The following is a 57771-nucleotide window of genomic DNA, read 5'->3' as shown; positions in this document are numbered from 1 at the left end:
ACGCTATACAATTGTTCCAACCTGTTTTTTTTAAATGCAATTTAAATCTTTCAAATGGGCGAATTAAACTATTTCCTGATTATTTTCATGTCTCATTTAACAAACTTGACTCTTTTTAACACTCATTGACACCAGTAAAAAATACTTGATATTTGAAAACCATAAAACAACAACAGTCTATCAAACTGGAAAGTACACTTCAAGTTACATTCATAAAAAAAGCCCAAGGTAATAAGTTATTATCACTGTTAACGACACTTCTTTCAGTATTAATGAAAATAAACCAGGTTTGTGTGTCTTCATCCCTTCATCTGTGTTCAAAGTCATTATCATGAGGACTCCTGTACATGCGCCACTTAGCCTCAAACATGTATGATCACAGTCGGCCCTCATCACGTCCACACGCCAAAATACACTGTCAGACGCCGCGCCACCTGGAGGACATGCATCCAATCGCTGACCAGCAAGAATGCAAGGACCTGTTCAACGCTGCTTGCAGCTTATTGTATTGTATATTGCACATTTCAGGGTACATTGTTTTATATGTAACCCAATTCTCATGTGAAGGCTATGAGAGAGGGCCCGAGTTCATATTAACAAAAAGTAATGGGACACAACAACAACTTATATATCAAAATTTCTGGACATTTATTATAAAACAAAAAATAAATTAGAGCAAGACAATTTCAACCAAGGGTTCTCTTAAAATGAAAAACTATTTTTTGCTAAACCGTTGAAAAAATGAGGTTTAAATCTTATTGTCAACAGAACTGGTTTCGCAGAACCTTTTTAACTCTTCGAACTCAAAATAATAATCCTACACTTGAACAAAAACAATCTTCTACTTTGCCAATAAATCAAAAATCCTTGTAACTCTCAAGGCGCTTCTTTTATGCAACAAATCATCAATCAACAAAAACAACCACCAAAACAAGATAATTGAATGGTTAATCACACCACCCACCCCTCCACCCGGTACCACTGGCAAAAGGTTGGCGGCCGGCCTGTTTCGACGTCTGGGTCCGGTGAGGCCCAAACTTTCTGGCCGCTTCGCTCAAGGAGCTGCAAAATGATCGGTGCAGTACTCACAGGGGTTTGATGAGGGTGGGTGTGTGTGTGTGTGGGGGGGGGGGGGGTTCTGTCATGGAGGGAGAGCAGGGGGGGTAGCAGGAACTGGGCAGGAGTCTTTCTCCAGTAGAAAAAACAGCAGGACCGTTCCAAAACAGGTGGCAGGTTGTTGGCCTTCTTCTGCCTCTGCATGATTTGCACAGGATTTCACATGGATTTTCACATTAGCTCAACAGCTGATCACCTTTAAGCTTCATTATTACGGGCAGTGCATTCCCAAAACACACAAAGTACAATTTACCTTTGGTTGCCACAAGAAATGCTTGCCTTAAGCCCACGATTGGTCGACTTGCAAACACTTGGTTCACTGGTGGAGCTTCTGCTGCTGATGCCTCTCTTACACAGACTGAGTGCAGGCACTTCACTTCACCTGCACCGCACCCTTAGCCTCACCCCTTTCTGTTGGCTCCCTCCAATCAGCAGTTACAACACAATGTGGGTGTCAACCAAAACAAACTTCATCTCTGAACACCAGCAAAAGAAATCAAAAAGTTTTAGAACTGAAAACATCATAAAACATTGACAACAACTCCTCAAACAAGGTGCTTTTCAAATTTCAACCCAAAACAAAATATTTTTATTCACATATTCCAACTAATGTGTGGTATCTAATAATATCTAATAGGGTATTTTTACACAGGGCTACATATATATTCCACATTCAGGGGTATATTGTGTTATATATTGCCCATTTTCATTTTTTTTTACATCTGTTCTAAATTCTTTTTTATCACTGTTTTTCTTGCCTATGTTTTCGGTTTTCTTACCATTTAGGGTGATATACAGTATGTTATCTATATTCTCTAGTTCTTATTTTGGGTGTCAAATTTCTACACTGTAGGAGGGCAGGCAAGATGAAATTTCAATTCCACCGTGAGTCTTTTATGTACAGCACAGCTGACAATAAAGCTTTGTATTTATAAGAAGTGGGGACTCCACACGTATGTTTTCCAACTTTGTTTTTTAGCTCCTGTTGCTGCCATCAGGATTTAAATGAACTAATATAAACAAGTGTTAAGATGTCATACGTACTTGTTAATGAAATACTGGTTTGAGTGTAAACAAACGCAACATAACCAGGATACTTCACATCCTGTCAGATGTCAGAATGACTGTGGTTAGTGTTTGTCTGACTGTGGTGACAATGATATGACAATTATGTATTCTGAGCGATAACATTTTCCTTCTTGCTTCAAGGACATGACCTACACAAGTTATCAGAGTTTCTGAGAGAAAAAGCTTAAGGGACTTCAGAAGAGAATTTTAATGCGTTCCCGGTTGAGAAAAAAAAAAAGTTTTACAACAACAGACAAAAGCCAAAAAGTATTTCCAGGCAGACAGATGGAGTCTCAGTGGAAGATAAGGCAGATCTCCTGAGGTGGTCCTCTGGGGAAAGGCTCACACCGGAGTGGGAGGGTCGTATCTGTCGGCCAGGAGAATGTAAATGAACAGTGGATGTTCTTGTTATTGATACTACGACTTTGCTTATGCTTCGTATGAAAACGTATTGTTTTTGCATTTTCATTTTCGAAAGGTTTTGCATTGACACGACAACAATTTGAAAACAATGTCTGTTTCTACGGTAATGGAAGAAATGTTGAAACCGATGTAGTAAGCGCGCACACACACACACACACACACACACACACACACACACACACACACACACACACACACACACACACACACACACACACACACACACACACACACACACACACACACACACACACACACACACACACACACGTTTGCAAAGCATATAATACTATATACATTAACAATGGCAGCTACCTGGACAATATGGAGACGGAGCCCGAGGGGTTCCAGAGAGTTGTGTTTTCCCCCGTTTAGATGACGACGGAGTCGGAGGAGCATTATCAAAAAGTTCCACCTCGGGAGCCGTTTTCAAAAAGTTGCATTTTCAGTGGCTCTGAGCACCATTGTCATGTAAACGGAAAACCCATAATGCAATGCAAAGTTTTAAGTTTTCACTTAAAAATGTTGAGTAAAGGGGAGCTTATTTTATCTAGGTTGGCCTACGTTGACTTTAAATGTCTGCATTAACCTCAAAAGACTTTGGGGAAGCAGAAGTGAGAGTCCTTCATATTTTTACACAGATGATATAGATGCATAATTATGAGCATCAAGTCATCACAACGACTCCCAGTGTCACAGGACATAGTTCTATTCCTGCCATGTCCTGTAAAATAAATGTCCATAGATTTGAGACGTCTGGACTGGATTATTGTAACTCCTCCTCATCATGAGGTCCAGGAGATTATTGAAAATGTCCCCAAGACAGATTTCTCCCATATTGGCTTCCCTTGATTGTTTTATTGATTACCTGTAAACGCTGGAATAGGATCTTTGTTGATCAACTGTTGACAGCCCATGTTAGGAGCAGTGGGCTCACAGGGGAGTAGTTGGGGTGAAGTCATAGAGGAAACCTGGGGCAGTATGTATGATTACATCCACTAAGGATGTCATAAAATCATTGGCGTATATTTATCTGTCTGTCTGTATGACTGTTATCAAGATTAAATCAAAGCTACAGCACTAATTTTGTCAGAATTTTGAACACAGATAGATATTAGGCCATGGAAGATTCCATTAAATTTCGGAGGTGATCCAGATCCAGATCCGGATTTTGATCCGGATTTCATTTTATAGGCTATTAAGGATTACATCAAAACTACACGACAGATTTTCACCAGCAAAAACTGCTTTAAAAGTAAGAGGTGATCCTAATGCAGATTCTGCTGGATTCTGCATCAGGATGGTGAGTTTACAAAATCAAGATGACAAAAATGACATTTCTGTTCCAGGTGTGAATTTGAGATAACATTGCAAATTATATATGCCGACTGTTTCTTGATTTATCTATTTGTGTCAAAGTAAAAAATATATATATTTTTTTCTGAGTCCAGGTCAACTTTTGGGAGACGTCAGAGATCTCTGATTGCTCTTGTTTGAACATGCAAAGCCATGAAGATCTTCTTGCTTCATCGACCTCTCTATTCCACCACTGCCCTTGTATTGAATGCTCTGCTCATTGCTCTTGAGACTTTTCTAGAAACTTTCCTTTTAAGTAAGATGGACCTTTTTCTTAGTTGTGCTGCTGTAGGTTTAGACTGCTGGGCGACCTTCTGTAATACACTACTAACTGTAACATACAATTACAATACTGCGTCTCTGCTGGAGTCTCCTTTATGTCTTCTGTCTTTATACCTCCCTACAGGTATTTTGATTTTCCAGATCTGAGGTTCCTCCAGCAAACACCCTGCACCGTGTTTACTATTTGTAAATCTGATGTCTGTTTAGTTCTTTCCTCTCTTTACTTTTCTCATCCCGTCAAGCAGATATTTTCTGTGTCTTGCTCTGTTGGAGGTTTGCTCTTCTTCTCATCTGACGTTCTCTTCGCAGGTTCCTTGAAATACTATAAAACATCTACGTTATACCCGATGATGCTAAAACCACAATACTGAAGTGTGCAGCATTTCTCCAAGAACTATCCTTTTGCACATGAAAGATGTGATCTGAATCTTGCATTTATCATGCTAATGAAACGATACAAGTTTGCATGCCTGCATTTCCAGGGAGCACACAATCAGAGGATTAATGGGCCCACAGTTACACGGCGCATTAGCAGGTGCAGCTCAGGCATCGCCATCCATCAAGCCAGTCAACAGTCTTAAGTTTCTCATGATTGTATTTCACGAAAAGCAAAGCTGTCGCAGAGAGTGAAAGCACAGCAGAGCAATACGTCTTGGCAGTCCAACAGGGCCGATTTGATTGCAACAGTATAAAGAATTCATGTGGCACAGTGCTACGATAACTGCAAAGCTGAATTCTTCGCAGAGACAACATTAGAGAGGACAGAAACAAAACCAGCATCACTTTGCCGGGAAGATTGGCTTCACAGAGAGCGTGGTAGTGAAGTGTTGGAGAAGAGTATTTAGAGGAGCTGCCGAAACTGCTGGATGCAGATAAAGTGCAGCATTTCCTACCATTATGCAACACTGATTACCTTGAGGCGCTTTGAGTGGGAGGATTTGAAGAAAAAAAGAAGTCCCGCTTCCATAAAAGAACAAACAGAAACCTTGTCGATGCCGTGATGAAGGCACAGCCACCACAGCGAGTGGCAGAGGAAGAAAAATGGATGAGCTTTTCCACCGATGGATAGCTCTCTTTCATTGTTCTGATTACACTCATTAAAGGTAATTATGTTCCTCATCTAATGTAATGAAGGCCTCTCGCTATATACCTAACCTTTCAGATCAAATCCACTCTTTGGTAAACGTCTGCATTTCGTACCTAAATCAAATTTACATTTCATTTATAACAATAATCCTTCTTCCAGCCCACTCCTGCTCATTACCTCATCTTCCCATTTACATCCATCAAAACACAACAAACTGCCCACGCAGGAGGCTTTTCTCCCGCTGACCAGCACATATCAACTCCACTGTGAACCTTTTTTGGAAACCATTCCTCCATAAATTAGAAATATAAAAGTGACTATGATTCACCTCTGTGGAATATTTGGGCTTTGTAGCACAGAGGAAGACCAGCCGCACTCTTCAGACTTCAAATCCTCCCTCTTATGGTGAGATTTCTGAATTACAGATTCACAGAGACACCATAAAGGCAAAAGACAGGGACATTCAGAATGTGTACGATTGGTATATTGTATGACTTTTCTGGAAAATGTCCCCAGGGTCAAAGTTCTGAAAGTGTTGTTTCTTGAAACACAGAACGAAAGAAAACAACAACAACAAAGACAACAACCATGTTTTATTAAAAATAAATGTTTTGCGTCTTTTCTGTTATCTGATTTAAAAAATGTTACCAACAGAATTAACATTTTATTGTTTATCAAATGAAGCACAACAAAGTGTGATACACTATCAAAACACTTGAGGTGAATTATGGAGACGTATGTCAGATCTTGAATTTATTTATTTATTTATTTATTTATTTATTTATTTTTATCTATCTGTCTGTCTGTCTGTCTGTCTGTCTGTCTGTCTGTCTGTCTATCTATCTATCTATCTATCTATCTATCTATCTATCTATCTATCTATCTATCTATCTATCTATCTATCTATCTATCTATCTATCTATCTATCTATCTATCTATCCATCCATCCATCCATCCATCCGTCCGTCCGTCCGTCCGTCCGTTCGTCCGTTCGTTTGTTTGTTTGTTTGTTTTTTAGCTCTTGCAGATTTTCATTACTGTCCTGTCCCTCAGGAACTTCCCTCATTTCTTTTTTTTTTTTAATGAGGAGTGGGATTTAAAATGTTCCATTACATTAACCGATATATATATATATAACATGCTTTGATTCCTTAAATGAAGTTAAAGCTATTAGGTCGCAGCTTTTGTGTTTACGGAGCAACGTTCTGAAAACAATTCCCGTTTACACGGAAGCAGCAGAACTGCTGAAAACGATTTTGTAACGAAACCACACACTCATGCGTGTAGAGAACCATACGCCGTAAACATTAACAATGGCGAGTACGTGGACATTTGTATGGCTAGACGAGCAAGTTAGATTGTTATTCCAGCTGACTGTCAAACTACCAAGGCCCAGGAGAATATGGACGGGGAGCCATGAAACTCTGGAGGCAAACATTGTTGTTGTTGTTCATCTGCTCGCGCATTTGCAGAACCATTTACTACCTCCGTGGTGTGCGTATGCGGTAGCAGCATTTCCGCTGGAGTCTGGAGTGTTTTCAAAAAGTTGCATTTTCAGTGGGTGTAAACTGACACCCGAAACACGGCAAAAGTTTTGCGTTTTCACTTAAAAATGTCGCCATTAAAAGGGCCTGGGCTCAAACCCATGGTCGTCTTGTTGTGAGGTGAGGGTGCGAACCACTGCACAAAGTCCACAACACATCAAAACGTGAAAATTAATGAAAAGTTTCTTAATGGCAAGCTGTCCTGTTACTGTACGTGACACACACACACACACACACACACACACAAATGCAGAGAGTTCCCAGTTTTATATCGAACATCAGATATGAAAAAATATTCGTGGAACATTAATTTCTTCTGGATTTGTGGCTTTTCTGGCTCAAAATTACGTAACAGATGGTACGCGTGGCTTTGGGAGAGCTTTATGTAAATGCGATGACTCATGTTCTCACGGAGAGCCTCTGGAAAGAGACGGTGAAATATTACTTGATGACCCAGATAAATCTCACCGTTGTTGCTCTGATGCCGACTTCAAAGACGTTTTAACAAACACTAACACCGAGAGCAGAGCCAGGTGGGGCAGGATCTCTGTTGAAATGGAATAATCTGCATCTTTACTACAACTAATGTTTTGGTTTGACTGAGAGAAACTAACTAGTTTACAAAACATACAATCCATAGAATGTAAAAATAACTTTTTCACTCCAACGAATCTGTTAATGAGAAAAATACATAAAAGACAAACCAATAAAAAAATAAAAAAAATAAATAAACGGAGCCAAAACATAACCTTCCCGCCCAAGGTTGGCGAAGGGAACCATGAAAACGAGCTGGTTTCCTCACGTAGTCATTTTCTGTGGCCACGAATGCGGCCAGCAGAATGACGAGGCTGGTGTCAAACTACAAGCAGTTGCATGCGTCAAGACACTCTGTTGTCTCGCAGAAAGTTAAGTTATGAATAGATGTAAATATAAACGTAGATATAAACAACAATTGCTTGAATTACACAAAAATATATTTTACTGCTGCTGCTCACAGTTTGCAACTGATCAGGATGGTACGACATGCCTTAGCTGAATTCTGAGAAAAGCTGACTGTTTTTTTTTTTGTGTTTTAAAAAATTTCAAAACACACAACAATAATAGACGTTGCAGCAGCCATGTGGCTAGTGTGGACTCTGACCTGCTGCATCAGGGGCAAAACAGATCTATAATATATGCATGAGGTTTGCGTGCAGGCAGCATATGGGACAACAACTGACTCATCGTTGCTCAAATTGTATCAAGTTTATTGTTTGTTGAAGACAGAAAATAAAGAAAACAACAACAACAACAACAACCATGTTTTATTAAAAAGAAATGTTTTGCGTCTTTTCTGTTATATGATTAAAAAAATTTGGCAATTTTTATTTTTTTATTTTTTTATTTATTTATTTATCTATTTATTTATGCATCTGTTGTTTCATATGTGTCGGTGTATGCTCTTAAAAAGAAAAGGTATTCCTACTGGACTTTCTGCCTGTGGCGGCGGGAGATCAAGTCACACTGCAAAAGCCAAAAGAAACCACAAAGCAACATGGGATGATGAGAGATTGGGTTTCCTCATGCAATAACGATTATGGAGCAGCATATATTGATTTTTGTGATAACGGCGATCGGTCACTACTGATTGGCTCGACAACAACGAGGACAGATAAATTGGTGCACAAACGTGACTAACGCTCACTTTTCAAGTTGGTTTGTTTTTCCAGTGCTGTCGTGGGAAAGTATCTCACGCTGAGCATATATTTGTATTATGTTTGAAGATAGGTCAGTGAGAGGGGACGATACGTTTTCTTTTTGGGACGATTCTAAGCTCCCATCCGGAGGGTTCCAACCTCACAGGAGGAATGTTTGTGGTTAAAGCCTCCAGACCTTCCTGCTAAGAGTTCGCATGTCTTCTGCATCTGTGGGTTTTCCTTCTTGTACGTCAGTTTTCAGTCCAAAAACAGACCGATTGTCCAAATGTGTGTGTGTGTGTGTTCGTGTCTCTCCGTGTTTGTTTGTCCTGTGATGGAGTGGTGACTTGTGGTGTACCCTGTCTACCCCCCCCCCCCCCCCCCCCCCCCCCCCCCCAACTGATGTGGGATTGGTTCACTTCCAGAGCAGCCCTGGATCAGATGAAGCGGTACATCCAACATATGGTTCACTGGTTCAAACTGCAGTTTGGTGAAACCATTCTAGATAATAAGTAAACTTTTTTTTTTTTTTAAACAGCTCTCTGCTGTGACTTGTCTGTCGAGGCCCGAAGCCGAATAAAGAGAATAAACTTACTTATGGTTTTATTTTTTTTCAAAATTGTGACACCCGCATGATTAAAACCATAGAGGATTTCTCAGACTTGTGCATAATCAAGCCTGGCACATGAAGCAAGAACTGATCTCTTCATAAAGGGAATCTCTTCTGATGTGCCAATTCTGGATGTACCAAAACTATTAAATAGTCAAAGTGTCATCAGAGGACAAAAATATATGTAATCAGACGCTGCTTTTGTCTCAGATGAGTCCTGTCAGACGTGTCAGTGTCAGTCATGTTGTCCAAGAACTAAAAATAAGCGGCATCGTGTGCAGAGATGATCATCAGGCCTGGATCGTAGGAGCCATCTGTCAGTTTTGGTTCACACTCCTGTTTCCCCCTGTTTCCGGTGCTCGAGGTATGCAATGTTTGACTGTGCATAAATTAGCCTGCATGCTGTTTTCTTTTTTAATTAATCACGTTTGCTTTGCCACCTGGACAGTGGCAGGCCGACCGGCGTGTCCATCTCAGCAGATGATTCACAGAGACGAGCCCTCAGATGAGAGCCGGAATAAAAGGCGAGAAGCAGAAGAGACGGATGAATCATGAAGAGGTGGGAGGAGGTAAACTCTAAAGCCACGTTCAAAATTATTCATGTTTGAAACTCATCTAAATATATCTCAATATAGTCTGAAATGTGGCATGAATCTGATTAGAAAGCAGGTGAAATTAAAAAAAGAAATCAATAAATACGGAAACAGTTTGGACAGTATAAAATCCAGAGATACAAATATGATATAATGACATAAATCTAAATTTAGTTTACATCCAACTCTGTAGAAGAGATGTAAAATTGAGAAGGAATTCATTATGAAACCAGATCCAAAAAACTCTAAACATTTCCAAAACTAGTCTGACGCTCAGAAACGTTCTTAATTATTCTAAAAAGTAGTTCTTAGCTTTGTAGTAGCTTTTTCTACAATAGTTTTAAAAAACGGAAGCACCTAAACACATTCACCGTAGTAATCACAACAGGAGACAAATAATGGGACAAGAATAGATTTTCCAGAAAATCTTCAACAGACTCAAGGTTCAGAAACAAATGTAGATAATTGAATCCAACTTGACCTAAATAAGTATTGCTGGAACTTAAACCGGCCGAACCATTTATCAACATGCTTATTTTTATAACCATTTCTTAAATGAAATACATTTGAGTGTTGTTGTTGTTGTTGTTGTTGTTGTTGTTGTTGTTGTTGTTGTTGTTGTTGATGTTGATGATCACATGTTGGTTTCACACATGAGATGTGTTACATTTTTTTGTGGAGTGAGAAATAATCAAGCTAATTGTTTCCAATATCAGGAAGTTTTGTGTGTGTGTGTGTGTGTGTGTGTGTGTGTGTGTGTGGTGTGTGTGTGTGTGTGTGTGTGTGTGTGTGTGTGTGTGTGTGTGTGTGTGTGTGTGTGTGTGTGTGTGTGTGTGTCAGGGTTATATAATACAATGAATAAGGAACTGTTCAACTCCATGTGAATTCCTATCACACACACACACACACACACACACACACACACACACACACACACACACACACACACACACACACACACACACACACACACACACACACACACACACACACGCCCTATGTTCATCATGTAGTACGGTCTTTAACAAGATTAGATTTGCCTCGACAGAAGCAAAGCCGCTGCTGCAAATGTTTTTTTTATTGATATTTGATAGTTTTATATTACAGTAACACGTAACCCCAACGCAAATACCCACCATAAGGATCGATCGATATTTAGCTTTAATTTTTCCCAAAAACTGAAAAAAAGGCTTCCCAAAGAGGCTCGTCACCGTGTGGTGGAGTCTGGATATTTTCCACTCTTTCTCCGGGGCTTTGTGAAAGCGGTCTTATGACTTTCTAATTGCAATGGTGTGAACTGAGAGACGGCTCTTTTCAGATGACTCCCGGGCATGTGCTGAGGTTATGCTCTATAAAAAGCCAAATGCCAATGCTCGCGAAGCCGAACAGCAGACAACAACCATTGTTCAATGCGCTGCCATAAGCAGAGGGGGGCTTGGGCTGCTGATCGTCACTGGATACGAGGGGTTTAGTTTCTGAGACGTGCTCTTCGCTCGCTGAGGTTTCAGTCGCACGGTTTCCAGGTCGCCACCACTACCACAACCCGCCTTCGACATGAGTAAGTTTGACGGCGAGCTGACCCAGAGGGAGCAGCAGATGCTGAGGATCCGTCGGGACAGCGACACGAAGGCAACGGAACTCCTCAAAATGGAAAAGATGCTCCAGCACACCAAGAACTTGATGGAGAAGAAGACGGAGGCCAGTTCGGAGAGCAAGGACTACCCGGAGAACATGGGTGAGTCGTACGGCGAACACCTAACATAGCTCCGGCCTTAACCGAGGTTTGTGACTCTTTTTTTTTTTTGTTGCCTTTGTTCCCCTGCTTGCAGTGGAGGACCTGGAGGAGAAGGTGCGCTCCAGCAGGCGCCACAGGAGGAACTCCCTCCACCACACGCAGATGCTGGAGAGCCAGATGAAGACGGTCAAAGGGGAGCTGGTGGGAACGCTGGACCACCTTCAGGAGCTGAGGAACGTCCTGCGCAGATCGCAGCAGAAAGCCGAGGAGCGCAAAGTGGCCATGGAGAAGCTGGCGGCGGGGCTCAGGTGAACCACCTCGGGTTCTGCTCACGAGTCGTCCTTCATCCTAAACCCTGGGAGCGACGCGGCTCTCAGATGATCCAGCAAGAGGGCACCGGTAGAATGGCGGGTTTTTCCTCATCGCTTGGACTCTATTCAACTTTATAAATAGTCGCTAGTTCCTTCTTCTTCCTTATTTCTTAGTTCGTGGTTCAAAGGTCTCTCTCTCTCAGCCTGAATTTGGAAAGATTTTGCAACTTGTGGAAAGTTTCAACAACTTAGTACTTGTGTTTCTACTACGATGTTTATCATCAGGGCAACAATTACAAAAAAAAAAAAATATATAAAAAAATTCCCACACGGTTAATGTCGTCCAACGTACAGTTTCATAAAAAAACCCCGGCTTTGTTAGGTTTTCAATACAAAACAGGGTATTTCACAGCAAAAAAGCTTGAGTTACTTGACATACATTATTTATTATGATCAGTACTGTGAAGTCTTAGCAGAAAGTCTGTGCTTACAACTATCCAATCCCCTGGGAGAAGCTCTGTATTCAAAATAACCTCTATAATGATTTGTTTGCCCAGAAACATATACTAATGGCCTTCATTTTATGATTGTTGCTTTTGTGTTTCATATAGTCACTGGGGGGGGGGGGGGGGGGGGGGGGGGGGGGGGCTCTTGACGCCGTATAATATACTGGAGCTATGTTGTTCTTATCCTGTTTAACTGTCGCCACAAAGCTTGGTCTTTGAATGGGGAAGTAGGATTTCTTCCTCTCATTTTCGACGGTATCGGACTTCCTCTGGTCTTTGAAATGTTTCCCTCCTCTTCATTCGCATGTTCACCACAGTTTGGAAGGTTCCCTCTCACCCGTTAAATTATAGCCACTGCCCTAAATCTCTCTATTGTCCTCATGTTGTTTACCGCAGCCAGGTTCTCCTTTGTCCTTTTTATGTTCTCCAGCGCCACTAGGGGGCGTCCTTGGCCCTGAGAAATCTGCCCGTCACCCGAGTTACTCCACTGTTTATGACTGCCAACAGAACTTGAAGACGTCGCCTACATTTCCTCATGGTTCTTTAGAATTCTTTTTAGTCATCGCAATTATAATTGGATTTTTCATGATCGTTTTCGCAACTCGTCCATGTCTCATGGTCTTCTTCATTCTTTTCATATTTACTGTACTCACCAGAGTTTGCCTTAAAGTATAGTCATAGCTTTAATTCATTTTTTTTTATAGTTTTTTTTGTTATAGCCACTAGAAGTAATTCTCTGTTCTATGAACTGAAGGACATAAAACGTTACCATTAAGCAGTCGTTTTTTAGAGCGCTGGCTTGTTCAATTTCCCACCTTAAACATTTACGTTTGCCTACAAAGTTTATAAAAAAAAAAAATGTACGTGTATATGTTGTGAAAATAAACATTAGTAACTACACTATTTTGTCAAAAGTATTTGCTCAGTTCAGGTGTTCCGTGGCTGCAGGTGTATAAAGTCAAGCAGCATGCAGACTATTTATTTATTTAGTGTATTGGGTAGTATCATTAAATCACAATAATCATGGAGTCATTTTAATTCATTTGTAGGCTTCATTGAATGATGTAAAAAAAAAAGAAGAAGAAGAAGAAGAAAAATACTCCATCATAATCGATACTGTAGTTCTAAAAACTTGACTTTTCTAAAATGAAAATATCCAGCTGAAAGAACAGTGGTGAACCGGATTAAACATGAGACCCTTTTCTGTTGTTGTCTGTGTGGGCTTAACATAGAATTGTGGCCACTCAAAAAACTAAACAAAAATTTCACGACAAACGCAGAAATTTACGAAATGAAACTGAAATAAATTAAAACAAATTATTTTGCGGAATGAAAGGGCCTTTTTAAAGCAGCCCGCTTACATTTTGATAAACAGATTATTGTGTTAGTTGGACAGAGTTTATCGCTTATAAGTAAACATCAGACTTTCAGAGAAGTTTACAGATGAAATCCATTGTTTTTTTGTTTTTTTTTTATTTCATTGATTCACTCAGTGTGAATGTAGTTCAGCAAGATAAGTAAATAAATATATATATATTTTTTTTACATTGATCACTTTAAGTGTTTTCAAATCCAGAGCAAGTCTGTGTTGATTGCGTGTTGCGACATTTGATTGACACCTTTTACATTAGCCTGCACTTCATGTGTTGATGGTGGCGAGACATGGGCGTTCCCATCAAGGAGGACTTCAGCTTGGGTTGAATATGGACGCATTTATAAAATCATTCGTATTTTTCACGTCTTGCAGTTAAATCTCATTCATTCAGGCACATTTCTTCTACTGTACAAACTTGCACTGACATCATCGTCATGAATCACATCGATTCACACGTAGAAAAAGTGTTTGTGTTTGTGAAAGCTGTTTAATTTGCACATCCTGCCAAAGCTGAGTGGTCCCCGTTCCACCTCACAGATCTCCGGAGTCCCACGCTTGAGTGAAAACTGCTGCATTTTTTTTTTTTAATGTAATGTATTTTATTTGATCTTTTTAACCTCATATGACAGAGAAGGTTCCAGGGATTTGGTCTCCCTCTGGGATCAATAGCTTGTTGTCAGGTTTTTTTTTTGTGTGGCGAGTCATCTGAAAAGCTGTTTTTGTGTTCTTTGTGGCTGAGATGGGATCCCACCTAATTTGGCACGGCTTGTTTTCAGCACGGTCACATGTTGGCGAAGCCGTCGTCGGTGGTGGGGAGAGGAAGAGGGGATGTTTCATTTTCTGACCCTGACCTAGAAACTAAACTGTAATTTTCAGAGCAAATGGAGGTTTTCTCATGCTGGGCCTCCCTGTTCCCGTCTCTCACTTTTTAGCTTGGTCCTTTCACGCGCTCTGTAATAACTGTTGAAAGTGAGGGTGTGCAAAACGTGTACAGGAGCTGTTCGTCATTAAACAGCGTTCCTGGCTGATTTAGAACCAAAAGAATAAACGGTAAAGAACACGCTGTGTGGTTTTTCTCTCCTTTAATAGTGCAGAGGTGGTTTTTGAGGTAAATATAGATGCTCACAATTAATCACCCCCCAGGGGGTGCCGGGAACGTTTCATAGAGCAGATCGGCAAACAGAAGAAGTGCCAAGCTTTTACGAGCTTTCTGTATTAGATCAGTGTTGGAATAGATTTCAGCTCCCAACACATGTAATGTCTTGTATGAGAAAACACTTAATCGTACAAATACCCAAAGTACCTTGTTACTTTAGTGAGAACATAGCTTCAGTCCCCATTGACACAACAATAATATGAAGCTTTGAGCTAAACGTGGCGAGTGAATCAGTCATCACATCGCTGATGCTATACTATAATATAATACTTTGCACTATAATATTTGCTTTGAGCACATTATTAAATAGACCGAACTGTACAGGACAGCTTAACAAAGTACTAGTTAATTCAAGAAAGAGTTTCTTTTCTTTTTATTCTTAATTTCAAACACTGGAACATTTTTGCGTTTCAGAAAAGTTTCGCGTTCATACGGCAGCATTTTTAAAACAATGTTGATTTATAGGTAGAAACACTGAAAACAATGTAGTTTTCAAGTTAGGCCACTAGTGGGGGATCTAAACATTAACAATGGGAGTACATGGCAAAGATGGATCGTTATTACGGTGACGGTCAACTATAAAAGTCTCAATATATGGACTGGGAGTCATAACACTCTGGAGGCACACTGAAGAACTGTTTACTGTGGCGCAGCAGAGTTTCGGAAAGTTCCTTTTTCACGTAAATGGCATAATGTTGAAACTGTAATTCTTCTTCTTTAAATTTCAATTTGTTCAAGTTTTATAAAAAAGATATTAAACTAAACATTCACTTTTTTCAGAATGTAGTTATACATTTTCCTCCCAAACAATGTACCAAACAAAGAGGGTTGGAATGCTGCTATGTTACTGATCTGGTCTCGTTAAAGTTAAACGGGGCTGTATATAAGCACAGGACTGAAATAAGATTCACAGTTTTGTACTACAAGAAAATTATTTACTATTTATTCACATAGTCGCTATTTTTATTGTATCTCATCAAAGTATCTTGCGTAATTGTTGTGTAACGCTTTAGATTTACACTTTAGAGGTTTGAAGTAACCAAAGAATAAATATAAAACAATGGTTTGAGTCCTTACTTCCATGCTGTGATGAACACACTGGTGGAGTTAAGGTTTTAGATATGCAGGTCATCCATTATCCAACAGGAGGTGCTGCGTTCATTTGGAATTATACCCTTCACGCACTCTTATACGAGCAGTAGCATGTTGGTTTGTCTGAAATAAAGCAGGTTACATAAAGATATTTCAATGTAAATGTCCAATTATCGTCCACTTTGATCACCTATTCACAAACAGGGGACCAATTCAATTCAGTCCTATTCCTGTGGCGCCAAATACAGCGCGGTCATTTCAAGGTGCTTTTAGAGAGAAAACTCAACAATTCCACATGAGCAAGCATAAACGACTGTGGAAAATGAAAACCCCCAGCAGTTTTAACTTATAGCAGCGTCATTGGAAAATGGTCCAGGGTGGCCTGAAGCAGCTCAAACTGTGAGCTTTATTACATAGAAAAGTTAAAAGTAGAGAATGTGTCGGCCTCCCAAACTAAGCTGGTTCCACATGAGAGGAGCCTGAAAGCTGAAAGTTCTACTTTTCGAAAAACTTCGAAACTCCAGTAAGTAGCATTCTGAGAACCGAGTGTTCTGCAGAGGTGATATGGAACAGTTCTTTAAGATACGATGGGCCCTGGTTGTTAAAGAACTTTAGAAGTAAGAAGAAGAAGAAGAAGAAGAGGTGGAAATACTCAACATGGTCCACAAAACATTGTTTAAAAGCATCTAAGCCTGTCTGCAGGTGGATTATTACACGTTTGGAATAAACAAACAAGACCAACCTGCCACCTGATGCGGTCCTTCATTAAAAAAGAAAGATGATGACAAACTTCTGAGTTTGTAGAGAGCTTCCCTGATCATTGCATCAATCTAATACACAATAGATAAAACTTAATTCTACACTCTCAACCTACACACACACACACACACACACACACACACAGACACACACACACACACACACACACACACACACACACACACACACACACACACACACACACACACACACACACACACACACACACACACACACACACACACAAAGACTCCTCTGCCTCCTATTATTCTACTCATTTGTACTATTTTTCTTTTCTTTTCTTCAATAATTGTATATATTTTCTTGCACTCCTTGTTTGTTTTGAGCTTTAAATGTTGTTTTGTCCTCTGCTGTCGAATCCCTTCCCATTTCATTGTCCAATGTTGTTTCATAAAATTCAAGAAAAAGCCATAACAGCATTACAGAGTGACGTCTGATTGATGTTTTCTCTGGGATATTTTCTCAAAAAAAAAACCGCACGATTTATTGACATTTGACATTTATTTTATTGGGTTGAGGCTGCTGCAGCACCCCCTGTCGGATAAGAAGAGAAGCTGCATGAAAAAAACATTTGAACATGGGTACAAAAAAGTACTGTATATCCACCAAAACAAAAACACAATAATGACACGCAAGCCTTCCCATTTTGTTGTGTTGGAGCAGCGGCTGCTACGGGCTGCATGTAAATGACTGAAAGCGTTTTATTTAGCATTTAGAGTGTAAATCTGTCTCCGCTGGAGTCGGTGGTCTTGTTTATAAATGAATGATGATTGTCAGGGATCTCTGTGCTTAACCCCACACAGTCCATTTTCTACAACAAATTGTAAATTGATGTGTTGCTAAATGATATTCCAATACTTCAGGTAATTCAGGATGACACAACGATTTGATGATCAAATCTCCTACGACCAAACTGACCACAATCGAACCAATTTTACCATTTAGAACCTTTTAGATGAAGTACTTTTGCCCTGCAAAACAATGTGCTAATCACATAAAACTAGACTAAATATCACTTGTCAGACTGCATCAATCAGGTGCACTTAGTGGGAACTTGTGAAAGCAAATAGCGAAAACACTGTGGCGTTAATGCTTTTATAATGAATACCACAAAAATAGCAATTATGTCGACGATTAGCACAAGAATCCTGATCTTATGTTCTAGTATTCATGATACTTTAACGTTGTTCGTGATGCGTGTGTTTCAAACACAGTCACATCCGTCTGGAAATGGCTGTGCTGACGTGTCGTGTCTGTTTCTCACAGCAGGATTATTTTCTATGATCTGGTTAATCACAAATCAATTTGTTTATTTCAAAGACGATAAATCTAATGTGTGTCAAACTTGCATCTGTGCCACTTTATTTTTGGCACAATCCTTAATTCTGAACAATACTAGTTCAAATTGACCCGACACAATCCTCGTCAAATAGATTCCTGATTTTAAACAGCTCACATGAGTGTAATTGAGTAGTTTTTTTTGATGCACTTTTACTGTTTACAACAATTTACTTCATTTAATTAAATTTTCTGATTCAAAAGTAGAAAGTCAGTCTGATTTTTTGTTCCTTCGATACACACATACATTCTATATTTGTATCCAAAACAAATGACCTTTGGGTTATTTTCTTTAATAAAGAAATGTGCTTTGAAAGTAGAATTTATATTATTATAAGCAATATGATTAAGCTATAGATCAAAATTAATATGTTGAAAAAGTTTTCACCGTTGAACTTTTACCTGATTTTAAAGAACGCATTAAAAGTAATTAGTACCATTTAAGTCATGGAACAGCAGTTGGACTCGAGTACAGAGTTTTCTATATCTTTTAATGTTTTTATTGCAAACTGTGATATCATATTTGATTGAACATCTTAAGGTCATCTGAAGTCCTGTACTTCAGTGCAATTGTTATTTTTTTTTTTCCCAATAAAAAGAAATTAGTATATATTCTCATACATTTTTAAATTCAGCCGCTGACGTTAACAGTATTAAAACTATGATGGGAAAATACTTTTAAGTGGGTCTATTAAATCCAGTTATGCAACTTCCCTTTAGTAGAAAGACAGAAAACAGGTTAGGCTTCATCTCTGTGTTGTTTGATCACAAGAGCTACAAAGTCAAAGGCATTGGCTTTGCACCACTTTTTATATAACTTATGTAATGACTTTGCATAATGTCAGAGTGTGCGAGCCAATGGTGAACCAACCGTCACAGAGATAGTAGAGGGTTTGGTGCTGGAGGTGCTGCCAGTATCAACGTGGTGCAACAGCCACTCAAACAAAAGAGAGTGATAGAACCACCCTGCAAAGTCATTGCAGGCTTCTTTTTTTTTTTTTTATTATCATTATTTGCATGGACGGCCTCATGAGTTTACATTTCTAGTTTCGTTCTCGAAACATGCTTTGTGGCAGACGCCGAGTTTGAGAAGTGGCACTTTATCCAACGCCGACGCAGTCCTGAGGGTGACATGAAATCATTTGACAGACGTGGCGGGTAAATGAGAAACAAGCCAAGAGCCCCAGCTGAACGGGAAGTAGACGTTACGCTGCGAAGGAAGTTCCTAGAAAAACCTTCACCTGTGAGGGGTAACACGTAACAAGCGTGCAGATGAGTGGATCGTGTGCACTGAAAAGGAGCCGGATCACTGAGAGGGTTTCAATGTGCACGGTTCAGGATCCAGCGGGTGTGATGGGATGAGGTTCGTTAGCAGTACCACCGTTTGCCTCCAGAGTGTCCATGCTCTCCTACAACTTGGTAGTTTTACAGTTGGTCTGTGGACTCGTCATTCTTGACGTTTAGAGCATTTTGTTCTCCTGGCGCATGTGTGTTTGGTTTCATTTCAAAAACAAACGGCAGCACTTACTAGTGGCCACACAGGAAAAGTACATAGCGTTTTCAGCGTTTCTACCATCGCCGTGGAAACAAAGATCGTTTTTCAAAACGTTGCTGTGTAAATGCGGAACACTTTGCGAAACGGAAACGCAATAAACAATGCCTTTTAACATTAAAAATACTCGTGCATGTGCAGAAGAAATATTTACTTCGGCCGTGGTGGACACATGCACACGAGCAGTGTTTCCACCACATACACAGTTTTCAGAAAGTGGCCCTGAGCACCGCCGTCACGTAAACAGACACCCACACGCAACACAAGTTTAGCGTTTTCATTCGAGAACATTGTGGTGTAAATGGGCGTGAGGGGAACCAACCTCCCTGTGAGGAACACACAGGTTCAGAGTACAGTTAACGATACACACAGTATTTTTCAAATACTTTAAAGGGGAAATTATCACCCGAGGCCTGAAAGGCACTTCTCTGCAAAACACGAGGAAACTCTGTTCAGCCCACGTCACAGCTGCAATGAAACACACGGAGAAATTCAAGATACACTTCCAACCTACTGCAGTTTTTTTTACAGCGAAACACAAAAACCTTTGTTTTACATCTGCAAATGTTACAAATGCCACAGTCTTTAACTTTTCTTTTGAAGATAAATGACTATATTCGCTTGTCTGCGTCCAGGGGATTTTACCTGCTGATCAAACAGACTGACGGAGTTGATCTCTGGCATGAGAATCTATTTTATATTGAATCTCCTACATGAGAAACTGCTGCTGCAATGAATTAAAATAGAGACGCACCAGCAGAGACTTTTGATTCTCTAATTCTTGTAGCAGCATGTATCAGTCACTCAACCAGGAAGGCGCCCTGTTGGCAAACTGCTCCCTATACAGTCACGTACCAGGATTACTTTACATGCCAAAGACGACGTTTGGAACATCTGAACCGACGCCGACTCAAACACTTTGTTTCAAGCACCGACCGGACACATTTGAATGGTGAAAAATGAGAGAAGTATTTCAGCCGCTTTGTATTTGATGAAATCTAAATTAATAACCGAAGCTTAAAAAATGTCAAAACTACACCGCTATAAATAAATATCAAAATTGCTTAAAGTGATTAAGGTGTAAAGTGATCACTGCAGAGGCAGCCATAGCTGCTAATGCTCAGCTCCCCATCAATTTAACTTTTCATTGAATTACTGCACTTGTTGTCCTTTTAATCGTGTATTCATTGAAGCCAGGGGTCGCTTCTGCACAGGCTTTAGGACTTTCTGGTTTTGTGAAGGTGACAGCTATTTGAGAGTTGTCGAGAAAAGACTAAACATCACAAGAATGAAACGCTGTTCAATAGCGTAGAATTAAGAACTATGAACATCTTCTTGAGTCTGACATTTCCCAACATGAACAACATTGAGAAAATGGATTCCACCTGCCTTCCTTAGCCTAGTGTATGTAGTTTCTCAACTCTAAAAAAGCTGAGTAATTCAAAATATGTCACTATGAAGTAGGGATGTCCCGATCCGATCGGTAGAAATCGGATCGGGGCTGATATTAGTGATTTGTGAGTGATCGGGGATCGGCAAATCCAGCCGATCACCCCACCGATCTAAAAGCGATCCGCAACGTCCCCTAATAACCACAACAATCAGGGACTACAAGCTCCGGTCGAGCTGCAGAAGCTAGAAGCAGGCGGAGCGGGGCCACAGACCTATAAAACTAGAGTTATATATTGTGGTTCATGCGTTTATGTGTAGAAGTCTACTTCTAAATGTCTAAGTGGTCTGTCTTCTTCTGGTTTTTTATTGTGTTTGGTGAGTCACAGCGCCCCTAAAGGCCTGGCATGTGTACTACATGACCTGAAGCTTCGTGTTGAGCCGTGTTCATAGTGAGGTGTGGACGGTTTTTGGGGAGAAGGCCAGGGAGAACAAAGATCGTTTTTTCGTCGTGTGGATGTACCCTCAGTTTACAACAACAACTAAGAGAAAGAGAAGAATTCTGATTCAATAAGTGAGTTTTACAATAATTTCTAGCTAAACAAAGCTTCTGCCAATAGTGCTTCTAGCTTCAAACATCTTAGTTGCTCCAAAAATAGACTGTTGAGTATATTTGCAATAGCAATGTGAGTATCGGATCGGGAAAGTATCGGTATGGCCGATACTCATTCTGAAAAATCGGATCGGTATCGGGGGCAAAAAAGTGTGATTCGGGACATCCCTACTGTGAAGTGACTGAATAATATTGAAGTTAGAAACATCAAATGATATTGTTAATACTTTTTCTCCATGAGCTGCTGCTAACCTTCCTGGACATGCGTACATCTCCATTACAGTGCAACATTGTAAGAAAAAGGCTTAAAAAAAAAGATATATTAAAATCAAAACAAAAACAATAGAAAAAAACAGGGAGTAAACCAAAACACACTGCATCGATAATACAGTTATTCAATATTGTAAAATACATGAATTATATGACCATTACATTTTATGTTGATAACACATTTCCCCAAATTACAATTATATTATCATATATAATCCTCCTCACATAACATAATAATAATAATAATAATAATAATAATAATAATAATAATAACAATAATAATAATAATAATAATTATAATTATAATAATAATAATAACAATAATAATAATAGCATTGTTATTATTATTATTTTCTTAAATAGCAAAGAGAAACTTATCAAGATAAATAAAAACTTGTCTTGTACTTTGCTGTACCTTTCATAGCCCTTTGCGTGAAGCTAAACAGCCACCCATCCTTAGGTTATGAAAATCAGATTGCAGCAGCTTTGCAGGCCAACTCAAGTCCCAACAAGCAGCCTGCAGTCAATGTGTTCAGTCACTGGGCGAGCATTGTGTAAGAGGCCTTTTTTTTTTTTCTCCCTGTGACGGTGGCAGGTTTGGGGTGCGGTGGGGAATGTGTGTCCCAAACTGAGACGGTCGTGTGTACTAAGCACAACAAAGCAGAATGTGCTGAGGCCGCTCAGCCCATGATGGTGATGAAGACATCCATGACCTGAAGCAACTGACAGGCTGGTGCCACACAATCAAACTCCACCTCCGCCTGCACTCCAAGGCATGCCAACACACTAATATTGCCTTTGCTACCTGGACCGTGCACGTAGAGAAGAAGAGCAGGTCGGCACAGGGAGTTCCGTTTCATGTCTTTGAGGACGTGGCCAGCTGCTGTTGCTTGCACAGTTCAGCACTCAGACAAAGATGACTCAGTGTATTGGGATGTGTTCTGTCTATACAACCATTTCTTCTCCGGTTTGAAGCACTGTTGCTCTCTGGGAGATATTCCCTTACGGTACTATCTGCAGTAATTACTGCTCCGGCAGCTTAGATCCTTCGGGAGACCTAGTGGCTGGACCTTCAGCTCTGAAACAACACGTGACTCTTCAGCCTCTTAGCAGTGGCTCCCTGTAAATTAGGCTTTTTATAAATCCTGATCCCATCTTTCAAAGCAACCCTTATCTCACAGTTCCACGTGACGAATATTATATCTAAATAAAAAAATGTTACTAAATGAGAATCCACAATCCAGGGCCAGCATGTCTTTAACTTCAGCTGAGAAATGTTGAGTTTCCAAAATAAACTTCAAATGAAGAAAAATGATAAATAATTATAACATCAAAAATAGGTTGCGTCAACTCCTATTTTGCATAAATCTTTGCCTTCAGCTGCCGGCACATTACTGTCATATAGACAATTATTTCACACATCAGGATTTATTTTTTGTTTGTTATTGGGTTTTTTTTGGCGCAAGACGTGCTGTTGGCAGTAAAATGTCTAAAAACCCAGAAGTCCACCTCTTCGTAGTGATTCTGTGTGTATTGTAACGGCTGGGCACTTTTCTGAACACTGTGTGAAAAGAAGAACACGGATCTCACAACAAGCTGATCAAACTTCTGAAGTGTCATTATGCCATATGTGGAGCCGTGCGCGCGCGCCAGGTGCGGGCGCGGCCCCGACACGCCCCGCTGCCTGAATGCGGATGTTTATCCAGCTGATATAAGAGGAGGCGCGCGCTGCTGCGTCTGTGCGGTAAACTGGCAGAGCAGCGGCGCAGCTTCTTCACAACCACCTTCTAACTCCTGTTCTCGTCAGGTAATGGAAACAATCCTTCTCACGCATCGCCTGCTGCCTCAGCTTTTTGCACTTTTTGCACCAATCAAAATGATTTAAACTATATCAACGCATATTCTTGGTTATATTGAGTTAGGTCATAAGAAGGAGCAGTAGATTATTGGATGGTATAATATATCCTTTTTTTTTTTTTTTTGAGGGGGATGAAAAAAAAAAAAAAGGCATATACCTTAATATACTCTGCTTTGGGAGAAATCCGACAGAGCAATATTTACACTTACGTTTATTTGTCGTCTTCTGTGGGGAGTGGCTTTTCATACCTCTGACTTTGTAGTTTGGCTGTGAAAGGTGAGAAGAGACACACCCTGTTACACCAGGGGCTTTTTTTCTTTTTTCCAACAATGCCCAGCTCTTTAAATCCAGTCAAGTACCTGCAATACAAGTTCTGCAAGAGTGACTTCGGAGGGAATTCAAAAAAACGGTGAATGGTGAATTAAGATAAATGGAAAAAAAAAGAAAAGAAAAAAGAACTACAATTACTGCACACTACAATTACCTGAATCAAGTTTTAAGTTAGTTTTTTTTTCTTACAGTACATGTAGAGAACAACAATGACACAAGTTGAAAAAAGTTAAATAAACAATTATATATATGTGTGTGTGTATATATATATATATATATATATATATATATATAATTCACAATTTGAATGACAAAACCATACAAATCAGTCCCTTTAATGAGATTGATTTGTCATGCATTTCCTACTTTCCTGCTCTATATTGCACACTGCCATCCAGAGCTATGTCCTGCAAGCCACATTGAATATAGAACATTTTCTGCAAGATTGCAGAAATTGTACACGAGCTGTACAATTCAATAAATTTATTCCGCAACTGTCTCTGACATTAACTGTCACATGAGCTTGAAAGAAATGCAGAAGTTACCAACTATGGTCAGTCGCCCAAAAAGTGGTTGGGCGCTGCGGCTGATTGGCTGCTGGCGCTCAGCTCCGCCCTGTTGTCCAGCCAGCGCCTCTCGTCCTGCCTCACCCTCATCCTCACCCATCTCAGGTGCACTAAAACATTCTAGAACTGTAAAACAGTCTGAAACTGTTGCTGTGGCTTGGTTGGTAGAGCAGTCCTTTCCCAATCAGAGGTTAGCAGGTTTGAATCCCATCTCTGCCAGTCCACACAGCGACATGTCCTTGGGCAAGACACTAAACCCCAAACTGCCCCCAGTGGATGGGCGAGGTGCTTGCGTGGCAGCCGCCTCCATTGGTATGTGAATGGGTAAATGGGATTCCTGATGTAAAGCGCCTTGGGACTGCACAAGTAGCTGAAAAATGCTAGAAAAGTGGAATCCGTGTATTTACCATCACTGTGAAACCTTTTAGAACTGGGAAACACGTCGTGAAAAGTTATTGAAGTGTCTAACATCCCGGAATTCTCAGAGATAGCAGAATTCCAGATGCTGCCACACGTCAGGGTGGTGTGGCTGCTGCTCGTCTTGTCCAGCTTCACGTTCCAAACTCCAATGCGGCCGGTTTATGATCACGTTCTTGCTTCAAAATGTGAAAAATCAGATTGTACAAAAACTGTGAGGCTGTTAAGGTTGGGCCACGGTGGGAAGCACCTGTGCACTAGCAGTAACGTATGCCCAGTGTCGTGAAACCTGTGTGATCATGTTTCTGACAACCTTCATTTTGATCTCTCTGTGCTCCTCATACGATTGCAACCGAGTAGTTTTGATTTTATTCCCAGTTAATCAATGACGTGGTACTTCTACGCGTGCTTTGTCCTCTCTCAGCCCTGATCATGGCAGTCCACAAAGAGTTTCTGAAAGCTGGGAAGAAGCCTGGCCTGGAGGTGTGGCGGGTGGAGAATCTGGACTTGGCTCCCATCCCTTCCTCGTGTTACGGGGAGTTCTTCACCGGCGACAGCTACGTCCTGTTGCACACCTCCGGGAACTCCCGTCGTTTTTCTTACGATATCTACACATGGATCGGTATTGGTTTTCCTCGCTGATTATCTCAACACAACCTCAAACTCATAATGCCAGATTTCTACCTCCTCCCCGTTTTCACGTACAAGTACCCATTGTTGTTGTTTCTTTCTGTGTGTTACTTTACAGGCGATGAAACCTCCCAGGATGAGAGGGGTGCGGCCGTGGTGTTCATGGTTCAGTTGGACGATCACCTGGGAGGAGCCGCATGCCAGCACAGAGAGTGTCAGAACTCTGAGTCACAGAGTTTTTCCAGCCTCTTCAAGAAGGGCATGAAATTCAAGGTGCTTCAAACGGGCCTATTGTCATCACAGACGGCCATCATGGTTATTCTTTGAAAGTGTGACGTGGTTTTCTTTTTTTCTTTTTTTTTTTAACAGCGCGGCGGAGCAGCTTCAGGCTTCAAGCACGTGAAAACCAATTCTGTGGATGTCCAACGTGTGATGCGTGTTAAAGGGCGTCGGGTCATCAGAGTCACTGAGCTTCCTGTGTCCTGGGAAAGCTTCAACAAAGGAGACTGCTTCATCATCGACCTGGGAAAGGTGATTGTACTGATCAGATATCAAAGGAATGATTAAGTCCCCAGGTTTTTATTAGTTGTATTAATTCACCACGTTTTTCTCAACTGACTTGAAAACGCAGGTCATCTATAACTGGTCTGGCAGTGAGTGCAATCCCTTCGAGCGTACCAAGTCCATTTTGGTGGCCAACGACATCCGCGACAACGAGCGAAAAGGCCGCGCGACAGTGGAACTGATCAAGGAAGGCAGCGAGTCCGAAGAAGTCCTCAATGTAAACTGTTTTTCAAATTTTGAATTCCAAAACGTCAGAATTTTTAAGGAAGATGTTAAGTAACATGTTGGATTCTGGTAGATACTTGGACCCAAGCCAGAGCTCCCGCCGGCAACTTGTGACAAATCTGCTGACAAGACCAACAAGAGCAAGGCAACCCTCTACTTGGTAAAGACACACATGGATGTTGTTGTTTTTTTATTATTGATGACGGGTGAAATTATTGTCTTGAGTCTTTGAGGGAAAACGTCTCAAAAAATACACGCGATTATCAGATTGTACACGTGTTCGTCTGCTCCGTGTGCTTGTGCTGTAAGCATCGTTTGCCACTTTCCCAAAAGATCAGGTGACCATGACAGTCTGCTGCAAAGCATTCTTCCCCAAAAAGGGTCTGTGGTTTACACAGGGAACCTTGTTTGCTTTGTCGCATTTCAGAGTAAGGACTTGTTAAAACAAAAAGGAAGGTTCTGGCTCATTCGGGAAGAACATTTCACTGATATGGATTCCACAGAAAATACTGTGACAGAGGCCGACTTACTGATGCTGAGTTTTCCGGATTAAAACAAAGATCCATATCCAGTGTTATCATTTTGATTTTGGTCTTGTTGTTAACCACTCCACTATGGCCAAACCGCAGAGCTACGAGCTTCTTACTGAAAGACCCCTTTTTCTCAAGGTACCTGAGTGGAGGAGGTCCAAGTTTAAGTGCTGACGGGGAAAGCTTTATTCACCTCGGGAGTCATAGCTGCGAGATGTTTTACTGTGTTACGGCAACCCGGAGAGCACGAGGCCGATCAAAGGTCCCTCGGAATAGTTCCTGAGATGCCGTGACACACACGGTTATTAATAGATCGTGGCAGAGGAAGTCAATGGGGTGAAGTATTAAAATGCTGGCATAAATGACCCAGAACTCAGTCATTCTCCACACATTGGTGCAAACCGGTGGCTGGAGCACACATGAATGTTAATCCATTAATACCACTTATAATCCATTAATAAATAACTGGCATATCCGAGCAGCAAACCCATCCTTCTTTTCTCTTCTTTGAAGAGAAATGCTAAATAAAATATATTGTTTTTTTGTTGTTGTTGACTGGATTGTATCTTGATGAACAGTTTGGAGTGTCGGTCATTTCATGATGCCTGATTGTGCTTTGGACACAAAGGACATATTTCGTCATTTTACTCTTCATAATTTTTTAGTTTTTAAATTGTTTTAACACTTTCTCTGAAGTTTCTTCCAGTTGTGGATGAACATACTCAAAAGAAACATGCCTGGGAATGATCTCCTTTCTTTGCAGATTTCTGATGCTACGGGCTCCATGGAGACAACCGTGGTGGCTGAGGTGAACCCATTCAAACAAAAGATGCTCTCCCAAACTGAGTGCTACATCTTGGACAATGGAGGAGATAAAAAGATCTTTGTCTGGAAAGGTATTCCAACCGAGACATTTACGGAGACAACTCCTTTGTTGTTATGGTGCATCTTTGCAGCTGGAACATTTTTGTTTGACTAAGTCACACTTTCAGTTTGAGTTTGAGTGTTTAAATGAGTCACACAGCCACGTAAGACAGATGCACAAGTGCTCTCCTGTCAAGGTTTGTGCCATTTATTTCTTGGCTCTCCCCAGAACGTGGCACGTTCCACTGGAAAGTGTATTTATTTTGCCTCTTGGAAGTCAAAATTGTTGCACCTCAGAGCTCTCAGCATTATGTGTTGAGTCTTATTTCAACTCCTCAATGGTTGATTCTCGCCGGCGCCTGATGTGTTCAACCACGATCTCATCCAACTCTGCAGGAAAGAATGCAAACGTCGAGGAACGCAAAGCAGCACTTGCAGCTGCAGAGAAATTCATCAAAGACAGAAACTACTGCCCCAAAACTCAGGTAATCTTGTGATGGAATGTAAATTTCCCTTCCAGAACCTTCTTCTCATCTTGTCCATCTGTTTGTGAATATGTATTATTTTTTTCTTCTCCTTTCTGGCGTTGACAGGTCGAGGTGATGGCTGCCTCTTGCGAGAGCACCTTGTTCAAGCAGTTTTTCTCAGACTGGTTGGACAAAGATGAGGCCACTGGCCTATCGATGCCATACAGCGCTGGCAATATTGCCAAGGTGGAGCAGATCCCCTTTGATACCGCCAGTCTCCACGACGACAAGGTCATGGCTGCCCACTACTGCATGGTGGACGATGGGTCCGGGGAGACTCAGGTAAACTCTCCAGCTTGGCTGTCATCAGCCAATATGTGTTTATTATTATGTATATTTTTGGCAATATAGAATGTATGAATATAAAAATGCTTGTAGATTTGGCGCGTGGAAGGCGGTGACAAAGCACCAGTGGACAAAAGGCAACACGGACAGTTCTACGGAGGCGACTGTTACCTGATCCTTTACACCTACAACACGGACGGGAGAGAGAAACGTATCATCTACATTTGGTGGGTGTGATGTTTTCCCCATCGCTAAATATTGGGCCTATTTAGTTTCCCGAAACCAGACTGGAAGTTGTATTGACTCAAGCAAAATTGAACAGATACTGTATGTCTGTAATGCCGTCACGTCTTTGTACGGCATTCCTTCTCCAAAAACGAGTTAGAAATATCACAGCAGTTAAACCTACTGATGATTGAGTTATGGGGGGCGGGCTTCAGTTCTTGACCCGTTTCATACGGCTGCATTGATTTGCCGACTCGAACGTCTCAGTATGGTCAAATTACGACTGAACTGTATAACGTGCTGTGGCTTTGCCGTGCAGGCAAGGACAGAAGTGCAGCCAAGATGAGCTGGGTGCTTCAGCCATCCTCGCAGTGGAACTGGATGACTCTCTGAATGGAGAAGCTACACAGGTAAGATATTCTCACCGTAAAAATATTATTATTCATATATACGTACATAGTAAATCATTAAGTTTTTTGGTAAATACAAGTACTTCAAAGATTTATAATAAAAGTTATATATACATATAAAACTAGAGATGTGGTTGATGAACACTGTTCTTCACTTCATCCACAACTGCGTCTAAAAACGCTACCATCCATAGAATAAACCACATTCAGGATGGATTGAGATGAACTAGAAAACTGTGAAGAATTAGCTGATAGGTTTGAGAATACAAAACAAATCGTTTAAAACATTTGGAACATGAGAAAATAAAAGAAGAAGCTATTAGCAGGTTCGCTTAGCTTCAATCCCAGAAACATGTCAGTAACTCGATTACTGGATATGAGCATTTATTTTCAGTGTATATTAGTACTTCAGACAGAACTATTCTGAGCACTTTCTCCAGTTTACAGTCTTTACCATAAGTGAATTTCTTCACTAAGTGAAGACCTTTTTTTACAGTTTTCGGCGGTGCCCAGAGCACTTTTACATCCTTTGTCTCTCGCAACGCAGGTTCGGGTCACTCAAGGCAAAGAGCCTCCACACTTTGTGAGCATCTTCAAGGACACGTCGTTGGTCATCCATCGGGGCGGGACAAGCCGCGACGGCGGCGACTCAAAACCTGCCAACACGCGGCTTTTCCACATCCGTGAGAGCCCCACCAAGGCCACGAGAGCTGTTGAGGTTGGCTTCAAATGCTGAATAAAAAAGTACATCATCTGATGGTTGGTAGTAAACAGCGGACACCATTTCTTTGTGCCTCCCTGAATCAGGTGGAACCTGTTGCCGGCTCTCTGAACTCAAACGACATCTTTGTGCTGAAGTCACCCACTTCTCTGTGGATATGGAAGGGAAAGGGAGCGACGTCTGAGGAGACGACTGCAGCTGAATCTGTCGCTGCTCTGCTGGGAGGAACAGCTACCGAGGTGACGGAGAACGAGGAGCCAGGTAAGAGTCAAGAGATTGACCTTTTATTATCTGCAAGACTCTCGTGTGCAAGGTTTCCAGTGTAAGGCCGCGGCTTTCTACTTGTTGCCAGGCTCTTTCTGGGAAGCACTGGGCGGCAAAGGCGACTACCAGACCTCCGTCACCCTGCGGGATATTGTCTACGTTCCACGGCTGTTTGCCTGTTCAAACAAAACAGGCAGGCTGGAGGTGAGTTCAAGTTTTTATCAGTTTTAAGATACAAGGTTGAAGTTTTTGTGTTGTTTCTGTGTCAAATAAATGTCAAAATGATTCCTCCATTCATCCAATACACACCATTGTTGGATGGCTACACAAATAGTAGGCAAAGCAATCAAGACTCGGAATGGATTTATCTTGTCGTGCGATTAAGAGTGTCAAATACATTATGAAAGCATTCACGATGTATGTGTGATGCAAGAGGATACATTTGCGTCTGTGGCATAATTGCTGATGTACTCCACCGTTTCTACTTTCTGCATTCGAAACCATGTGAAGAAGTTGTGAGAGCCACTTTGAGCTGCTTTGAACATGAACGTTCACGTAAAGGAAAACAAGATGAGTGTTTTTATTGCACACAGATTTTGTGTTCGGTCCTGCTTTTCAGCGGGGAATCACATGTGGACAAAAGCACTTCACGCTGATGTACATTCGACTGGTTCATAAAAGACTTTATGTTTGTCTCCGGCTCAGAGCACGAGGCTGGCTTCTGCATCAGCTCTCTTTAGTGTGTATTTACTGAGAAATGAAAAGCAAGAATCTCAACGGAAAAGCTGCACGTACAAAATACTCTCATTTTAATGTTATAGTTTAAATGCAGCTCAGTGCGGACTGGTGAGTGAAGCCAAATGTAAGGGGAAGTTTTCAATTCTTAATTTGAATCGGACATACCAACGCCTCAAAATGCATTTTAATGTGATGGCGCCACCCAGAGGACAAAGAAATGTTTACCTTACAGGATATCTAAAAGAAAAGAAAAGTTACTTATCTTTGGAAACAATTTGTAGAAAGAGGGGACAATTTTAGCTCATTGAATCCTTGGAGAGTTAACAGTCTGGGGTACTTCTCGTGAAATACAGTATCTTTGAAAAGCCTTGAAGGAATTTCTCCTGATTGGGCCAATGAATATCTAATATGTGCTGGGCATTAGTTGAAAGGTCAGAATCACTATCATTACAGTTTTTAAGTCTTTAAAACACATAGACAGGCTACAATTGTAGTTTCTAAGTGTGTTTGTTTCTATGTTTAGGTGGAGGAGGTTCCTCCTGAAATAGCACAGTCGGACTTGGCTCCCGATGATGTTATGATTCTTGACACCAAGACCACGGTACGTCTCCACTTTTATTGACTCTCTTTGGCATTAGCATTCATTCTATAGATGATATGATTCCCTAAATTCCTCTGGTCTTTTCCCTCAACAGCTTCTTGTTTGGATCGGAAAAGATGCCAGGGAGGAGGAGAAACAAGGAGCGAGTAAAATTGGTAAGGAAAACTAATTGATATGATCTGAAGAGTGGGTGTGGGAGAGATTTCATCCTACAAATGTGTTTTTTTTTTTCTGTGCTCATAGCTGAAGAATACCTGGAATCGGACCCCTCCGGCCGTACTGGTGTGGCCATCTACACCATGAAGCAAGGGGAGGAGCTTCCTATCTTCACCGGCTGGTTCCAGGCCTGGGATCCGAGCATGTGGGACAGCGGGTGCTACAGATATTAGTGGAAACAACACAAAGAAACCTGGTCAAACCTGGTTAACTGCTATGGTTCTGCTCTGGGGCTTTGACAAAGACATAATGTCGGCGACGATGACACTCAACACATGATATTCCGCTATTTTTTTCAACAATAAAAGACTTGGATTGCTTTCTAAGTGGAACTCATACAATAAAATGCAAACAACAACACCACAGAGTGCATAAAATCTTTTCTGGGAAAGTTTAGGAAATTTAGTTTTACTTCCTGTTTTCATATTTCAACTTGTAATCAACAGACCAAAGGAAAAAAAAATCCTTTAAGTTGTTCATATTAGTTGAAGCTCAATAAAAGAGAGGTACTGGTATATTAAATCTCACAAAGTTATCCAGTAATATCTTTACATTTTTATGGATAATTTACCTGTTTACCGCCATGATTACAAAATAAAAAAAAAGACATTTTAATAAAAACAGTTCTTGTCAAACTTTCAGACTGTTTTTTGTTGTTTTTTTCTGATCGTCTGCTTTGAGGTTTTCCACGTTACAACTCATTGCACATCGTTATCACTGGCATAAATCCTCATTATACTGCGGAGCCAGAGGGGGAGGCCACGCTGGACGGTTAATCTTCAGGCCATGTGCATGCGGGCATATCTGCTGAGTTGCAGACTTGTGGATTAGGGGAGAGTCGGCTTTTAAAGGGACTCCACGTTGCGCCTCCCTTGCCACTTCTCTCGCTTCTCGGGCCTCATCTGCTGTTGGAGATCCAAAGCAAAGACTGAGAGCGGTCAACAATGAACCAGAAGGTGGTTCTCATCACGGGCTGCTCCTCCGGGATTGGCCTCGCTCTGGCTGCCCGCATCGCAAAAGACGAGAAGAAGAGGTTCATGGGTAAATTTGGTTTGAAAAGGCTTTCTTTAAACCCGCTGAGAGGATTTCATTACGTCGTTCTTTGGTTCTTTGAAATGCTGTCATGCTTCATTTGGATTCTCTTGAGCTTTCAATTTCATCACTCATGTCTATTTTTTGATGAGTAGAGTTTGCACGCACTGCAGGGCCTCAATTTTCAGGGTCAAATTCAAATAATGTAGATATTAGTCGTACAAATGAGGAGTATAAGTGGCACACAATTAAAATTTTTGCATCCACCCTACACATACAGTTGATAATATCAGAGTCTTAACAGTTGGATGTTTCGCTATTATCTTTGCTTCTTAAGGAAATGTCGAGGCCTTGACAAACTCAAAGTGTGATTTAATAGAAATGAATATTTAAAATTTGAACTCTTATTCATATTGGTCAGAAAAACGTGTTTGTAATAGAATATTTAGATTTCATATCATACTCTTCTTTTATTCAGTTGTTTTTACTCAATGAAAATCAAATTGTAGTGCAAATATCAACGGTGCCAAACTACACAAGATGGACTTTAACTGAAAACTATCCTGTGGCCTTAATTAAGATCGTTTTAACAGGATGATGTGTTCAAAGCTACTTCTATATTTAGGCTTGTAGAACTTGGGAACATACAGTACATCTCAGTCGTGTCGGTAAACCTTTATGTCTTTCGTAACAAATGAATGAATTCAAACTTTGCATTAGTCTATTCAACCTACCGTGATATTCTAAAATGTAGATGTTTTAAACCAGATCGCCTATTTTGTTGGATTGATGTAAGCACTGACCTAAAATACATTGCTTCTTTCCAGAAATGACACCTTGGTTTACTCGGTATAACCGGAAAGCCTCAGTGTCATCGGCTTCCATCCACCAAGGCTTGTGGATTATCCACAGGTGGTCACGTGTTCCTGATGCATGGCAATTCAATAATAGCATTAATAATGTGTTAATGCCGTGAACATCGCGGCCAGCATTATCGAGAATATGGTTGCATTTGCAGACAGTTCCAACCTAGGTGAAACTGAGTGCTTATGCCATGTAACTTTGAAGGCACTTTTATATGTAGAACGTTAAAGGAAAAAAAAGTCTCTTAAAGGAAATCAAGAGTTGTGCGTTTTGCTTTAGGTTTGAATACTGAAGTTAGCAGGCTGACCAAGCCTGTCCAGTTTTAGAAATCCAGCAAGTAGTCCGTCCTCGGTGCAGTCATAAACCTGTCCTATTGAATGATAAACATAACAGAGCATGGAGCGCTGATATATTAATATCGAATAAACAAACTTCCGAAAACTGACAGAAATGCAAAAGACAAACTGGGAATGACGGTGACTTGCTGCGGCCCGATGGCCACACTGGAGAGATACTCGGTTACAAATGATTTGGTGGGATAGAAAAAAAAACCCTGATGTTTATTTTAATATATCTTCATCTGAGTGGGTTTCAACAGTTCAAGGTCTATTAACACATCGCTGACAATCTCGTGTTCGTCACATCATTTTGATAGTTTTGAATTATTTTGCGACTTTTTTTTTTTTTTAACCATGTACCCACTGACACTCTGCTGGCTACTGCTGGACTAAAGTGAAGTATATTGGGTTGTTTGTTTGGTTTTTTGTAAGGAAATAAATTAAAAAACTACCTCCTTTTATTTTTTTGCTTTAGATACAATGATTCTTTCTTGGTTATTTAATTTAATTTAATTTAATTTAATTTAATTTAATTTAATTTAATTTAATTTAATTTAATTTAATTTAATTTAATTTAATTTAATTTAATTTACCAGGTCTTTGTCTGTTGTAGTCTATGCTACCATGAGGAACCTGAGTAAGGGAGAGGCCTTGGTCGAGGAAGCCGGTCGGACACTGGGCAGGACTATGGAGATCAAGCAATTGGACGTATGTGATGAGAACTCCATCAAATCCTGTGTGGACAGCCTGCCTGAGCGCAAGGTGGATATCCTCAGTAAGTCTGCAAACTTAACTCTTAATGAGAGAATTTTTTTTTTTTTAAATTAGGAATATTCGCATTAATTCATATTTTTATTGTATACACCATATGATCAGATGTCATTGGTTAGGGTTCGGGTTACATGCAATATAACTTTATTTTTGTATAATTCAAAAACAAAATGAAGCAGCCTTGTATTGTGAAGATTTTGCTAAAGCTGGTGGATAAAGTTGTAAATTCGATATTTCGTGAAACACTTTGCTTCAAACCATGACAACAGTGAAAGTCAGCAATTTACCATCGATAAACAAAACGTCATCTTCAGAGTTTCCTCTCTTCTTCACCTCCTCTGTCAGTAAGTAATGCTGGGATGGGTCTGATTGGCCCGATTGAGTGTCAGTCCATTGAGGAGATGAGGACAGTCATGGACACCAACTTCTTCGGCCTTGTGCGGTTGCTGAAGGAGATCCTGCCTGACATGAAGCGGAGGAAAAAGGGCCACATTGTGGTCATCAGCAGCGTGATGGGCATTCAGGGTGAGGAGAGCCACTCGCGGTTCACCTTGAGGGTGTTTGTTCATGAGACAGTCGCTCTAACGTTTGCCGTTTTCCCTGTAGGGATCTTATTCAATGACGTCTATGCGGCGTCCAAGTTTGCGGTGGAAGGCTTTTGTGAAAGCTTGGCAGTCCAAGCGTTGAGGTTCAATCTCAAGTAAGACGCGACGTTTCCCCTTTGCTCCCGCAGTCCACGTGATAATTCCAGTTTGTCACGTTGGTTACAAACACACACTTGTGCTTCTCTCATATCCCTCTGGTAGCATCAGCCTGATAGAGCCAGGGCCGGTGATAACAGAGTTTGAGAGGAAGGTTTTCGACGAGGGGATGAAAACAGATCTGAGCAAAGCCGACAAAGTGACTGCCGACATGTTCGTGAACATCTACCTAAAGAACTACAAGCAAATCTTTGAAACCCTCGGGCAGACTGCCGAGGATGTAGCCGAGGTGCAGAAAAACCACAAGCATTCCCTCAAACTGTTCGGAAAAAAAAAATGTCTATGGTCCAGCGTCCTTAATCTGTATTCATGGTCCGTGTTTACTTGTGCTTCACTTCCTAGCACACTTTCAAGATCATCACCATGGAGAATCCCCCTTTCCGCCATCAGACCAACACCCTTTACACGCCCATGACCACGCTGAAATATGCCGACCCCAATGGCGACCTTCCAATCGACACGTTCTACAAGATGGTTTTCGAGCACGACAAGGTTTTCAACGCCAGCTTGAACTTCCTCAAGCTGCTGCGCTGGAGAAGTCGAAAGAGCTTCACCCTGGAAAAGGAGTAGAGCAGTTAAGTCCACGCGTCATCCTGTATCTGCATTGTCTTCAAGCATTTGATGTCCCCCTTTGCGACTGTGAATGTTGAAACAAATAAAGAAATGAAAATCCACGAATGGTTGTGGACCGTCTCCTCGCAGGTGTCAGTAACGGGACAATAATGCAGCGTTGAGGAGAACTTTGGAAACACCCCACGTGTCATGTTGCCCACTCGCCGTGACACATTGTGTTTGTGTGATGTAAGGTGTTTACGCCGTAATCTGGGATTCAAACAGATGCGGAGAAGCTGCTGCATTCTGTGGGCCCAAGCTCATTTAAGAGCTTAGGCCCAAAGACACAACACTTACTGTTCCCAAGCTGTCCCTCCGCAGCTGTTTGTTCCTGAAGTCCATTTTGATTTTCTTTATCTTCGTGGTGTTGAGTTGTTTTTTTTTAACTCTGCGTAACAGCAGACAGTCTGACTTTTCCAACCTCAGCACTGCATTCTGACCCATTGTTGTGGGATTCAAACTCTATGACGGTATTTGTGATTTGGAAAAGTTCGTAGTGAAAGCACAGCACTGAAAGACACCAGTGTTCACGATGCAGGGTGGAGGATTGTTGGTGGCTGATCTCTGCAATTTGTTAAGAGGTCCAGTGTCGAGTTCTGATTACGTAGTACTATTTCAGTTGACTACCGGGAGTTTGTCCATAAGGGAATAACAATCAATAGAAAATTTGGGATGAAATTTGGAGTGTGCCTGCTACCTGCTGCATATCTGCTTCATATTGCCGCTATTACATAAGTTGAAATCGTGACAGTCATTGTGTGTATTTGTATGTCTGAGAGAGAGAGAGAGAGAGAGAGAGAGGATAATATGTATGTGTGATAATAACAGTAAGAGTTAAAAGTATTAATAAAGTATCTGTAATATTTCAAATGAAGGGACAGTAGTCGTTGAAAAGTATTAATAAAGTACCAGCAATAGTGGAAAAGTATCACTAAAGTTTTAGTGGTAGTTAAAAATGTATCAATAAAGTACCAATAAGAGTCAAAAGTAGCAATAAATGGACAGTAATAGATAAATGTAGCAATTAATCTAACGGAATTAGTGGATAAAAGTAGCAATATTGTACCGGTAATAGTTTAATAAACTATAAATAAAGTACCAGCAATAGATACAAAGTATCAATAAAGTCCCAGTAAGAGCTAAAAAGTATCAATGAAGAACCAGAAGTTGTTTAACATGCATAAATAAAGTACCCGTAATGGTCTCAAAAAACTATCAATAAAGTACAAGTAGTAGTAGTAGTAGAAAGGCTATCAATATAGTACCAGTAAAAATTAAGATACATCAGTATAGTACCAGTAAAAGTTATAAAGTATGAATAAAGATTTAATTCAAGCAAAAAAAAACAAAAAAACATCTGAAGAGCCAATAAGAAACTACTCTTTTTAGTGACCCGAGCAAAAAAGAACAAACTCTTTTTAGTGAGATGATCCAAAAGAACTGAGACTTTTTACTGAACCGGGTCAAAAAACGGACTCATCTTAATGAATGTAGCCAAAAAGAACCGACTCTTCTAAAAGAGGTGTCCTTCCCATCACTGTCTCTGCACGAACAGTAGGTGGCGGTACCTGTTGACTGGGGTGCTTCAAACGCATTTTAATGTACCAACGAGTGGCCCGCTTTTATTTTCTTCTTCGTCGTTGTATTCGGACAAACTGAGGGCTGGTGTTGCCTCCATGGTTGACCCTACATATTAAGGTTAAAAACAAGTGTCCGTGCGCTTGCGCGTGTGTAAAATGCGTGGTTGCTTTGCGGCTGCGTGGTAGGGCGGCCGGCGGCTTCACCGTTGTGCGGCGTCTCTGGAACATTCAGTTCCACACGCCGGATGCGCCTCATTGTTAGCCTAGCCTAGCCTAGCCTCCACCACGCTCCCGGTAACGCCGCAAGCCGGCTCGGTGAGTAGCTGACCGGGCTTCCCCCCCCTCTTTTATTGTACCGACGGTTTCCCCTCCCAAGCGTGTCTTCCTTTTTTGTACTTTAACTTAGACCTTTTTAGGTTGTTCCCCCCCCCCCCCCCCCCTATCGCGTTCTATGTTTGTAGCTCTCCTGCCGTTCTAACGGTTAGCACAGTTAGCAGGCTAGCTCAGCCGGTGAAGTTTGAGGAAACTGAAGTCGACCCTGGAGGAGGCTACTCGGCTACTCCAGCGGCTCTCTCGCTCTCTGCGTGGGTTTCTTTGCTTTTTTTTCTTTGCACTTGCCACGATGGCTTCGTCCTCTGGAAACGACGACGACCTCACCATCCCGAGAGCCGCTATCAACAAGATGATAAAAGAAACCCTTCCGAACGTGCGGGTGGCCAACGACGCCCGGGAGCTGGTGGTCAACTGCTGCACGGAGTTCATCCATCTGGTGTCGTCGGAGGCCAACGAAATATGCAACAAGTCCGATAAGAAGACCATATCTCCGGAGCATGTTATTAGCGGTGAGTGTTGCACAGTGGGTGTGTGGCTGCACCTGATCCCTGCGGGGGGACTTCAAACTGGGGATGTTTAGAGTTTGTTGGTATTGTTTCGGGATCTACGTCGGTTGCCACAGCAGTGACAACTATTCCTCCTGGGGTCCAGAAAGTTATACACCAGTTATATGATACTCATAGATCAATCGTGAAATTCATAAACACATCAAATACACACACAAAAAATGACTTAATACAGACACATTCACACCATTTTCTCCTGCATTGGTTCGAGGATCAGGTGGGGTCAAACTACATCTTGTAGCAGGTCTGGCATTATAATCATGTGAGCTTGTGGAGAATATAAAGAATAAGACTGCATGCTAACCTTTTATCCAGCAGTTTTCCTTTGCACGACATGAACTTTACTCATCATAGAGCAATGGAGAGCCAGTCCTGCAGCTCTGTTCTGAACACTCCAGGGCTTGGCAAAGACTTCCTTTCATGTATTCTGTATGGCTCACTACCAAAGACTGATTGTTCTGTCAGTTAAAAATAACCACACCCTGTATAGCGTTTGATCTGTACCAGCAATTTGGCTTCATTAACCTGCTCGTTATGCACACCATGGTGATGAAAGTACCAGCTTCTAATCTCAATGCAGTGCACGATTACAACTAGTAATACATTTTGTTTTCTAAACATTCAATTTCAGCTTGTCTCCCCTACTCTGACATCTGGATTCACTCTTGTTGCTTTCAAGTTACTCAGCGCACCTAGCAAAAAGCATAAACATACGTTTAAGTGTTTGATGATAATGTCCGTGTGCAGGGAGATTTGTTTTTCTGCATGAATGCACGGTGCATAAAAACACATTTTTACAGCTCACTCAGTTTTTGTTTTATTTTGCAATATCTGTATCATGCATATTGATATTGTGTTTATGTTAAACTTGCACATTTTTTAAAATCTTTTTTTGCAGCCCAAGTTCACACCATACATTCATGCATGTTTTATACCAGCTGGATCCAGCTCATAGTCCAACCATGGTCCTGGGAATCCTGCAATGTCTTTTAGACATGTTGCTTCAACAAACTTCAGTCTGTTTAGGATTTCATCGCCCAACAATAAATCCCTCATTGTAATCAGGTGTGAGACCTAAAGCGTATAAAGGGTAGAAACATGGATAAATCATCAATCCACCACAGCACACACAAACACCACCAGCTTTTTCGAACAATGCGCAGTGTTTTGTCATGTATTGGCTCTATGTTTACTTTTTAATTTTCTTTTTACTTTTTCTTTCTTTTGTATGTACAAATAGTTACATCTTTTTTATACATGTTCGAAATAATATTCATTCATTCATTCATTCATTCATGATCTTGTAAACTAACATTTATCTTTGGATTGTGGAAACACCTTGAGAAAATGCTGGTGCAGGTAGAACATGCAAGAATTGATGCTATGTACCGTACCAACTCTTACCTTGTTTAAGTTTCAGGTAACTTAGTGTGGTGTTTTGTATTAAATTGAATAGAACTGAATTAATATTTGGGCTGCACAATATTGTGCATCTATCGCCTCATCAACTCGTGCAATGTACATATAGACGCGCAAGACTGACAGTTTGGATGATTATGTTTACATGCATGTGCAGCTCATGTGCACCATCGCATATCTAACTAATTTGCTCTGTAACTAATATCAGGTAACTTCCCATCACCTTTATCGAACAGATTTGAAACTCAGTTTTAGGATGTTTCTGACTGAAATGCAACTTATGGCGTCATGTGTGCCCTCTTGTAGTTTGAAACTACAGAGTAACTATTTGTACCTTCTCCTCTTTTGTCGCAGCGCTCGAGAGCCTCGGCTTTGGATCGTACATTGCCAACGTAAAAGAAGTTGTCCAGGAGTGTAAAACTGTAGCACTGAAGAGAAGGAAGGCCAACTCTCGACTGGAGAACCTGGGCATACCGGAGGAGGAGCTTCTCAGACAGCAGCAGGAATTATTTGCCAAGGTACCGTACCAAACAGTCAACCAGACCGGTCACAAACATCACCATGTGTTTCAAGACCCTGTTTACGTGACGTTTCAGATGAATATACATAGTTTTTGCATTTCTGCTTAAGTAATGTGTAGCATTTACACAGCAACGTTTTGAAAACAAACGTTCGTTTACATGAAAATGACATAGTTGGCATTTAAGCCGGGGCTCTAATGGCTGCTGTTTTGATTTTGTAATAAAACCACACACACATGACTACAAGAACAATACGCTATAAACATTAACAATGGAGAGTGTCACTCAACAATAAAACCTCCCAGTCCCAGGAGGATGTAGACGGGGGGTCATGACACTCTGAAGGAAACATTGTTTTTATTGTCAATCTACTAAGCATGTGCAGAAGAACTGTATTTTGAAAAGTTGCATCTCCGGTGTCGTTTCTATGTTTTAAATGGACACGCAAAACACAACGGCAGTTTTGCATTTTCACTGGATGTCGTGTCAACGGGCCTCAAATGTAGTGTGACAAGTTTCAGTGTGAAATCTAAGATTTAAATGCATTCAACACTTTGCCAAATGTGGTGCATTGCTGAGTGACTTGTTAAAATGTTGGTACTGAAGTTCAGGTTTCCAGGTACAGTTCTATCTCAATCATCCAGATGGTGCTGGGAAGAAATGCTTTCTCTTGTGTCTGTGTAACACAAATAGCCTGGATATTAAAAATGCTGGCAACACAGTGTGTTGTGAATCAAAACAAATATTGTGGTAATATATTTTTCAGTACTACACGCACAGCATGGCATGTTCAACGGTGTGGTAATTATTTTAAACTTTTATTTGGATGAAAATAAGTTCCCCTGTCCTGCATGTCTCAGCTCTCTCCCAGTTGCAGCACACCTGATTGCAATGAGGAGCTCGTTATTGGGCTTTTTCAAAACCTTGGTGATGACATCATCATTAGATTCAGGTATGCTGAAGCGGGGAGAGAACTAAAACACGCAGGACAGGGGCTCTCGAGGACAGAGGTTGGAGACCTCTGGTTTATATGTTTGGAGGCCTTTTAATGTGGAGTTTGCATGTTCTCCCTGAGAAATTCTCCATCCGCAGGTTTTTAAAAACATGCGTTTGAGGTTCCTGTTGTGTTTTTAAATTGCCCCTTGAAGTGAATATTTGCCTTGTGATGGATCACTGATCTCTTACTGCCTGTACAAGTTTGATAGAGAGGTACAGAAGATGATTGGATGGATATTAATAGTTTTTCTATATGTATTCAATTCAAGATGCAGAACGTTTCTTATCATGACAGACTTTAACACATTATCAGAATTCGGTTTGTCTTTTGTCTTTTACATCTTCTGCTCTCAGGACGCCACCTTGTGGCTGAAACACAGCAGGGCAGCTCCAGCTATGAAAACTCCAAAGCGAAAGTGCATGAATCTAAATATTCTCCTGCAGAAACACAAAGATGAACTTGTTGAACCTCTCACAAGTCCATCTCCTATTTTCTGAATACTCTGCCAGCCAGTACAGTACTTGAGCTGTGTATCTCTGTAGGAAAGCTGCCGCGATGTTGCCAGATCACAAAGTTCCAGCTTCTCGCTGATTTTCAACACAAAATGTTTGCTCTTCGCGGAAGAAATACCCGGCAATAAGACAAGGGCTTACAAGGGGGAAAAAAAAGGCATACATGTGCTGGGACTACAAGCGGTTATCACGTGATGCTCAGTGCAGGCCGGGATTACCCAGGAAGAACTGTAGACGAATTACAATGCAGTACTGCCATATTCTCAGAGGAAGATGAAGGCTAAAACGATTATTAGAATGGGAAGGCTGACTAAACGGAAGGCAAGGCAAATTTAATTGTATAGCACCATTCAGACTTAAGACAATTCAGTGTTTACTGAATGGCGATTGAGAATCTTAACCTTAAACAAAAATAAGGTGTGCGTCAAAGCACTATAAACTGAATGCACAAAAGTCAACTTTTGCACTGAAACTGTAACCGAAATAAACCATTCATTCATTCATTAAATGTAAAGATCAGGATTGAAACAGAACTAAAAGTAAAAAAAAAAAAGCTGGTCAAATTAACAATATTGCCTCTGAACACGTAGCTAAAAGCAGAAAATGATAATAAAAGGAAATATTTTGCTATATAATAACATAAAATAAAAACAACTTTAAAAGGTGAAATATGTCCTATGGTGGTAATAAAATAAGAATATATGTTGCAGCTGTGGTACATGTGTGAAATATGGCATAAATTGGTAAAATATGAATAGCTGTAGACATAAATGTTGGATTTGAATGTCTGTGTAATGTGAGTTATAAGTTTTACATAAACAATGGCACCAAAAGAGATCAAATCCAGAAGAACTCGTCGGAGCATAAGAGCAAACACATGCACAGAGAAGGTAATACAATATCAAGTATTGTACAAAGCAATTGAAATGAGGCGGCCGTTGATGTTCTGGCCTCAGTTAGGAAAACTATGTACCGATGGTCTCTAAACATTAACGTTTGGAAGTAATATTTTTCTCTCTTTTGAGAAAGTGGAAAGTATTACTATCCTCTGAGGGTTGATTTATTTTTTTCATATTTCTGTCGCTCAGCTCAATGAGATGAAGCTACGTGCTGAATAAGTTCTTGTTTACACGTCAACGTTTAAGTGGAAATGCTAAACATTTGTATCATTGTGGAAGTCTGTTTACGACGGTGCTCAGAGCAACTGAAAATGCTACGTTTGGGGGGGTGAAATCCCAAAGTGGAACATTTTGAAAAGGCGCTCACTTTTCTAAAACGCTGCTACTGCGCATGCACACCACAGCTGTAGTAAATAGTTGTTCTGCACATGCTCAGTCGATGGACACTAACAACAGTGTTAATGTGTTATTCTCCTGGGACTTGGTAGTTTTATAGTTGACTGTCACTTTAATAACAATCCACCTTCATCATCTGTCTATACGAGTGTCCATTGTTAATGTTTATATTGTTCTCTGCAAGCACGTGTGTGTGGTTGTATTAGATAAACAAACAACAGCACCCCTTAGTGGCCCTAAAGGCTAACTACATAATTTCCATTATTTCTGAATGTTTCCGGTGATTAAGTTGCTGATGTCGTACAAACCATCTTTCGCCTCCTCTTGATATTTTGGCAGAAAATAGTTTACAGTCCGTCTGACTTTTGTCCTCCTCAATATTAAAGAATCTCCAAAAGAAGCAAAATCCCTCTGAAAATGTGTTGGAGGTCTGCAAGTGAGTGTTAACTGAGGGAGTGGTGCTGACTGCACTTGGGGAGTTCTTGCGCTCGCCACCGTCCCGGTGGAGTTCGTATCTCCAGGAAAAGCCCCTGACGTGTATTTTGTGTGGGTCAGTGCAGGCGCGGCAGCAGCAGGCGGAGCTGGCTCAGCAGGAGTGGCTGCAGATGCAACAGGCCACCCAACAAGTGGAGATGGCGGTGCCGTCCACAAGTACCTCCCAACAGTCCTGCTCCTTTCAGGACGACGATGAAGACGAAGACGACATATGAACACTCCCCTCCCCCGGGACGCCACTCGACCTGTCTGGATCGCCCCTTCGGTGGGACGCGCTGCCGCCAGCAGACACGGGACACGTTTGACATGCTGGCGGAGCAAGTGCACATGTGGAAAGGACAATAATGCGGTTGACAGAGGGGGGAGGGGGAGTGGAGGGGGTCGTGATGATTAAACCTGATTTAGCTTTTTTTTTTTTCCTTCTCCTCCTGTCTGAATGTTTCAGTATTTGGTTGTAATTTGTAGATTTCTGGATGCGTCACGGAACCCGGTGAATGTCCATGACTTTTTCTTTTGGGGGGCGAATGCTCTGTTCATGTTTTGGCTCCATCATTTACTGCACCAGTTTTTTTTTTTTTTTGTCATCACCGTGTGTGTGTGTGTGATTTTTACATAAAGAGTCATCTTTATTAAAGATATATCTGTTCAGTGGTTCTCTGGAGAGATTGTGAGTATTGAGGTTTCTTAAAGAGAGAAATAAAGTGAGTTTGAGTACACCTTGCTTCTTCTTTCTCACCACCTACAGTATTGATAATGAGCTACACTTAAAAAAAATACTTTTTTGTCTTATAGAACCAAAGATGGAGAGCAACCAGGAGGGTTTTTGTTTTTTTTATGAAAGTGTTGTCATGGCTGACTCTAGACTTTTTAATTGAATAGGATTATTGTCGTCTCCCCCCCCCCCCCCCCCCCCCCCCCCAGGCGCAGTGTCAAAATGTTGTGACCAGTCGCCGGTGTAACCTAGTTGTACATTCTCATTGCTTATACTGCAAAGTTGTATTCTTAATAAGCAATAAAAGAAACATGTTTCATAGACGCCTGCTTGAACTTTGATTGTCATTTGATCCAGTTTACCACCACGCATACCTTGTTAACTCATTTTATTATATCTCATAAATAAACTGAAGCCTGGGTTCAACAAAATTATAAAAGATGCAATTCAACTGCGAAAAACTGACAATTCAAATGTGAAGCTACAAGGAGCCGGTTGTCCTCCAGTGCTGGCTCATTGCAGGACTGTATTTACATGGAGGACCAGGAAGTACAAGGTGCTCAGAGGGGCAAGGGAAGGGAGGCCGAACTCACAACATACAGAAGCTGAAATGTCAAGACTGAGTGAAGAAATATTTGAAGAGAGATTTTTCACTGGACTGATGAAATGACGTTGACTCTTGTGGTTGGATCAGTAACCGGCATGAAGCTCCAGTGGGAGGTGAGATGGTACCGAAAAAAAACCCTGCCTCTTTCAAGGAGACTATGAAGTTCATACAGGACAGTCAAAGTACCTCACTTGAATGACTTGTCAGTAAAGACCTTAAAGAGGACAGGGGAAAGACACGGTCGCCTGTCTCTCCTGACTGAAACCTCTTTAGAACATCCGTGTTCTTCTTAAATGGGAGATTCAGAATGAAGGAGTCTGGAGGTTTTGGTTGATCATGAGCTGATGAAGAAATTCAGACTTCATGGATGGAAGTCTTGGGACGGTTTTTGAAAAGAAGGGTATTTCCTTTTCACAAACATTTTGTGGAAATGTTAGAAATGTTTTATGTTTATAGTTTCATTATCATTATCTTCAATTAAACAGATGAAAATACAGAAGCGAGGTGAGAGAATAGCTGTTTTTCATTCAGTTGCCTCATGATCAGTCAATAAATAGCCAGGTTTGAGCTTTATTAGTGTTTTAGATACAGTTAGGGCACGTTAGTTGTAAAAAACAAATGAAATAAATCAACAAAAATACAACTTGCCTATATGTTCTGCACACAGTGTATAATGTCAGGAACATTAGGAAGTTCTGCCTTCAATCACATTATATTGCAAAATATACAATTATAGTGGTTTAAACTCGGGGAGGGGGGGGGGGGGTATATTATATATCAGAATACTGACATATTCTGAGAATCTCAATTGTTGTTTATTTTAATTTATCTGTTACAATGCACCTTTCTGGCAATAATACTAAAGTGCGTGATGACTTTCATGCGTCACAATAGAGACCAAAATCGTATGAGTTTTATTATTTCAGTAAGCCATGGTTTCAAAGGGAACAAGAGGAGTTGTCTTTGGTTTTTTTTATTTTTTATACTGAAATCCTTTTCAAGTTCCCGCCCCTCTCCTCCCGTTCTGTTTTTTCTTTTTTTTTCCCCATTCCCTGACGAGTCAGTATGCGTGTGAGCAGGCGTACGGTGTGTAGTGTAGTCAGACTGGAACACAATCTTTATTCTCAGTCGATCCCTTTAGAAATGGCCGGTGCAATTATTGAGAGCATGAGCACTAAAAAATTAGCTTTCTTCGTTTTTATTATTCTGGCTTTTCAAGTTTTTTCCATCATCATCGGAGCCTTGATAGGTGAGTTCACACGTTTCGTTGAATCATAATCCACCTTTCTGTTTTGCAGGTAAATCAAAAGCTCACCGTAGTTCTCTTCTCGCCACAGCTCCCAGTCCCACCAGTGCCATCCATTACTTGGCCACCAAATGCATCAACCGCCACAGGACGCGTGTGTGGCTCATGCCGTGGGGTCCGAGCCGATGCCAGCAGGTCACGAGCTTCGACGAGCCTCTGGCCAAAACTCTGGACGCCAACGACATTGTCTTCGCAGTGCACGTCCCGCTTCCCAACAAGGAGATGAGCCCCTGGTTCCAGTACATGCTGGCTGTCCTGCAGTTCGACATTGCCTTCAGAGTGATTAACCAGATCGGTAAGTTTGACCAATTTGAGCCTGAGACTCCGAACGACTGTATTTCAGGAGAAATGATTGTGGCCCAGAATTCCTGCAGGAATGAGATGACAGCGTTTGCTTCACGTCCTGAGAATCTCTTTTGACAAACAAACAACCATCATTTTCCCCAGAAGTAAAAAAAAAAATTAAAAATAGTGATCCATTACAAATTTGGTAGAGTGGTCGTCTCCCAGTTGGAAGGGTGCCTGTTTGATTCCCATGTCCACACGTTGAAGTGCCCTCGAAAAAGTCAAACTAAGTGGATGGACTGAGTGCCTTGCATGGAGGTGGCCCCCCCTCCATTGGTGTGTGAATGTGATTAACAGTGTAAAGCACTTTGGGGACGGCTTACGCGGTGGAAAACCGCTATATATAAGAGAAATCCATTTACCACTCCATTTGTTGGAAGACATCGCAGAGTGACTCCATTCAGGATTAATACGGTTCTTCTCTGGTAAACGGCAGTTCACAGCTTTGGATGACGCCGGTACTGAAAACTGCCAGTATGTAAAGACATCAGCTCTACGTCTGTTTTCATGTGTGAAGAGTGACAAAATGTCAGAGAGAGAGAAAGCGAGAGAGAGAGAAAGAAAGGAAGCTCTTCCCTTAATTGAATTGAGAACACTAGAGGCGGAGTGGGCCGTCCTCCAATGTGGAGGCGCACTTCACTGTCTCAAGCCTCACTCAGCTGGAAACATGTCCCACGGGAAAGACGCCTTCAGGTTCATAGAAGCAAAAAACAGAACACGTGATGGTGAAATTATTGCTCAATCAGCCTCTAATAAGAGTTTTGTTTTTTACAGTGTATCATACAGAGAGCCACATTATCATAGGAATAATTACTAGTTAAATACAGTCTGATTTTACCATGTACTTAATAGACGTTCTGTGTGTCTGTATCAGCTGCTCCGGTTTTGACAGTGGATGTCTGCTGAACTGAACCGTGTTCCCGTCTGTGCAGGGGACGATGTTGTTGTGACTATCGACGCACGCCTCGGATACCGGGACGATTTGACCTCGGAGTGGACGACAAAAGCCCACTCTGTCGAGCAAAGGCCACTCAGGTGCACGTTTGCTCTCCCAAAGGTAAAGTGGTACGACTGCAGCCCTTCAGGGTTCCCATAGATCGGCCCCTTTCCTCTGCTGGCCCAGGACTGTGGAATGAACCACCTGAGGGCTACAGATGTTTTTATACAAACACTAAATACCTTCCTTAAAAAATAAGTGTCTTACTTAACCCAATAACATTCTAAACAGTGGTTTTTTTTTTACTTACCTTATAAATTGTACCTATTTTTTCCTTGAAGCACTTTCACACTTTTAGATTGTTTGGATTGTAAAGTGTTTTATAAATAAAATTGATTATTAATTATTATTACTTATTGGCTATTTGCCATTTAGCAAAGAAGTATTGTTTATTGAAAATAGATCGTAGCCAGTATTGGAGAAACTGAAAACAAAACGAAAACCAAGAACAATTGATGCAAAACATACAGGGAATGGATAAAATAACATTTCAAAAGATTCAGCTTGACAAGGATATACAGGCAGATAAATGCAGAACAAGTGAATACACAAGGAAACAAATAAATAAAAGGTAGACAAATGAACAGGATAACAGGAGGCAATAAGTTGATTGATTTTTTTGGGGCACTTGAGAAGTGTTGAATTGTGTTGTGATCTATCTTTGAATTGTGTTGTGATTTCTCGAGATGTTGTGATTATGGCTGGTTTTTACTGAGTTGGCTGGGCTTCATCTCGTCCCAGGGCTGGAAACTGTAAATCAGATCTGGCATCCCTGCTGAGGCCTCAGTAATTAGAATTTGGTTACTAAAGTCATGAGAGTGGTGCTGTCACCTATACTGCATTTATTTATAATGCACTGTTTCCGTGACCTCAAATCAAACATAAAAAAACAAACATTCCAATTTACACATATTAGCCCCAATCCATAAATTACCCTCGGATCCCTCAAGGAAAAGGTTGCTCTGGAAACCTTAAACATTTTAGGGGCCGTACCAGAAAAACTTTACTTTTTAGCCGCCTGTTTATTTTCTTTCTTTCTTTCTTTTTTTAATTCTTGTTGCTCCAAAAACTAACTTGAGAAGACGTGAAAGAAATGTGATGCAAGCAAATGAAGAAATACCACCGACCCCAGATCAGTGCGGTCAACGCTTTTTGCAGATTTATGAAAACGAGGGGCGCTTCTACCAGTGTGAGCCGCTTCCTCTCATGGAGCTGGGTAGCATGGCCCACAAGTATTTTCTCATCAACATGCGCCTGCCAGTGAATGACACCATGAACGTCGGCATCGGAGAAATAAAGGACATCCACATGGTGGTGAGCGACATCCTCACACCTCCATGGTCTCGAAGTGTTTCTATTGAGCCTCTTCTAAACGCTTGATACTCCGTCTCTCCAAGGGCATCCACCAGAACGGAGGCTTCACCACAGTGTGGCTCAGCATGAAGACCGTGTTCAGCCCTTGGATCTTTGCGGCCACAGCTTGGTACTGGCGTCGAATCAGTCTCATGACGAGAGCTGCGGTGCTTTTGGAAAAGTACGTGAGGATAGTGAAGAGGGGAGATGTATTTATTAAGCCAGCGTCTACACGTTTACGCGACGTTTCTTGCATTTTTTTTGCCTCAGAAAAGTTTTAGCATTTATTCAGCAATATATTGAAAACAATATCCGTTTATGCGGAAACAGTAGAAATGCTGAAAATGATGTCGTTTTCATGTCGGGCCAGCAGTGGGTGCTTTTCATTATCATACAATTTCAGCCAACGTTAACTTAATTTAAATACAATGCGTTTATAAAGCACATGGGGCCAGTCATGAAAATGATTGTACTTTTAAACAGCGAGTGAATAGAGAGCACTTATTAAGATTACACTTTTATTAACATACTTGTAAACAAATGCAAGCAGATGCTGCATTAGTGTCTTTAATAAAATGAATGTGTTTTGGGGCTGGTTTATGTGAAATGACAGTTAGTCTGAGTTTAGTGAAGACCAAAGTCAAGCTCAGGTATATTCTCAAACAACACATCAATCCATCTTTCAAAGCATTCTTAGAATTGTACCTAAAAATGGATTTTCAAAATAAACCGTCCTTTTGTATGGCATTGTTTTCAGTCATTAATAAATATCAGCATATCTAAACATTTATGAATTTTAAACCTGGACACGTTTGCAAAATTCTGAACACATCTATGTTTAAAAAGAACTACAATGGAGAAGGTTGAACCTGACCTGCAGCTCTCCTTTCAAACGGGTAAATTAGTGGAGATGTGACAGAGTTAATAAGCAGAGACCCACTGCTTGTTGTCTTCATCTCAACATCTCCAGCTCCAACAAACAGCACGATTCTTTGGCCATCTGTGTCGGCAAAGCCTCCACGCGGTTCACGACTGTTCGAGACGAATTGAAATCATCGCCTTTGCAGACTTGTACGACCTGAAGCTGCGCCGACTCCACGCGATTACGCAACCGAGATGCAAGAATTAAACGTCATAAGCGTGCGCCGTCCATTCAGCAAAAATAAAGTTCAGTTCACATTAGCTTTTGTGAAGTTATGTGATCAAGTCACGGGGTGTTAAGAAAACTAGTCCTTGTAAACTGTGAGTTCTCCATTTACACGTTAAAAATATTGAACTAGACTGAAGTTGACAGCAAGTAAACAGTTTTCATCTTTAACATTCAAGAGCCCAAGATATTAAAAAAAGTCAGTAACATTTTTATGATCGGTATAATATTTGTTGGCAATAATTTGATTTAAAGCTGCAGGAGTATAAAGGTGGTTTACATGAAGGCATTTTTCCACTGTTTTATCAAGTATTTTTACAGCCAGAAAGATTTAGTATAACTCAGGCCGGATTTTAACATTTTCCAATAAGCACATTTTTAAAATATAAAAAAACGATCTTTTCTTAGATCACATTTATCTCCATACATTTCTCCAGGGCTCAGCAGAGTCTGGACATGTTGTGACAAACAAATTGAAGATACCCAATGCAGCAAATGTAGTGAATCCCAGCCTCGTTCTTTCGCTTTCTCTAAAAACCACAAGTACGCCTTGTGGTACACTGTGTAAAGATAAAATACGCCACAAGGCAGGCAGAGGAAATGAAAAGTGCTTAATCTAAAGTGCATGATTGCCTGGAACTGGGTCAGAAATGGAAGCTATCATCTCAGAGCAGATGTAAGATATATATATATATATATATATATATATATATATATATATATATATATATATATATATATGTTTTATTTTTTTTTATAAAGTGAGGAGTATATTTGTCTTTTTCAGGGTGATTTTGGCTCTGGGTGTTTCAATGACCTTCATGAATGTGCCGTTGGAGTGGCTGTCTCTGCACGTTGAGTGGACCTGGACGCTTCTGTTTGAAGATGCCCAGCAAGGGGCATTTTATTCCACACTCTTCTGTTTCTGGATCATCTTTTGTGGAGAACATCTCATGGTTTGAATTTCAATGATGTTTGACACAACTAGTTTTTTCACACATTACTCCCAGGTAATGTTCTTGCCTTTCACAGGACCAAAGTCAGAGGAATCGGCTCTCAGTGTACTGGTGGCAGGTCGGGCTGCTGATGTTTGGCTCATCTGTTCTTTTTATATTTGATCTGAGTGAAAGGTAAATCTCTTTATTTGAAAACCTGTCTGTTGATGTTGCTTCACCTCTCTTTTAAGCAATATTTTCTGTTTTTTCCCAAGGGGGGTTCACTTGAGCAATCCTTTCCACAGTGTGTGGGCATCCGAATTTGGGACAAAGGTTTCAGTATCCTGGAGATATTCATATTGTATTGGATGTGATTATACACTGTTCCTCAGTAATGTGTAGAGGAAAGGTCATGTTGCACAAGAAAATACAAATTAAATCATGTGCAGACATTTAGATGTTAATGGAATTATGGAGCATGTCAGTTTCTGGGGAATAAAGTGTATGAAAGCGTCCTTGGAAGGTGTCAATCCTTATGCTGTTTGTCCACCAAATTCTCAAGCAGCATTATCCCAACAGTGTTGCTTTATGTGAATCATAGATGTGAATCTTCTTTAACCACTCCCACAGATGACCTTCATACTCGTCGCAGGGATTTCTGTTTGTCTGTATTTCATTTCTCTGTGTCGAACAGTGGCTTGTGTGTTTAGGAGCATCAGTGGGAAAATGCAACAACTTCCTGCGATGCCGGAAGCCAGAAGAGTGCACTATAAGGTGGGTCTCGTTTAGCTGCCGTGAAAAAAATTTGCATGTCCACAGGATCCTGCTTCACATTCATTGTCTATGTGTCCATTGCGTTGCCCCGGAGCTGCCCTCAGGTCATTTGCAGAACGTTGCATTCAGTGAACTTTATGCAAATAAGATGCAGGGAGCGGCGGTCTGACTCATCACGGAATTTTTGTACAATGTTTAACGAAGATGTAGTGGAACCAAAACAAGAACAGATTCGGCAACTGCACAGCTTATCTCTCAATTCAAACGTTTTCAGGAATACTTTTGGCTGTGATGTTTTAGTAATAAACAAGAACGTTTGTGTGCCGCCATGTTGGTTTGGTCTGAACTCCAGGAGCAGAGAGCAGTAGATACCTATATTCTGTCGATATCATTGTGCATCCCTAATTGAAACATCTTTTATAGAGTAGCTTAAATATTAACGTCCTTTCTTTGTTTTGTTTTTTTAAGGGTATAATCTTCAGATTTAAGTTCCTGATGCTTGTAACTCTTGCGTGCGCAGCCATGACTGTTGTCTTCTTCATCTTGAACCAGGTAAGTTGAAGGCAGGTAAGTTGAAGGCAGGTAAAAGGCATGTATATTCCCGTAGGAGGATGTCTCAAATCTTTCAAAATATACCCATTTTCCCAACAGGTCAGTGAAAGTCATTGGCACTGGGGAAACTATAAGCTTCAAATCCACAGCGCCTTCCTCACAGGCATCTACGGCATGTGGAACCTCTATGTCTTCACCATCATCTTCCTCTACGCCCCCTCACACAAGGACAACAGGAACAAGTCAGGAGGCAGTCGACAGGCAGGTTTGTAACAACTCCATTATGTAATGCTAGGTTTACACTATGTTCACGGCAGCCACGTTTGCCCGAAACGTAGTGTGTCGTGGGATCTTGGGGAATTCTGAGGAAGGTCTGTCCTTTTTTTCAAGTTCTGTTTCTACTGATGAAATGTGGACGCCGGGCCATTTTGAAGCATGTTTTTGCCCCAAAGGGCCACCAAAAGTGAAGTTAATCATTGTATCCTGAGACTTTTGCTGGGTGCATACATACCTCTTGATTTCTTTTTCGATGGCAGAGCTTATAGGTGTTCTGTCGTTGATTGCTCAAACTCAAATGAAACTCCCCTCCGGGGCCGGCTTCCTCCCAGACCGTGCATGCTGTGGCAGACCGGAGTAGAACACAACGCGTCGGGTCCACAAACCGCCACACGCCGGGATACGCCACGATTGAACGTGATGAAACAGCTCCCACACACCGTAGCTACGCTATGAGAACCGTGATGAAGCGCGGCGCGACGTGATAAAACGCGAAGCAACCGTGAAACAACCGTGATAGAACGCTGGCACAGCAAGTCTGTTAAGACTGTTAAGTTTGCCCATCCCGTCCCCCTACGTTGTTTCACGTCCATCCCGTTTTGTCCACGGTGGCCTGAACCGTGGTTGCCGTGGCTGCCGGTAAAATAGTGTAAACCTAGCTTAATAAGAATCCAGGTGGAAAGGTCAAAGAAAACCTGATGGTTGTGGTTCCCTACACATTACAGTGAAAGTAACTCCCTGCTCTAGATTGTATAAACTGTCTGATTGTGGTTTCTTTGAATTTCACATTACAGTAGAGGTTTTTATTTTTCTGCTTTGTTATGAAATATTCTTCAGATTTGACCGAGAAGCCCGAGAGTCAGGAGACACAGCTGACCTTGGGAGAGCATTGGCCCACAGAGTCCTACAGGATCACAGGGAAGGTGGCTGAGGAGTAACAAACAACCTCAGTCCAGAAAACGTTCTACATTATTATCTGTTAATACATTTTACTGAAGGTGTTTATTCAAGGTCCCATTGTCCAGTTATTTCCATCCCTACACAGGTGGAGTAGGAGTGAACCATCGCAGACTCAAAAACAGTATTTCTAGTCCGGTCCACTTAGTAGTTTAGTTGATGTTTACTTGGTAAATGAAGAATATACCGGGATTTTCCAGTAGCAAGTTGTATAATTGTACTAGTTGTCTGTTCCTGGTCTGGTGAGAACTGTGTAACCCGCTCCTACCTGTGCCCTCAACCTGTGTCCAAAGACCGACACCAAGTGTCCAAATCATGCAACAACAATAAATTATTTCAATAAACTGAATAACCTGAATAACCTGAATGAATATAACTGTCTCCTGCCCAGGTCCGCCACTGGCTGCCACAGTAGGTTTTATCAGTGCTTCCCACTCCAGTGTTCTCAATTCAATTAAGGGAAGAGCTCTCTCTCTCTCTCTCTCTCTCTCTCTCTCTCTCTCTCTCTCTCTCTCTCTCTCTCTCTCTCTCTCTCTCGCTCTCTCTCTCTCTCTCTCTCTCTCTCTCGCTCTCTCTCTCTCTCTCTCTCTCTCAGGTGGTGATAATCACAACATGCATGTGATTTTAAATTGCTTCAGGATACATCAAAGTTCCTGTTCATGTTGAATGGTTGAACGTGTCAGATAACGTGGAATTTTTACTGTGAGATTGTTTAAATATAGTCAATAAAAAAGTACTGCAGTTTTTTGAGCCATGAAAAGCAACTACACTGTGAAATGTATCTGAGAACCCTTAATGACTTATTTTGAATATTACAGTTAGATTGACATTTAATTTCAATCAGATTGTGGTTAATTCCATGTCACAATGCTTTCAGTCCTACTTATCAACTCTTAATGAGCAACAGAAACTCATAAATGCATGTTTGAAAGTTTTGGAACTGTACCTCAAACATTCTTCCACTGGTTTATCAACATTTGTTCTGAGACCGTGCCATCACCCACTTCTGCAGGCAAATAAGAAAAGACTCAAGGGAGTATTTTCATATTTGCCATATCTGGTATGTAGGGTGATGTTGAATATTCAGACTATAAAGTTCTTTCCTATTGTTTTGATATCATGACGTGTTTGTTATTTTCATGAAAAGACTGTACATCCAGTTCCTCGATTTGAATTGTGGGTTGCTACCAGAGCATTTCAAATACAGGGGAACATTGCAAAGCAGAAAACAAACGTGACCAAACTTGGAGCCAAAACAAGTTTAGCTGCCTCTCAGATATTTTGGTCAGACTTTATAAATGCATATGGCAGTAATAGTGACGAGTACACTGTGTACAGCAGACAACATGCCTTTTCAAATCTGTAACTAGAACTGGCACTCGGTAGAAGATATACCTTCGCCAACGCTAGCATGTTAGCCGTGAGCTCACATCGATGCCAACTGGTCTGTCAGGATGAAACATCACTGTGCGAAACACTGAGCACACGGATAAACCACTAGCCCAGTCATTGTGCTCACACAGGTGTTTGTCGATACTTGCCGGACCGAAACATCAGTTGGGAGCTTCTGAGTGGAGTTAGCAGTGTGCTAGCAGGCGGCTAAAGTCAAGACCGACTGACGGACGGGTCACTGAGGCGCTCCAGCGTGCCCCAGGTTTAAAAGTGTATGCATCTGCATTGTTCAAACCGTTAGATTTTGCAGAGTTCTATTTATGCATTTCATTAGTAATATTTCATAAACGTGTCAAAAAAAGTTGCACTTTGTTCTCCGAGAGGCCCTTTTAACAGTTATATGTTTGTGTGTGAGATTGATTCACTTACCAGAGAAGTAAAACTATCTATCTGCCACAGATGGATGATGCTAAATGCACTTTGTGTCATGTTGAATAGCATAAAAATGTTGCTCAATGTTGGCATTTCAATTCCCCATTAAGGCCCACCTGTGCAAGACACTAAACCACAACTTTCTCCAAATGGTTTGCAAGGTATTTAGACAAAGCCAACATGTAGTTCAGTGTGTCAACAATTTAAAACCTTTAAGGTTTCCTCGGCTTGGCAGAAGACACACCCACCGTCAGTTTGGGGACTGAGTGATGCCACATGTCTGTTTGTGGCCACGGCCCCATGTCCCACCCTCCACTGGAGACCCGCAGTGCCTTTCTCTATGGGGGCTTTGTACAGGGACCTCCAGCCGTCTCTGGGGGAGGACCCTGGTGCCAACGTCCCAGACCACCTGGACTCCTGGACACCAGTCAGAGACGCACAGTTCATGACCTTCACCGTGATTGTGTAGAGGTCCTTCTTCTTCAGTTGGGAAAACTCAGAGAGTTCTGGTGTTGTGAAGGAGAGAAGAAGTCCATTGTCCACCTCCTGCTCCCTGACTGCAGCACTGATGGACAGCTGAGGGACGATGAAGGTTGTGGCTCTTTTGTCGGTTGGTGTTTCCTTCCCCAGAGCCCCCCTGAAGGAGCCAAGTAGAGCTCTCATCACCTCCTCCAGCAGTTTCTCCATCAGTCTTTGTGATTTGAGCCCGGTCTCTTGGCTCAACCTGGCTGCATTCTTCCACTGTCCCACCATCCTCAGGTCGCCCAGCTTGGTCAGACCAGCTGATGTTAGGGTCCTCTGTATGGTCAGGGAGCGGAGGAGCCTGGCTTGGATCATGGGGTTATGGAACAGTGGCTCTTCTCTTATATTGCCAAACACCTGGGAAGAGTCTCTCCGGGCAGTGAGGACAGTCCTCCAGGCTCTCAGGGCAGACTGGTAGAAGACTGATGTGCTCCATGGATCCACTTCAGCCAGGTCGAGGAGGAACAGATGTTTATTGTAATGGAGGTTTCTGATTCTTCCCAGCAGCACAGATGCTGTTTCTGTCCATAGTTGTTCCTGGTGGTACAGGGAGTGCTGTGCGGTCAGGAGACGGGGGGTCTTCAGCCGGCTCTGGATGTCCATTAGCCCTTGACTGTCTGGATGGACCCAGGTCCGTCCAGACAATCGGGCACTGACTCTCTCCGCCAGACCTTCCCAGTTCTTCTTTTGGAAGTCGTTGGTCCCTAGGAAGACGCCCAGACACTGACACCTGAAGCAGCGAGGTCAGCCAACACATTTCATACAACATATTTCATGTAGAGCACTTTGTGTTACATGAATGTATGAAACGTGTATATAAGTAAAATTTTATTTGATTTAACATTTTGCAAGCGCACACGAGATGAGTGCTCTCAGACCTGCTAAACCTTGACATAGTTCCTTAACTAAGATGTGTGTGAACAAAGCCCTGCTTGTAATAAAATAATATTGACTCTCTCTTGCAAAGAATTATATGTCTCCATCTTTAGCAATCCAATCCAATCCAATTTATTTATAAAGCACTATTAAAAACAACTCAGTTGACCAATGTGCTGTACAACAATATAAAAATACAATTATATTTTAGCACAGATTCATCACAGATTCATCACCTTCGTTGACTGGCAATTGTAATGCTTTGCTGGAGGTATGCATAGATACCACTTTTTTAAAAGACAAGTACAAGTACATGTACAGCTACAAGTACAACTACGAGTCCTAACCTTTAGAACAAGGTGTTTGAATCCCTACCACCACCTGAAACAGGGGAAGAATCCATACTCTTTACCCGAAGGAGGAGTTGAATCCCTACCCCCTGCTGGAACCACGGTTTGAATCCCTAACCCACACCCAAACCAGGGATTGAATCCCTACATCCTACTCGAACCAGGGGTTGAATCTCTACCGCCTACCCGAACCATGGTTTGAATCCCTAACCCACATCCAAATCAGGAGTTGAATCCCAACATCCTACCCAAACCAGGGGTTGAATATCTACCGCCTACCCAAACCAGGGGTTGAATCT

At 41.3% G+C, this 57771-nt stretch overlaps 5 protein-coding genes across 7 annotated transcripts; all 5 read left to right on the top strand.

Annotated features, from left to right (window-relative positions):
• Positions 1-10775: 10775 nt before the first annotated feature.
• LOC308115833 (uncharacterized protein) lies at positions 10776-12098 on the top strand. Its single transcript, XM_080473631.1, has 2 exons — positions 10776-11490; positions 11585-12098. The coding sequence occupies exons 1-2, from the start codon at positions 11310-11312 to the stop codon at positions 11800-11802; spliced, it is 399 nt and encodes a 132-aa protein (XP_080329757.1). The 5' UTR covers positions 10776-11309; the 3' UTR covers positions 11803-12098.
• Positions 12099-23576: 11478 nt separating this feature from the next.
• Positions 23577-32484, top strand: scinla (scinderin like a). Its single transcript, XM_080473645.1, has 17 exons — positions 23577-23679; positions 25468-25665; positions 25792-25946; positions 26043-26204; positions 26305-26454; positions 26536-26622; positions 27756-27888; positions 28253-28341; positions 28450-28665; positions 28762-28895; positions 29213-29303; positions 29851-30021; positions 30111-30285; positions 30377-30492; positions 31550-31627; positions 31722-31782; positions 31871-32484. The coding sequence occupies exons 2-17, from the start codon at positions 25476-25478 to the stop codon at positions 32014-32016; spliced, it is 2154 nt and encodes a 717-aa protein (XP_080329771.1). The 5' UTR covers positions 23577-23679; positions 25468-25475; the 3' UTR covers positions 32017-32484.
• A 168-nt stretch (positions 32485-32652) lies between these two features.
• Positions 32653-37141, top strand: LOC308115562 (retinol dehydrogenase 8). Of its 3 annotated transcripts, XM_080473123.1 has the most exons (7): positions 32718-32884; positions 33703-33787; positions 34691-34852; positions 35194-35373; positions 35455-35548; positions 35655-35838; positions 35952-37141. In XM_080473123.1, exons 3-7 carry the CDS (start codon positions 34702-34704, stop codon positions 36177-36179), a joined length of 837 nt encoding a protein of 278 aa, XP_080329249.1. In that variant the 5' UTR covers positions 32718-32884; positions 33703-33787; positions 34691-34701; the 3' UTR covers positions 36180-37141. The 3 variants fall into 3 exon arrangements, with proteins under 3 accessions (XP_080329248.1, XP_080329249.1, XP_080329247.1); XM_080473122.1 differs by lacking the exon at positions 33703-33787 and having other exon boundaries at positions 32653-32884; XM_080473121.1 differs by lacking the exon at positions 33703-33787 and having other exon boundaries at positions 35194-35548.
• A 698-nt stretch (positions 37142-37839) lies between these two features.
• Positions 37840-44975, top strand: dr1 (down-regulator of transcription 1). The gene is made up of 3 exons (XM_080473124.1): positions 37840-38643; positions 40474-40637; positions 44005-44975. Exons 1-3 carry the CDS (start codon positions 38424-38426, stop codon positions 44152-44154), a joined length of 534 nt encoding a protein of 177 aa, XP_080329250.1. The 5' UTR covers positions 37840-38423; the 3' UTR covers positions 44155-44975.
• A 1426-nt stretch (positions 44976-46401) lies between these two features.
• LOC308115555 (protein wntless homolog) lies at positions 46402-53881 on the top strand (the record flags this gene model as incomplete). Its single annotated transcript, XM_080473113.1, has 12 exons — positions 46402-46507; positions 46596-46859; positions 47842-47966; positions 49065-49220; positions 49304-49440; positions 51194-51362; positions 51439-51536; positions 51617-51680; positions 51972-52115; positions 52584-52667; positions 52767-52932; positions 53781-53881. The coding sequence occupies 12 exons, from the start codon at positions 46402-46404 to the stop codon at positions 53879-53881; spliced, it is 1614 nt and encodes a 537-aa protein (XP_080329239.1).
• Between the last annotated feature and the right edge of the window lie 3890 nt (positions 53882-57771).

The sequence above is a fragment of the Lipophrys pholis genome, assembly GCF_963383615.2.
Source record: "Lipophrys pholis genome assembly, chromosome: 10".
Lineage (NCBI taxonomy): Eukaryota > Metazoa > Chordata > Actinopteri > Blenniiformes > Blenniidae > Lipophrys > Lipophrys pholis.
The sequence above is the reverse complement of the archived record's forward strand: the minus strand, read 5'-3'. Positions and strand labels throughout refer to the sequence as shown.

What these genes read in the sequence shown, in the direction of transcription:
- LOC308115833 (XM_080473631.1), top strand. Translation starts at nt 11,310, where the DNA reads ATGAGTAAGTTTGACGGCGAGCTGACCCAGAGGGAGCAGCAGATGCTG. An exon ending in GGACTACCCGGAGAACATGG is followed by an intron (nt 11,491 to 11,584) that starts GTGAGTCGTACG and finishes CCCTGCTTGCAG; the next exon opens with TGGAGGACCTGGAGGAGAAG.
- scinla (XM_080473645.1), top strand. Translation starts at nt 25,476, where the DNA reads ATGGCAGTCCACAAAGAGTTTCTGAAAGCTGGGAAGAAGCCTGGCCTG. An exon ending in AAAGATCTTTGTCTGGAAAG is followed by an intron (nt 27,889 to 28,252) that starts GTATTCCAACCG and finishes CCAACTCTGCAG; the next exon opens with GAAAGAATGCAAACGTCGAG. An exon ending in AAACGTATCATCTACATTTG is followed by an intron (nt 28,896 to 29,212) that starts GTGGGTGTGATG and finishes TTTGCCGTGCAG; the next exon opens with GCAAGGACAGAAGTGCAGCC.
- LOC308115562 (XM_080473121.1), top strand. Translation starts at nt 32,788, where the DNA reads ATGAACCAGAAGGTGGTTCTCATCACGGGCTGCTCCTCCGGGATTGGC. An exon ending in GCGTTGAGGTTCAATCTCAA is followed by an intron (nt 35,549 to 35,654) that starts GTAAGACGCGAC and finishes TCCCTCTGGTAG; the next exon opens with CATCAGCCTGATAGAGCCAG. An exon ending in CTGCCGAGGATGTAGCCGAG is followed by an intron (nt 35,839 to 35,951) that starts GTGCAGAAAAAC and finishes TTCACTTCCTAG; the next exon opens with CACACTTTCAAGATCATCAC.
- dr1 (XM_080473124.1), top strand. Translation starts at nt 38,424, where the DNA reads ATGGCTTCGTCCTCTGGAAACGACGACGACCTCACCATCCCGAGAGCC. An exon ending in TCCGGAGCATGTTATTAGCG is followed by an intron (nt 38,644 to 40,473) that starts GTGAGTGTTGCA and finishes CTTTTGTCGCAG; the next exon opens with CGCTCGAGAGCCTCGGCTTT. An exon ending in AGCAGGAATTATTTGCCAAG is followed by an intron (nt 40,638 to 44,004) that starts GTACCGTACCAA and finishes GGGTCAGTGCAG; the next exon opens with GCGCGGCAGCAGCAGGCGGA.